This window comes from Scomber scombrus, chromosome 9, assembly GCF_963691925.1.
Source record: "Scomber scombrus chromosome 9, fScoSco1.1, whole genome shotgun sequence".
Classification (NCBI taxonomy): domain Eukaryota; kingdom Metazoa; phylum Chordata; class Actinopteri; order Scombriformes; family Scombridae; genus Scomber; species Scomber scombrus.
This window is the reverse complement of record NC_084978.1, coordinates 15,272,601-15,334,687: the sequence shown is the minus strand read 5'-3', so window position 1 is coordinate 15,334,687 and position 62,087 is coordinate 15,272,601. Positions and strand designations below refer to the sequence as shown.

The 62,087-nt window shown below is 39.4% G+C and overlaps 2 protein-coding genes across 2 annotated transcripts; both read right to left on the bottom strand.

Annotated features, from left to right (window-relative positions):
- Positions 1–1,992: 1,992 nt before the first annotated feature.
- On the bottom strand, positions 1,993–16,052 carry LOC133985459 (neuronal acetylcholine receptor subunit alpha-3-like). The gene is made up of 7 exons (XM_062425092.1): positions 15,995–16,052; positions 6,048–6,187; positions 5,870–5,914; positions 5,663–5,772; positions 4,807–5,014; positions 3,494–4,504; positions 1,993–2,118 (listed from the first exon to the last, which is right to left on the bottom strand). Exons 1-7 carry the CDS (start codon positions 16,050–16,052, stop codon positions 1,993–1,995), a joined length of 1,698 nt encoding a protein of 565 aa, XP_062281076.1.
- A 9,873-nt stretch (positions 16,053–25,925) lies between these two features.
- LOC133985494 (neuronal acetylcholine receptor subunit beta-2-like) lies at positions 25,926–34,332 on the bottom strand. Its single transcript, XM_062425145.1, has 6 exons — positions 34,317–34,332; positions 32,918–33,063; positions 32,670–32,714; positions 32,331–32,440; positions 27,490–28,480; positions 25,926–26,081 (listed from the first exon to the last, which is right to left on the bottom strand). The coding sequence occupies exons 1-6, from the start codon at positions 34,330–34,332 to the stop codon at positions 25,926–25,928; spliced, it is 1,464 nt and encodes a 487-aa protein (XP_062281129.1).
- Positions 34,333–62,087: the final 27,755 nt, after the last annotated feature.

The following is a 62,087-nucleotide window of genomic DNA, read 5'->3' as shown; positions in this document are numbered from 1 at the left end:
ATCAACCCTGAGAGACCAAGACTTGGTTGCTAAAACATCAGCCCTCTTAGTTATTGCAAGGGGCTCACTGTCACTCAATGTAGCAAATGCAAATAAAAAACAAGAGCACTGCAGCAAGTGATCTACTGGAAACTGGATCATTCTTATGTTTAGATGTTCACAGCAGTTAATGATGTTGACCAACATGCCAATTATCCAAAACCTGTGTTTGACATATTTGTCTTAAAAGAAAAATAACATGGAACATACTGTATAGTAGGACATTACACCATGTCTGCATGTTAGCTTTCCACAATGTGAAAGATTCAACAATTTAATTTTGCTTATAAGCAACCAGTGATCCTGTCTACTGACTTATTACGTTAAGTATAACTACACTATGGTTTCATATATTTTCTCTACAATTCTTTCTCATTCCTCTCTTCACTCTGCATTATCTCTCAGTCTCCCATTTTCTGTACATACATACATACATACAGACATACATTGATGCAATTACACACCAGGTCAGAGAGCCTTCATTCTCAAGCAGGGCAGCAACATGGTAACAGACATTAACAGACAATCTTATTAGTTTAATGTGAAGTGATCTGTGATATTTGATATATATTTGCTCTGAGATTTTTCCTCTTTGATTTTACAAATATTAAAACAATGTCTTTCGTCCATTTCTATCTAGTTTCTTTTGTTTTCAACACCCATTCATTCATCCATCCCATTTCTACATCCTTTTATCCTGTTAACATTCATGGGGGCAATCCTAGCATGCAGTCTCCATTTCACCTAACCTGCATGTTTAGGACTACTTGAGGGAAACAGAGCACTAGAGAGAACCCACACAAACTCAGGGAGAACATGCAAACTCCACACAGTTTAAATCCAAGACCTTCTTTATTGTTATAAATGACTTGAGACAGTTTGGCCATTTTAAGTCTTTTTACAAGTTTAACTTACATTGTGCAATCCAGAGTGTTTCTATACATTGGTCATCTGCACTGTTGTGAATTCATGCATGATGCATAATTATATTACGGTGACCACAAGTGGAAAACACATTGTCATGTGTGTACAGCCATAGTCAGTGTCCCTTTCAGGGGCCACGCATTACTTGCAATATTTCAGAGGCTTGTACAGGGACACAAGAATGGTGATTGCAGGTATTTTAAAAATAATTATTAATCTTTAACTTTGAAATTATAGAAGGACATACTGTACCACATTTCTCCAAAGCATATTGTCTTTATTGCACTTACAACACACTTACAGTGCTACAGAAAAACTCTCAATATATATATTCAGATTCTTCTGTCTCAATGCTTTTTATAGCAATGACAATAAAAAATGTACAGACTGTACAATAACAATGACTTAGTGGACAATGTCAGTAAAGCACACAGAGTGAGAGTAGAATGGACACAGTGGGTGAGATGAAGATGACATTGGAGGAAAAAATAAGCTATAGGCAGTGGAAGGTCATAGCATGGCAAAGGAGATGAGAAAAATAGAAAAAGGAAAAGAAAGGAGAGCAAATGAGAAGTCAGAAAAAATAGTGATGGAGAGGAGGAGACTGGATAACAGCCTTGCATGCACATTGATGGGATAAGGCAAAGGATGATTTGGGTAATCTGGGTAGGGCATGTGAGGAAACAGACGGCTGAGGGCTAAGAAGTGATGTCTTGTGATAAAGTCCAGCAGAAGAACAAGATAGGGAAAGAGGAGGGGAAAAAGATGGAAAAGGAAAAATAAAAATAAAGACAGTCCAGTATTTGATAATAATTCCCACAGTAATTCAAGTGGGTACCAGAAATAGACAAAGATAGATAGAGAGAGAGAGAGAGAGAGAGAGAGAGAGAGAGAGAGAGAGAGAGAGAGAGAGAGAGAGAGAGAGAGACAGAGAGAGAAAGAGAGAGAGAGAGAGAGAGAGAGAGAGAGAGAGAGAGAGAGAGAGAGAGAGAGAGAGAGAGAGAGAGAGAGAGGACAAAGACAAGTGTCTCATTTTAAGAAGTTGATGACTGGCTGAAGGAAGAGTCCCAGAGTTCCCAGCACACACACTGTCACAAAAACCCATAGGAAGATCCTATCTATGACCATGGCGACGTACTTCCAGTCATCCTCCACCTAAAGAGAGGAAAGGCGACAATTTAGATACTTACTCTGAAATGTGTGTGCGAGAGAGAGAAAATACAAAATATTCAGGGCACACAAATTCATATGCAATAGCACTTTTCTCTCGATGTGTGTGTTTCTGTGTAAGACAAGCAGAGAGAACACCAGTGTTTACTACCATGTCTCCGTGTGGTTACTGTGTTCATTTGTATGAACAGTGTGTGTGTGTGTGTGTGTGTGTGTGTGTGTGTGTGTGTGTGTGTGTGTGTGTGTGTGTGTGTGTGTGTGTGTGTGTGTGTGTGTGTGTGTGTGTGTGTGTGAGTGTGTGTGTGTGTGCGTGTGGCATGCTGTTTATAAGTGTGGACAATTGGATAATGGCTGCAGTGGTCATAATGCCATTGTGTGCTTATAGAAGAGGCAGTATGGCTATTCTGCATGCATCAAAGAAAGATCAGCGCTTTGCTAAGAAAAGATGGAGATGAAGCAACAAACATATCAGGACCATACAGAGTTTGAGGAAGGCATACACAAAGCCTTCCGACTGCAAAAAACAAGCAGCTTTACCCTCCTTTTATAGCCCCATGTAAATGGTTTCAGCACCATTTAACAAGCTAGCTATAAACTACCAGAGATAACACACATACAGTATGCTCTAGCTTTTGTGTGTGTGTGTGTGTGTGTGTGTGTGTGTGTGTGTGTGTGTGTGTGTGTGTGTGTGTGTGTGTGTGTGTGTGTGTGTGTGCGTGCGCATGCGTGTGTGGAAATTAACATAAGTCTAGGTAATGTCCCCAAAAGTGAGCTAGGACAACGTGTGTGTTTGTCTTAAAAGTTCTATGAACATAATGGGGACCCTATATTCATATCATCACATATGGGGACTCATCTTTGATCTGGGAATAAAAATCTGGTTTCCACAAGGCTAACTATTTAGGGGTAGACTTGGTTTTAAGTTAATGGTCTTCTGTTTGTGTATCTCTCTCTAAGTGCTGGTAAGCAGAATATGTTTTAGTAGCGTTAGCAAATTAGAAATGTCCAACCTAGAAAATTCCAATCTAAAATAGAAAACAATACCTTTCACATATTAAAAATACAGCAGCATTCACAAAACACACTGGTGTCAATTTATGAAGTTGCTTAGCATGTTTTTAGAGTTAAATGAAAATATAAACAAAAATTGTATTATTATTAGTAACATAATAAGGTGACAATATCATCATCAACATCAACTGATTGGATAGAGTGGCAGACAGACACATATAATGATACAAAATATTGTTACTAATTAAGAAACATTACAGGTTTTGGCTTTAACACACCAATCAATCTGAGGATTCAATCTTATTTTCTTAAAAATAACCATGCTTTTCTAGAAATATTATTATATTACCTCTTTGGCTTTGTTGCGAGTCCTCATGTTCTCAGCGATATACTTCACGCTCTCGATGGCCTGTTTGATCTCTGGTGACACCACGGAGAAGGCAACCACAGCATTCACCGGTGATGGGGCACTTAGGGGCCTTGGTACTTTGGGCAACTCTGACTCCTGTGGCCCCTGGGTCTGGGGTGCCTGGGGAGGAGGGGGCACAATTGGGGGAGGGACAGGAGTCGGTACCTCTTTGCCTCTGTAGGGGCACCTTCTGTTCATATCCCGGTTCATGTCACGGTTCATTTCACCATACTCCACACAGTTCATGGAGCCACCAGCTGAGGAGGCTCCTCCTCCCCCTGTGCCACCATCTAGCGCTGGACACGGTACACCCCCAGTGATACCTCCAACGCTTACGCTTCCAGTTCCACTTCCTCCTCCCAGACTGTTCTTTCTCTTCTTGTTCCCTCCACTGCTCCCTCCTCCTGGTCCTCCTGTGCCTCCTGTGATACTGGCAGAAGAGGAACAGCCCTGGTCGATAGGCCGCCTCATCAACATCACCCTGGGTAGCACCCCAAGGAACACCGCCCTCACCCACTCTGGCATTGTGTGAGTCATGGGGGTGCGGTAGTGGACATTCAGCACAAAGACAGTGATGACAATACTGAGCGTGACAAAAATCATGGTAAAGAGGAGGTACTCGCCAATCAGAGGGATGACAAGTGACGTTGAAGGGATAGTCTCGGTGATGACCAGCAGGAACACAGTGAGGGAGAGGAGGACAGAGATACACAGAGTGACCTTCTCCCCACAGTCAGATGGAAGATAGAAGACCAACACTGTGAGGAAGGAGATGAGGAGGCAGGGGATGATGAGGTTAATGGTGTAGAAGAGTGGCAGGCGACGGATGTAGAAGGAGTAGGTGATGTCCGGGTAGATCTCCTCACAGCAGTTATATTTGATGTCGTGCTTGTAACCTGGTGCATCAATTATCTCCCACTCTCCACTTTCCCAGAAGTCTTTCAGGTTCACCTGGGGAAATGCAGATGTAAAGTGAATTTATTGGTAGGTTTTTTTTTTACCTACATTTTCTGTGTGTTTTACTAAAATCAAATCAGTTTAAAGGGAGAAAACACATTGATAGTTTGAAAATTGCCCCTTTAGAAGATGTGATCACATAAAAAAAGGTATTTGTGGAGCAGTACTGAAATGTTTCTGCTAATATTTTTATGATTGCAAGGATATTACAAAAAATGACCAAAAATGTAAAAAAAAAAAATATATATACATATTGGGTTGCAAATGTGTCATTTCCCTCTGACTTTTCCTCTGACCTTTGAGCCAATGAGCACCAGGTCAATCTTGGCCTTGTCATAGGTCCAGGAGCCAAACTTCATGGAGCAGTTCTGGTAGTCAAAGGGGAAATAGGTGATGTCCATCGGGCAGGAGGATTTAAAAATAGCTGGAGGAACCCAGGTGATGGTGCCATCAAACTTCAACAGAGCCTTGGTCTTGTCTTCCACTAAGAAATCACCTACAGCACTGTGGGAGAGCATTTTCAAGAAAATGTAAATGCCATTTCACTTAAAGGCCATTACAACATTTAACTAGAAAGGTCAGAAGATGGTGAGCATAAATAACTGAAACAGCATTAGCATTTCAGAGGAAGAATAAGAAAGAGTGGAAAAAGTGAGAACGTTGTTGTGCTACTGCCTAGTTATGTGTCATGACCAGTTGATGGCTATCACAGCAGGTATGTTGTAGAAATATCCAGGGCATGCAGAGATGGACAGTATTAAGTTGGTGCCTATTGATGGGTGATGTTCATTTAAATTCAGCTGCAACAGCCTCAATGCCAAAAAGGGAAACAGTCGTGACACACATGACACACATCATCTAGCTTTTCACAGAAAAGTGATGCACTACATGAAAACATGTCACAGCTGATGTCGATCACATTCATTGCAACAGCTTTGATGTTGTCGCTTTAGCCAAGTCTCAAAACCTTCACAGCAGTTTGTACACATTTCTTTGTACAGATTAGGTACGTTATTTGATAAATAGTTAGTAGAGTTGCATTATTTTTATGTCCTCCTGCAGTCCAAATCCATTAATACATGGGTTGGACTGACTTATATGATATATTGTCCAGCGCTTTTTACTTCTTAACATTTGTGCACTCAAACTTACTTGTTGTACAAAACAATGTCTGGCCTCCAAATCTTATTAGATGGAACTCGTATGAACTCAATGCCATCGTACTCAACAGGAGTCCATTTCAGTTTATAGTCATTCCAGACCTAAAAAACAGATAGAAACAATGAAGTCTTTTCATAATTAACTGAAACAAATAATTTGAAGACAACTCATAAAAGATGGGACATGAACGTTGCTTACATGTCTCAGCCACAGATTGGTTTCCATAATTTGATTGACCTCATCCTGTGAGGATGAACGACAAAAAACAAAAGGCAAATTAGCCGACAAGAACTGATGAAGAAAAACATAATAATACACATAATTTATCTGTTTAGAGAGAACAAGTGTTTATATCCATTCTCTGTATTTCTCTTACCACTTTGACTAGTTGAGATATGGACACCTCGAATTCCACTGTGACTGGATCAGATACATTCTCCACTGGTCGGATGAACTGGTTGTACCTGCGGAACAACCTCCGAAATAATCTGTCCTCTGCCTTAGATGAAAAACAGCCTAGTGAAAGACAGTAGACAAAGAAATGGGAAGGAAAGAAGAACGATTCAAATTGCAAAAGAAAATGTTAAGAGAAAGGTAAACATTGTCATTTATCAAATGCAGCAATGACTAAAGATGTAGTTTCCTCCCCGACCAAATTGAATTATATTAGAAAAGTCCCAATTTTGTTCACACAACGCTGATAAGCCTATCATTGTCAGATAAATCTTTGCATTTCAGAGTATACAGAGTTTTAAATTTTGTTGGGTTTGACATTCCCACACTGGCCAGATGTATGCATACTGATCATACTCTATGGGCAGATCATGCACACTTGAGACTCCCATCCACTTTGCCAGCTAACTTCTGGTTAGGTCTTTATTAACTTTAATGAGGATAAAATAATTTAATCATGTGGCTCTTCTAGACTTTCCAAATGTTGTCAGACGGAATGGATCTAATTCTGATAGTGAAATAAGTCATTTTGCGGGTGTTGTGTGACACTTAAAACAATTTATCTGCATCAGAAGTAGCAACAAAGTAAACTACGGCGGAGTCTATAGTGTAAGAACATGTCCATAGTGTTTTTGTAATTGCTCTCACTGCCAGAAGGAGGAGACACAAGTCCTGCACTTCAGATTTAATTCTGAGATTTAATTCTTTATGTACCCAGATATACTGGGTACATAAAGCCAAACCTATCTGAATCTATAAATGTTACTAGGGGTATGTGGTAAAATGGAAATTCTGTTTCAGTTAAACTAAGGTGAAATTACCTTAAATGAATGGCTCTTTGCTCTGGATGAAGTGAGGGCTGTGAAAGACTAAACAGACATATAAGAGGCATTTCACTTGCATGTTTACACAGTGAAAAGTAAAAGCCTGAAAGCTTTTAAGAAATCTGCAAACACAAGATGCTTTGAGCAAAAAAAGAATGCTACGCCTTTGGCCTCAGTGTGTCTTCAGACGTGCGTGTATGCAGTGTATCTGTACTTAGTACGGCTGGACTGAAGGTCATATTGTGGAAAAGTGCCACTAGTAACACTGGTGCCTCGGTTGGCACATAGAGCCCCACCACGCCTGTCCAAGCAGAAAATGTTGCCTCACTTGGGACAGTACACACTCGCACCGCCAGCACATCCTCAGAGCCTGGTGGCTTCAGGACTCTGAAAATCCTCTCCACTATATATGCACCACTAAAGAACATAAAAACACACATAATCTCTCTTCATCTGCCTCATGCAGTATCTTAATCTAATTTTCTTCATCCCATATTTCCTTCACCATGTTCCTCTTTTTTCTCTTTTCCTTTCATTATATAGTGTGCCTCAATTTCCTGGAACCTCTGTCATCTGCTTAACTAAATGCAATATACAGAAAGTTTGGTCTAGCCGTGTCAGGCCTAGAAATATTCATAGTCAGCTCCTCTGTTTTGATTACTGACTGCTCAATTTTGCTATTTTGGTACAAATATGGAGGGAAATAACCAATAATTAAAACCTTTTTTTTTCAACCACTCCCACCTTTGCTTTCAAGTTGAAAAAGGATGCTCGCAGTATTCAGCAGTAGTCCCTAAGCATCAAACTTGCACTTACTGAGCTGCATGACCATTTGATAAATGGAGGAGATTTTGCTTCACCAAAAGGGCAAATGGGGCACAGCCCCCATACACACAAATAGCCACGCTCGCTTTCGCTAAAAAGGTTTGTTTCCTTGACAACAACTAAATAAAACATGGTACTTTAATGGGACACTTTCTGTCAGGCAAGTCAGTTAACTATCTACAAACCAGTGGTATGTGCAACTGATTCAGAACCTCAAACTGACTTTTGATATGTATTCTTCTTTAGTATTAGTAATGTGCATGTTTTCTACTGCCATAAGACACTATACCAAACGCATTCACAGTGATAGTGGACTTTCATAAAACATATTTTTCAATAATCTATATGCTGGAACAAATATTTCATATGCACTGACCATAAAGTCATAAAGCAGTTCTTCCATTTATTGCCATTGGGAGTACACTTATATTGATATCATGGCGACATCCCAGATTACAGTCTGTCTGGTTTCTCATTTCGGGAGACCTATTCATTTGTTCATGTGGGAAATAACAATGTCACTCAAACTCATTCTTTGTTAGTTTATTTGATGGAGCATCTGACTGACTGAGGGTTATCTGAATCTGAAGTATGTCAAGTAATGTTAGACTCTTAAAATGATCAACACAATTAAGACATCTCTTTAGCCTTTTAGAGATTTTTTTACAACTATTTTAAATATTTTAATTTACAATTACATGGGACTAACACAGCTCAGGGGTGGTAACCTCACCTAACTGAGCTAAAAAATTTAAAAAAACATCCTTCATAACACTTATATAATCATAACATCGGCTGCACATAAAACAATGACCACACACACTCAAATATGTGACCCCAGACAATATTTAGTGCCACAAAAAAGAACATATTTGTGCAGCAGAGGGGAGAATATGCAATGACTTAATTCATCCACATATATTAATACATATACAGTAAAATAACTTTAAGTTAAAATCTTTATCACTCCCTCCACTCCAAATTTTACTGAGTTGTAACAAACACCTCACATGCAAGTCTCTATAAAAATCAAACTCAGATAGAACACACACAGCAGGTCCACTTAGATGAGTAAAAAGGTTGCACAGCTTTTTCACTATTATCTTTATTCCTCAAAGCATTTTTCAGACAGTATTGCTGTCATCAGACTTACCGCACTGATCAGGATTACCACCCAGATCAAGGCAATGTGACCTAAACATTTGGAGTTGTAGATATTACATACAGATGAAGGTTCAGGCAAGCTTATATTATCTCAGTGAAGTTATTTGCTTCATTTGAACAAGTATTGTAAGAAGTTGATTCACTAAAAAAAGATTAAAACATCAGCTCTAGCTCTAATGCTATATGAGTAATAAGTTGCATTATAGAACAACTCCAAAACTCTTAAGAAGTTTTCTGAGGTCATTGGCAGAGGCGAGTTGAGTCTGAAAGCATAATGAAAAGGCCTCTCTCCAGAGACGCTTGTGTAATTTCAGCTCTTGGTACCTGCTTTAAACACTGCCCGCTGCACTCCGACAACCTTCTTTAAGCTTCTAATTGGGTGGGGGGGAACCAGAGCAATTATAATCAGTCAATTAATTGGACCTTTTGTTCACTGTGACAAAAAAATTAAGCCAATATATTTTTTCTCTCTCTCTCTGTCAGCACAGCTACTCTCTTAATTCCTTGTCTTTATTCTGCCACTGATGATCTTAAGTACCCAGTTTTAAAGTTATTTGTAACATTTTCCCTTTTACCTTAGTTGATACTTTTGCTCTTTGCTACACTGCGTAGCATTTAGCAAAGGATTTTAAATGTAGGAATTTAATTTGTGTGGCACAAGTGTGCATTTATAAGTGTGCATGTGACAGGAACAAGCAGTGAGTGATAAAACATTCATGATTTAGGATGTTTTATGAAGAAGATATGCCTTCTTTATAGCAACTGAACAACATAGTAACATACAGTAGTGAATGTATACTATGTAAAATCTATGTAAAGTATAGATAGTTCATTTAAATAATGCTTATCATATAGGTTTAACAAGTCTAGCAAGTGCACATATAAAATATGAGCACATTTTTCAATCTACAAACTACATCTAAAAATAACTATGTATATGTAACAAACTCACTTGTCTCAGGCTTATTAATCACTGTAGACAAGACTGCATTCGTCTCTGATGATGAGCAATGAAATCAGCTTGACAGTTGTGTTTCATTTTAAAAGACGTGCACTCTTTCCATGCCCAGTTGTTGTGATGCGGTAACAAAGTGACAAGTCTTTGTTCTGACACACATGAAGTCAAGTCAAGCAGTCAAGCATTTCAACCTTAAAAAGCCACATTGATTTAGAATTAACAAGCCAAACATTGAGTCCAGTTCCATCTCTCATGGCTACAGGAGCCTAAAGCTGAGCAGAAAGACCCGTGGCTTGCGGGTAGCTCTTTGATCAGGCATGTGCTTAACAGGATAAGCCTGGGAGCGAGTGGTGAACGCTCTGAAGGAACTAATTATACTCCAATAATACACTGCTAGCAGTGTGTGTGAGAGAGAGGAGATAGGGGGAGAAAGTGACAGCAAGAACAAGGAGAGAAAAACTAGATAGCGTGTCTCTGCTCTCCAGGGTTTTTGATGGCCTGACTGTGACATGCTGAATGACGCACAAGAGGATACACAGTGATTACTGCCTTTACTGTGGACTTCCCATTAAACATATGCTGCATGCTGTACCCTATGTGTTTCTTCATGTATGAAGGATTGCCTATATGAAGGTAAACTGTGTGTGTGTGTGTGTGTGCGTACGTGCGTGTGTGCGTGCGTGTGTCTGCTTTTGCACATGCTCCTAGTACAGTATGGCCTTTCACCTTTGATTTGACTCACTCCGAACAGCATATTATTTTTTTCACTGGCGCATGCAATTCAGTAGCGTCTTGCTTCCATGCTTTCATCTCTGACATCTTTATCTTCAATAAGACATGATATTAACCAGATGATATCTGACAGACATGAGAGATTGGGAATAAAAATGAGCCTTGAGTTTGTTTTATCTGTGTCATAGTGGAAGACGATGGTCACAATATCTGGGACGCCTCACAACACCCAGACAATAACAGTAGCACATGACAATTTTTTTGCCTTCTCTTGCCTAGTGTAAAATTATGTTGTTGCTGCCAGGTGTAAGACTGTCCTTTACACCTCCTAATCACTTATAAGCTGTAAATTATCTTGAATATATCTCTTGACCATGTCACAGCAAGGATTCATGACTAGGTCAGCCTACTATTATACAGTAACCACCCTGAAAGACAAAAATAATGTGTAGTCTGATCCAAGCATAACACCTCTCAGATTGACTCTTATGTTATTGCATGTATCAAACAGACAACAAAGTGAAGGTCATTTGTAACTCAATATCAAAAGAGATGAACATGTAATGGCATTGAGAAAGACTGAACTCAGACATCAACATAGGTTCCAATGAAATTTCCATAGAAATGCTCTGAGGTAGATTTTGCTCTGAGGCAAAATAATAGACTCTCTGCATGACCTTTGAATTCCAGTGAACATTCACAGCTGTGGTAAATGAGATAGACAACCTACCAGGCAAACTGGTGATGCCATGTTTAGGTCATATCAAAGTTGTCGTAATTATGAGCCTCCAACTTGTAAGACATCAACATCCAAGTCGAAATTATGACTTGGCATTTAGTGATATGGAAGTGTCTGGAAACCAAAGAAATATGAATGCTGCATATTAGTCAATGCACAGTATGGAAATCTTCACATGAACAAATCTTTAATCAATCAACTGTCTTGTTGACATGAATGCCTGCAAGTAATAAACATGGGAATCTTTTCCATCGCTATCATCTGTCCCATATGTTATGTATATATACACATGATATGTATATATACATAACATATATATGTGTGTGTATGTATATATATATATATGTGTGTGTATATATATATATATATATATATATATATATATATATATATATATATATATATATATATATATATATATATATATATATATATATATATATATATATATATATATATATATATGTATGTATGTGAACATGGCATGAGTTCACTCCAGCTGAGTGCCTCTAAAAGCGTAGGTGTAACAAACGGGCGAAGCACTTGGAGCAGAACCAGAACATGTTGGAGAGATTTTCTCAGGATCCATAAGAAGGAAAGAAACTCCTGAGGAGAGATGCTGGGCTGTGCTGTTTTCCCATGACTTGGGCATGGATAAGAAAATGGGAAATGTATGTAATAGTAAAGGGCTTACTTAGGTAGGAACTCTGCTGTTGGAATAGTATACTAATAAGCCATGGCATGTTTTGAAGGATTTATTGAGAAATAAAAGTTTGGTGTAAATACATCATTAATACCACAGCACTCCAGGTTGCAACCTGTAATAGCCTGCATTGTGTATGTTATCGGCTTGGAAGAGTAGAACACACTAAAGCAATAGAGCAACCAAGGCAGATGAAAAAAGAATGGATAGGGGTCAGTAGAGAGAAAGAGAGAAGGTATGGGAAAGAAACACTTGAATTTCCATCTCGGTACCTGAAGCCATAGGCTGTCTTGCTCAACCCACATCTCACCCTCTCTCTCTTCATACTTAAGCCTGACTCAGTTCATTGGCAGCACTGACTACAAAGATCTCCCAGAGGAATCCGGGAGCAGGGCTGTCTGGAAGAGGATGTCTGTGTGTATGTGAAAAGAGATAGAAAGTGTGAGTGATGGTGGTGGTGGTGTTGGGGGGGCGGGGGGGTATTATGGTTTAAGCCAATCCATAGGGGGTGGAATAAGGCCTCTGCCTGTGGTGGTTATACAGTATGTTCGCAAGCGGGGGGGGTTCGGTTGCAAAATCACATGACAATCGTGTTAAGAGGACCCTTAAGCTACCACATAGTCCTTAAGCCACACAAACACGAACACACACATACACACTGATTGCCTGTCAAGACTTTAATGCAACTATATTTCTTCTGAGAGTGAAACCAGAGAGCCACTCTGTAGTTCCAAGCTCAGAAGAGCATTTAAGTCTGGCAGGAGCAAATATGCTCAATGGTGCTGTGATGCAAGCAGACAACTCCATACTAGCAAACTTTAAAAAAAGTAACAGAGGCTTAATATAAACCATACCAAACATTGGTGAAAGAAAAGACACATTCATCGCAACCTATATTGATTTCAGACAATCAGTTGTGGTGACTTTTTTCTTCCTTTGAGTATTTTTTTATCACTAGCAGCCTGCATTAGTTGTTGCAGAACTTATCTGAAAAGGCAGATCCTCTTTACGCTGTCAACACACAGCTGCAGCCTATTAAAATGCACAGCAAAGTGAGATAAAGGGTCAAGCCTCAAACATAATGCGGCTCAGATCACTATAATGCCAGCATGGCTGGACATCTCTGTTAGCTGTTTTCTGCTAAAGATAATGCAGGCAAAAAAGCATTGTGCAATTTCAATGAGTTTAATGGCTAAATCCCAGACCCTAAGAAACCAGTCTAGTCCTGAAATATACTGATGTGCAACAAAATCTATCCCAAAGGCTGTGACTGTGTGACTGTGTCATAACTTCAAATAACAACCCTACATGCTTCACAGACCTCTACTTCGTACCTCCAAGCTACTCCAATAGATTCTATTCTGGACTAAAAGACCTCAATCCCATGGACTGCAGGATCAGCATTTCCTCTGTATAGTGAAAAATCATCCGATCCTGGATGGCAGGAGACAATACCTTCGGTAGTCCACTAATCAGACCCCTGCTGGGAGTATGTGTGTGTGTCAATGTGTGTTTTTCAGACACTTATCTGCATACACAGCCCTGTTCAGAATCATGCAAAAGCCCACACAGCCAATGAGGGATTGAGGGAAGGAGGGAGGAGAGGTGGACAGAGTGGGGGTAAAGAGGATGGTGAGGGCAGAATCTTTTCATTTCTGTGGGTTTTATCTCAAATAGCAAAGTGAACCGCCTCAGACTAGTAAGAACACGGGGTGGATTTCCTCTCACTTGAGTAAAATCTGTTCTTCTGCAAGAGTATTGACATTGTCATCCCTTCACGGCAGCACTGTCTTGTTCCTTTTAAAATTTGCCCAGTTCAAGGGCAAAGCAAAAAAGCAGTCAACTGTGGCAAATCTCTCCAGTGGAGAAAGACACGACTGAGAGTGAGGGTGTCCATCCCACGTGTCACACGGAGACACATCCCTTCCACTTGACTCTGAGTCTACGTCAGGTTACAGCATGTGTGAATCCAGCGTATTTTACTTGACGACTGGAGCGTAACAATACGAAGGCACTTAGTGCTGCTCCCAAGGGGAAGACTTTGGGTACCACATCTGGGACAAACTCACTGCTGCACTCTGGGCTTTTAAGTATAAAATCACAACATTGTCATATAAGACAGTAATGATCCAATCTATATCCAGATTAATTAAAGCTCCTACATTCTCTGCTCAAAGCATACAGAGCCTGGTAGGTTCTTTCCCAGGTAAAGTTACTCATTATTTGGGAGCAAGCTAAAAAAGACTTGTGTATTTAGTATTAGCAGCAATACCCACCAATCTTGATTAGACCAAGAAAAGAGTGACACCTATAGAAACTCAAATATCAACAACAGACAAACAAACTACATTACATCACACACTGTTTGACTGATAGCCTGGGGAAGTGGAGAAGCAACAACTAGTACTTAGAATAAAAATGCTGCCAAAAACATAGATATCCATCATGTTTGGTGCTCCCAACAGTACAGACACTCTCCCAAGGAAAAGGTGTCCTCTTTGGGAATGTGAATGAGATGAAATTGGACTAATACAACCATTCAGTTACATTCGAAAGCAGCACAAAAGTTTAGCTTTAAAGCATTGAACTATTATTTGTTCTGATTGAGCTCCCATGGGACATACTCAATGACCCCACTTCAAAACTTGCCATTTAAAAAGCTCACAAGAGACTGGCAGCCTTACATGAACAAAAGATGTTAGGAAACAGAAAATATGCATGGAGGTGACTTTTTGGAAGAGGAATAGGAAAGAAAGAAAAAGATCACACAGAGAGAAGAACAAGATACAGAGAACCTGTCAGAGTGATCCAGCTGTGATTGAACTGATATTAAATAAAACACCAAGGAAATCATACAGCTTTACTTCTAATTTGAACTTATTTGATGTGGCATCAGGATGAGCTACATGCTAATTATCACTGTTGAGCATCTGCGTCTGAGTGTTCATAAGCGAGACACAAATCCTAGCAGCTCTACGTTCTTCTTCCCTATATTTAACAACAATGACCTCTGACCTCTGTGTGTGGAGGGGACCCATATCCCGTGCACATCTGGGAGATGCAGAGATGAAATCACACACTGGGCTGCGGCTGGAGAGGCATGCAGTATGTCAGTCATGCATGTGTTGTCTAGTCTTGTGCATGGATGGGTACTTCACCATAGCTCCAGGGGCTGAGGTATCGTCTATAGTATAGACTGATAACGATCGAGGATAATCATCTCAAAACTGAACCCAGTGTGCATTTTAGAATATATTTTTTAATTATTTTGTGCGTCCAGGTCCCGTAAGTAAGGGGTCTCCCTGCAATATGACAGTGACTGTACAAGTTTTAAGAGCATGTAAGATATGGTGTTTTTCTGGCATAAGGGACTTTTCTCAGATAAGAACAAATGCTTATTATGGAATAGACAAAGTTGTTTCTATCTATCTAAAGAAAATAGGAAAGGGAGTTGATGGAACAGCAGCATGCAAAAGGATGCACACACCATTATTAATTACAATGTGGGAGGAGACTTTTCTCACTTTCAACATCAGCTCTATTTTTTAAGTAGTAGCCGACATAGAATAATTGCACAAACTGAGATGCAGCTGCTGCAATAAAACATATATGCATTTGTCATCATCACGTTCAAGTTTTGTTTATAACCATGTCACCCAGCTCAGTTAATAAAAGGAAGTAAAGTTTAGCCTTTTTTTCTCCTGCAGCCTTTACCAAGCTTTTAAATCTCTGGATTGGGAGCAAACACCTACTGTTTTACCTGGCGGTTACAGTACTAAAGATAACTTCAAACGTGTGTAACGAACACGGTAACAAACTGTTAACATGACATATAAGATAAAAGTATTGGCACACCTATAGCAACGAGTATAATGCCACTTTTTTGCTTTTTGAGTCGACCGATCGAAGGCGCGCCATGTCTTACCTTGCGCTGTCAGGAGCACCAGCAGGAGGACGTTTGTTAGTTTCCCGGGGAAAATCATCGATGCATCGGCGCTTAGCGATGCGTTCTGTGGATAAAAGAGGATGACAGTCAATGGGATCTTGTAGATAACCTACTTCAAACGTCTACGGAGCCTCAAGATTAGATTAGTGCAGCATTTTTCTTTGCGCTCCTGAGCGTGGAGAGGTTGGACTCGCGGTGCGCTTTCCCGACATGGATAACTTCAGCACGTCCCGCCTTCGCCCTCCCTCCCTCCATCCCTGCGTTACACTCACCCACCCACGAGCCCACGAGCCAAACCTCGCGACCTGACTCACCACTGTGACTCAGAAGTGATAAGTTTGGAATAGTAAAATGGTCAACTAATATGGCTCAAGTTTTACAAAAAAAATATCCATCCATTTTCATTATCAGTCCTTCAAGCTCATTTCCTAAGATAAATGGGTCGGATTTTTAGAAATGTCAATTGTTTAAGAAAGTTATTAATATTGTAATCTATCTATCTATCTATCTATCTATCTATCTATCTATCTATCTATCTATCTATCTATCTATCTATCTATCTATCTATCTATCTATCTGTCTGTCTGTCTGTCTGTCTATCTGCCTGTCTGTCTGTCTGTCTGTCTGTCTGTCTATCCAGTCATTTTCACATGTATCAATAGATTTATCTTAAAAAGAAGTTTAACACAAATATCTCTAATCCAATCACCACATTTACTTAATACACGCTCCAGAGGAAGATGCGAATACGCACACTTACACACACACACACACACACACACACACACACACACAAACACACGCACACACACACACACACACACACACAATAAGATCACATATTTTCACTGCAGTAAATGACCTATTTAGTCACTTAATTGATTTTGTACGCATAACAATGCTCTGGCAGCTTAAAGCATTATCTGCTATAATAGAGTCTTGAAGGCTGCAGAGTCTGCCCAATTCAAATAATGGGAAGCTATTAATGCATAGCAACACTGCATTGAATTGGAACTAAAATGATTGTCAGTATGCAAGTGCAGACTGAACTACTGTATCCTCTGTAAAGGAAAAATGCAGTGGTAGTGGTTTTTAGATGTCCAACACTTAAGTTAACTCTGGAATTAATTCAGTTTTACTGAAACACACAAACATGAACACTCACACATATATTAGTTTGTCTAGATCCCAACCTGCCAAAATTTAAAAATATTTATGTAAAGTCAAGAATATATATGTTTTTTCATAATGCTTGACACAGCTTATAGTACATTACCCTGCCTGATCAAACAAAGAGTGTGTTGCAAAGGTGCTGCTTCTTGAAACAGTACAAAGTGCCATGCATGTTTACAGCTGGTAGGTCAGAAGCCAAGAGGCTAAAGACAAGTGGAACTGCTCAGTCCTAAATTTTAAGCTCACTCAGTTTTGTCACTGGGGAGTGAAGTCAAACGAGGTTGTTGAGGCTAGGAGGGCAGAAGTTGCAGTGATTAAATGACTCACATGGGCCAGTGGCAGCCCCAAAAAGAACAAAAGACTGAGAAAAGAAGGAAGACAGCAAAGTAGAGAGAAAGGTTTGATGGGAGAGAGGGCAAGAAAGAGACACCCTCCAATCAGCTGACCATGAAATGTTAAAAAGCTCCAGAAAAGACGTGATGTGCTGAGGGAGTGTCAACCAGAAGCATATGGGAGAAGAGAAGAGAAGAGAAGAGAAGAGAAGAGAAGAGAAGAGAAGAGAAGAGAAGAGAAGAGAAGAGAAGAGAAGAGAAGAGAAGAGAAGAGAAGAGAAGAGAAGAGAAGAGAAGAGACGGAAACTAGGACCAGTTTTTCCTGCTTGATGTGTCTCAGCATGACAGAGGCAGTGAATCTATTTGCAGAATTTTTTTTTTAGATTCAACAAGATGCAGAGAAAAGCTGAGAAAGAGTCTCCACCCACTGGCCCATACTGGAGACAAACATTAGATCCTCCTTCACAATGAGTAATGTTTTTCTCCATTTCTTTGATTTTTTTTCCTTCTCAATAAGTCTTCCTTGTCTTCTTTCCTTTTGTCATTTACAATATTCCCATTCCCATTGACACTAGGAGAGATATACTGCATTCTAAAGAGCGATGGACATTTAAACAGGCATACTTGACATTTAAAAAACAAACATTTGAAGGTATTTAACATGGCATTATGCTTTAAAGCTAAAATATGTGACTTTTTCCCATGTATGGAATATTTTGGGCGGAATTAATTAACCTTTTATATTTTAAGGGATGGCCAAGGTGTATATTTACATTACTTAGTAACAGTTTTAGACCTATAATCGTTTTGTATATATATATTATATATAGGGAAAAGTAAATGTTTGACATTTGATGTCATGTTCAGAAGGAAATGCTGTTCACTGTAATATGTAAAATAGTTTTCACCTCTTATTTCTTGTTCATTTGCAGCCCATTCTCACACAATCCACATTTCAACTGTCTCAATCTAAATTTAAAGTATTTCTCATTTAACTCTTATCTCTCTTTCCTCATCGGTAATTTATTTCAATCTAATTATGGGAGTAGATTATAATAGCTTTACTTGGATCAACAGTCCTTATCAGTGTTTATAATGGAGTGCAAACTGATATAGTGTTCATTAACAATATATACTGTTACACACAATGATCGTACTGTCATGTGTGATTTAGAAAACAACAATGAAATCACTGGATCAAAATATAAAATTACCATTTAATGAAATTGCAAGTATCAAAATGTAACATGAGCATCAACTTAATACAGCACATGGAAAACAAAGATTGCAATATGACAGTATTAAGCCCTGATTATTTAAAAATAAATCCATCAAGTATCTTTCATTCATAAGAATGAATATAATCTTTATCCATGTGTTTCTCCTCTGTATTTATATCAAAGTGTTTTAAATCAAACAACATTAATATAAAAATAAAACTATAATTTAGATAGTAGTATAAGATCTACACAAAATATACTCGTAATTCAATAAATCCTGTGTTGTGAAATCAAAGGCATGACTTATGAAAGAAGCATTGTGCAAGAAACTATTTCTCTGTATTTATTACATTGAGATTACAAGTTGAATAGACAGTATGTCTAGAGAAAGAGGAAGAGAATAGGGGCAGAGTCTGTTCAGTGATGCAGGAATTGGTCAGGTTCACAGGAGGAGACTATTGCCCCACAGCATTACAGTTCAGCCGACTGGTGTTTCAGGACAGTCTCCAGCCAAGGTGACATCCCGGCATTGCTCCAACAGAGCAGGAAAAAAGTAAAAAAAACAATGTGTCGTCCTTTTTTTACCACTTTGTTTGTTCTTCTCCTCCTTTGCCCTGTCTCTGTGCGATCACACAGCCGGACGCACTGTTAAATAACAGCAGGCATCTAGTTAGACAGCTCAGACAAAGCAGAAGGACCTCGAGGGCCTAACGGAGACAACGCAGGAGAAGGAAAAGGGCAAGTGTAGTTACAACAGTGTGTGTCAGACAAGACTGTCCTGGCTCATCCGCGTCAACCTTGCACACTTTTGCCTCTCTCCTCAGCTGAATCTTTTGGGGTATTTTCTCTTACCATACTCTTCCACCTCCAGCTTATGTCATGCATCATATTATCCTCTTTTTCTCTTTTTAATTCCTTCCCTGACTAAAGATTTCTGGATATCCCTCTTCTGTTGAAATACGCAAAGTTTTCATGTTTAACTTTCTATAATAGATGTTTTTTTACTATAAATCAGTCAGGTTTAAGGGAACAATGCTGTCCATCATTCTTTTTGCTATTATTTTTCATCTAAAAATACTTACTGTACAGTAACCATACACCTTTTTTGTTAAACATTGAACATTTTTGGGAAGCATTTTCTCATAGAGATGTCTAAATTTTAATCTCAAAGTTCATAACTGACTTCCTGCCATCTTTCTTGACCTTTCTCTGACCAACTTACACTTTAACCCCATCTAAACAGTTTAGCTTTCGTCCCATGATGCGCTTCTTCCTTCTGCTCTTCTAATCCTACCAATCCACTGTCACCACCCTTTTTAAATGCTTTCAGCATCTCCTTTCCTCCCACAGCTTGTCCTGTTCTGCCAGTCACGCTACACTCTGCAACCCCATTCAACTCTTAAGCACTCAAATCCTCAAACCCATCCCTCCCTCTCCGACCCTCCCAGGCCTCCACTCATTGCCCTGTCTTCTCTCTCTCCCTTTCTCTCTCTCTCAAACCCATTATCACCACCACATCCTACTAACCATTCATCCAGTTTCCACTATATGCTGTCTGCTTGGTCATGCTGTGGCCTGTTGAAGCCACCAGCAACTAATTAAAGTCCCTTCACTGCTCACAGTTATCTGATTAAAGCCCTTTGCTGTTAATTAAGCTGCCATTTCTCTGCGTCATGTTTTTTCCCCACAATCCCTGCCTCCCTCCCTCTCTTGTTCTTTCACATACACACAGAGTCAACACACATACAAAACACTGTGACAATTTGTTTACAATCACGCTTACAACTCCATTCTGTCTCCTGTTTTTGCCCTCTCTGTCCGTCTTGTTCTCTGAATGACCAGCGGTGTCATTGTCTGGGTCTTTTTTTGCCATCAAAGATGTGCTCGTCATGGCTCCAAGAGATTTTTAATCAGTTTGAAATGTGTTGGGAACATTTCACTGATAGCCTTGGCAGTCCTTTTTTGTGTCCTCGGAGACAAGTGTCAAACTGGAGCATTTAATCCCTTTCCTATAATATCGCAAGATATTTGGTAACATTTATGTCACAAACTGTTATACATCATGCCTATTGATGCTAATGACTAACAGATGAGATGAAGATGTGTTTCTGTGACTTTCTTGTTTCATCTCAATTTAAAATCTGATTAATTTCAGAAGATGAATTGAACATGTGGCTACAGGCATGTTCGCCAAAATGATATGTCATAATGCCAAAAACAATGTAAATGAGGATCTAGGCCTTATCTTTTTTGCTTGTGACCCTTTAATCATAGCAATGTATTGGTAATCAACTGATGCATACATCTACCAGTTATAACCAGCTCAAATAGAGAGGTTTTTTTTCTTGTGTTGATTTGCATGGTTGATAAAGTCTTGAAAAAAAGCAAAGATTAGAGAAAAGATTAACGTAAGGTTGAGTAGGAGGAGAGAAAAAGGTAATTAAAAATGTTTTTATTTACTGCAGTGTCATACCAAATAAATCATGGACCCATGTTTATTTTATTAGAAACTGTAGTAGTATAGTAATGACAGGACTGTTTTTCATACTAGTACAGATACTAGCATCGAGCTCTGCAGTGTCTCATATGACCACTAGTGAGCAGCAGCAGGCACCCAGAGCTGTCAGCAGGTACCAGACTTGAGGAGAAATGTATTACTCCAGCAGGGATATAGCAGAGTGACTCCTGAGCCCAGATTAGAACCCTGTAAAGTGTTTGGACCGATATTCTGTGTCTGTCCCCCTCAGCTCAGAACTCACCAGCTCACCAGCTCAGAGGGAAAGAGGATAGATGGCCCCCTGACTCAAGTGCACAGCAGCTACACATTCTGTAATGCAGTAATGTAGTTCATAAATATCGATCACAGAGCTGAAATGGCAGGTATAAATCCTAAAGGAATGTCCTGTGGAGGATAATGGGGTATGGAGGGCAACAGCCGACTACAGGAAACACATGAAACTGCTGACACTCACCATGCTGCAGGTACAAGAGTCTAATTACAGGAGGTTGAGGAACACAGTAGAATAGAATAGAATAGACTAGAATAGAATAGAAATGTGTTAGTGTAGTTTTTGTGTGTTTGTATCTGAATGACATTTAACTTCCTGCTTTCTACTGTACTGTTTAACTTCTATACCTCTCTCACTGCATGCATGCAGTACAACTTCTTAAACATTTTTTACATTAATTATCTTTCAAAGTTTCTGATTCTGGTATCCAACATCAAACATCAAAACAAAATAAAAAGATGGATATAATCTATAAAACTGAAAAAACATTTCATATTTAGTATTCCTTGCTGTTTGCCTATATGCATGTATTTATGCATGTTAGATGTCTGTATGTATTTTATGTGGGGTTGTCCTGCTGAGAAGAATAAATGCTTATTGATCTTTCAATACACCATGAAGAGGTCTTTAATGTGGGCTCCACTGTCAGCCCAGCCGACTGCAGAAGTCTTGTGTCTCTTGTTTATGATCGACCTTTATCATCCCTGTCTACCTCTATCATACCTCTCTTTCTTCTTCTCCCACCCAGCTTGCAACCTTCACTTCCTTCCTCTCCCTCCATCCATCCAGTTTCATCCCTTCTGTCAGGCCCATGATCAGACCTGCCTGTAGACTATAACACAGACCCTCTGCATGAATAGACCAAGTGGTGCAGTCACTCAATTCCAACACCTTCATTGTATTTAATTTGCATTTGCATTTGGGTTGGTTAATGTCTCAACAGTATGATGCCAGAGATACAAGTAAGCATTAGCACTGGTGACATTCATCTTTTTTATACCTCAACAAAGCTGTTGTCTGAGAGAAGCTAGCAACAGCTGAACAACTGTAAAAACTTAATCAAGACTCTTGCTTTTCACAATGTTTGCCAGCAGCAATGTGAAGAGGAAAAGAAGGGATAGTGTCTTTGTCCTTGCACTCCTTGGGGATGTAGATATTAGCTTCACTCCTTGATTAAAACTTGCAAGTGTGAACCAAAGTTCCTTGCTGGCTGCAGCTGATGGCTTCATGGGTATTGGAAAATACCTGGAAGTATCAGCTATTACTGGAAAACAGCAGCTCATGTTCTTGTCTGTTCTGGAAAAACAAATCATCGGGGACCTTGTAAAATCCATGCAGACACCAACAGGAACTGAACTTACATCTAATTAAGAAATGAGTCATTGTTAAATCTTTGCTAATGCTGCTGATAATCCAATTATGAATAACACTAATACAGCTAAAATAATTATACCACAAACATCAATTTAAAAAAAGTTAGAGCAAGTAAAATGTGATCAGTAATGACATGTGATCAACAAATAGCCAGCTTTATGTGACACTTCTGGCGCCTTTTTAGGCCCACGTCACATTTTGGGAGGCAGCTGCCAACTGATAAAGAGTGAGGAAGCATCATAACACATACAATTTTCCAGATTTATGATTGTGTGCATGTGTGTGTTCATATGCTGTGTCCCTTTAGCAGTCGTACTGCCTCATTGCTGTCTTAAACTAACAGAAGGCAAAGTTACAAACCCCGGGGATACAAGCCTAAGTCAGCTGACTAACATTTATCCCTGACCCCAGATAGTTCACACACACACACACACACACACACACACACACACACACACACACACACACACACACACACACACACACACACACACACACACACACATACATAGAGAGTGCACTCACATGCACTCAACTTCTGTCCAAAATGCCAACTAACTGCCTGCAGACTGTGCTTAGTTTTTAATCATTTCATTGTGGCTTAAGAATGTGTGAGGTGTGAGAAATGAACCTGGAGGATGTTCAAGCTTTTACTTTGTCTGCTCCTGAACAAGGTGTTTGTCAAATAACCTGTTAAACACACATCAAATAAGAAAGACAGAGGAGTGAGACAGTGATATGCCTCAAAGAGGGCTTAATACAGAAAATGTTTATAATGTTTAATGAAAGATTGCAGCAGAAAATGACCAATTAACGTGTATCTGATTAATCAGATCTGCTTGTTGGAGCGGCTGTGGCTCAAAAGGTAGAGCAGGTCGTCCACTAATCAGAAGAGTCGCGGATTGATCCCTGGCTCCTCCAGTCTGCATGTTGAAATGTCCTTGAGCAAGATACTGAACTCCAAATCACTCTCGAAGGCTGTGCCATAAGTGTATGAATGTGAGTGCGTGAGTATGTGTGAATGAGCATTAGAACTGATGAGTGGGTTGGCAACCTCTGCCATCAGTCTATGAATGTGTGTGTGAATGGGTGAATGTTGGCATGTAGTGTAAAGCTCTTAGGGTGGTCAGAAGACTAGAAAGGTGCTATATAAATGTAGCCCATTTACCATATTGCATTCATTTCCCTTTATTGATCAAGTTAACAAGACATCAGGTCCCATCACAGTCCCTTCCAGTATTCGCAGCATTTATTGTCTAGATAGACAAAACTCAACAAGTCACGCAACATGACTGGCCAGTGGGAAGACAAAAAAGCATATTTTATCCCATCCACCAAGAAAACAAAGTATTTGAGATGAAAGAAATCAATATGGCTGGATTAGTACAGTACACTTTTTCCTTGGCTAACATTGGTAGCAGTGACGGATGAGTGTGTTATGACAGTGACAGGTTATAATACCGCTTAGAAATGATTATTTGACAGATTTAAGTAATGCCTCTGAGAGTAGACTGCAGTATCAAGTATACAATACGATGGAAGATAAAGTAAGTGAAGAGCCAGACTGTTCCTCCAGGTCAATGTGTATAAAATATTGTACACTATTATTGCTGCTGGTTTCCTTGGTGATGGATGCTGATGAGCACTGCTTTGATAAAACCAGCATACTGTACCTTTTTAAAAGAAGCACGGTGAGCAACAACAGCATCAGTCTATCCATTCAGGCTAGAGTGTGTGAGGATAAAAACAGGCTGGGTACCTTCCACACCCCTGTATCCATCGTTTGCACATTACAACAATTAGACCAAAAGCTGTTTTGTGTCCCCTCTCGCTCTCATGTTCAAGGCAAATAGAGAATTATACAGTATGTGTGCTATTGGCAAAAGGACACAGGGAGGTGATCATCTTCTATGTATCTACACAGAAGGGAATCATCTTCTTTTCATCAGGGATGTGCTGTTAGTGTGAGTCCTTATCTGCAGAATGTGCTTGTCTGCTTATGTGTGGCTTTGTTCATCTTTGGGCTATTTCTCTCTTAGTTAACAACAAATATATAAACAAAGCCTTGTTTTATGCATGCTAGCACACATAATGTCCTATGGGGGCCATCAAGATTCCATAACAACAGAAAGATATGGGCGTAGAAAAGACTGAAACATAGTATTGTCTAAACAGAAAACAAAATCAAGTCCTGAGTTGCTGTTAGTTGGGTAAACCTTTAGAGAACAGTGACAGGAGTGAATACAATTTCAGTTCAACCATTTCAGGTAAAGACATTTCTTTAAAAATTGCTACATTTCTATTCTTGGTGAATATGTCTATGTTGACCAGGACAGAGCATGATTGCTAAATATTGCTTTTCACTCCACATTTTGAATTAAAATATAATTCTGGTTTATTACAAATTGGCACATTAATTGTATTATTGTATTTTTGACCACCATTTTACAAGCAAAATATTTTATGAGTCCAAATAGCCAACAGTACAGCTAGATTATATATTTAAACTAGATTATCTATTTGTCTGTAAATAAATCCAAAGTGTGTGCAATAATCTTTCATTGCACAGGAAAACTACAGTAAAACCCTGGTTGAAGTAATACTCTAGGAACAGCCTCTTAACTGTGATGGATAGATAGTTTGGCAATAATCCTTTATAACATGTTTGGATAACCTTAAGGTTTAGAGACAGCAATGTTTCCACATTTCCAGATATCATGGTGAATACAATGTTATGGCCAAAATTACAAAGTTGAAATACACCAGAATTATCCTGTAAGTTCACAGAAAGCGAATGGATCCCAGTTCTTCTGTGAGCAATAGATGAGGGCAGGTAATGAAAGTAAGGTAGGGAGCAGGTGGTGGAGGAGGGCTAAAGTGCATCATTATCATTTCCCAGTGAGAGTGCACTGCGAGGCGGACGTGTGAGTTTATGTGTTTAAATGTTATCAGAGCTCTGTTTCTGGGGGGACTCAAAGTTGATTTCTGGGTCATGTTGAGATCAAAGTTCAGGCATCGGATTTCAGTTATGGTCCATGTCATCAATAATGGGGGTGTTGTAACTCTGGAACAGAGGCTGCATGAAGAGGCCGAGCGTCCCAACCACACACACACACACAAAGATCCACAGGAAGAGACGGTCGATCACCATGGCTACGTACTTCCAGTCTTCAATGATCTGCAGGGAGAAATAGAGAGAAGTTTGATATTAAATATTAACATTGTTGTGTTTTTACTGTGCTGAACTGAAGTGAACTGAATGCAATTCACTCCGGTTTCAAATTTGTTTTTTATATGAATTTTCATCTTTAGTAGTTTTTATTTATTGGCTGAAATAACAGTTGTGACATGTCACTGAATTAAAGGTGAGGGCAGGCACTGTGTATCAAGGTGGCTTCTGTTTTTTCTTCATGCTGGTGTGATAAATATTGCATTTAATCACATGCAAAAGTCTAAGTTTGAAAACCTAGAAGTCCGTCTTGTGTAACTAACAAAATGCATAAAGACAAAGTCACTGAATGTGCTACAGACATGAAAGCACACACTCCAAAAACAATTTCATAACACGTATAATATGATTACATAATGAAACCCACTAAACTGACAGTACGTGGCTGAAAATTAAACATCTGCAGACCCAAAAGACTTTTATGATTTTGTCTTTGCAGTTCTACAGTCAGTAAGGATGCATTTATTTAAAGGTTCAGTGTGTAGAATTTAGTAGCAGCTAGCTGAATAGACTTGGTAGAAATGGAATATATTCATTACTATTGTATGTAAAGTAGAATCTTCCCATATCTATCATTATAAATGAGCAACCAAATTAAGTATGTAACTTGTGCGTAAAGAACACAACCGCAATACAAATAATTAAACATATGTAGATAATCAAATGAACACAGATTCCTCTGCGAGATGCTAGTGGCTCTGGGAGCCTGACCTTGCTTTGAGCTAAATGCTAAAGTCAGCATGCTAACATGCTTGCAATGGCCATGCAAACATTCTGACATTTTGAGGGTACGCTGTTTACTAAGTATCTTTGTTTAGCATGTTAGCATGCTCTCCTTTCATTTGCAGGTATTTTATCATTAACTAAATGTTGGACAAATTAACATCTGTACCAAATATTATGGCTACCCTATCCATCCAATAGTTGTTGAGACATTTCACTGTGAAGCATAAATGTGAACCGTTTGGTGGTGTACATCTGGGGTTTAGGAGTGTGTGAATTTATTCCAGTTCATCGAGTAAATGAAACATCTACATAATTGAGGTGTGATATGAAAATAGGGGATAGACAAAGTCATAAGTATTTATTCTCTGGGAATCATGGTGGTGCTAGATGATCACAGTGAATGACAAAAATTAGTAGACTTTATCCTCTTGGGACCATTATACCTATTTTAATGGAAAGCCAACCAATAATTGTTGCGCTACTTCAATCTAGATCAAAGCTATGGACTGACCAACTGACAGAAATATCCAGAAATGGCAAGAATAGGCATTTGTTGGTGTAACATGAATCATGCTGCAAATATTTTAAATACATCAGTGTACACATTCAATAATTTTTTTCAAACACCTACCCCTTCATCATCATCCTCACTCTTCATCTTCTCAGCAATGTAGCGCACGCCATCCACTGCATCCTCCACATCAATGTTGCACTTGAGCGTCATCCTCTTCCTGAACTCTGTGTTCTCTGACATATCGCTGATTTTCCAGCCATAGCGTTTGGCCGACTCCTCGTTGACAAAGAAGGACGAGGAAGAATCGGCCATTCCTGCAGAACTTTCGGTCCCCCCATCCGCTCCACGTAGCTTGTGGTCGGAGTATGATCGCTGCTGGTGTTTTTTCCGAAATTTCTCACGGATGTTGGAGCTTCCAGGTCTGCGCATGAAGAGGTAGGAAGGGAGTCGGTACAGGAAGATGCGTTTAACCCAAGGAGGCATGGTGTGTGTACTGGGGGACCGGTGGTGCACATTAAGCACACAAACGCTGGTGACGATGGAGAAGGTGACCAGCACCATCGTAAACATCAGATACTTCCCAATCAGAGGCACTGCTAAAGACGTAGGTGGCACAATTTTTGAGATCAGGAGTAAAAACACAGTAAGGGCCAGGAGGACAGAGATGCAGAGGGTCATCTTCTCACCACAGTCTGATGGGAGGTAAAACACCAGAATAGCCAGAGATGTGATAAGGATGCAGGGAATGATCAGGTTGATGGTGTAGAACAGAGGTTTTCTCTTGATAATAAAGTCATAGGTGATATCCAGGTACCTGATGTCGTTGGGGTCTTCATTCTTGCGTCCAGGCAGAGAAACGATATCCCACTCACCACTGGGTTTGAAGTCATCACGACTGGCAAAATCACTGAGCAGGATGAGATCAATTTCAGTGTGGTCATAGGTCCAGGAGCGGAACTTGAGGGTGCAGTTCTGCTGGTCAAAGGGAAAGTCACGGACTTCAATTTTGCAGGCTGACTTATAGATAGCTGGTGGAAGCCAGGCCACCTCACCATTGTTGGATACCACAGCATTGGAGTAGAAGGAGACTTCATAGGTCCCATCAGCACTGACAGCAGGAGAAGATGAAAGAAAGGCAAATGAAAGAAGAAGGATGAATGAAATGATTACTGTAAAGATTTTGACAAGTCCCATTCAAAGATCGCTCACTCAATGAAATACACATCACTATTATCTTCACACATGATATTCATTTAATATGCTACAGGAACAGGATGAGGAGCTCAAACATATACAAGTCAAGTCAGTTTAATTTATATAGCACCAAATCACAGCAGAAGTTATCTCAGGGCACTTTTCATATAGAGCAGGTCTAGACTACCATATCTTTTAATTTACAGATACCCAACAGGAGCTCTGACTAGAACTGCTGTTCCTTTGCACTGAAAAAGGTAGTTGGAATTGTTTGTTGAAATTAGGATGTCTCCTGCTTTCTTTTCCTATGGAGGAGCAGTATTACAGTCACATCCAACTGAGAGGACACTCTGGGTCAGACCCAAAACACACTGGAGGGATTATGTATCCCATCTGGCCAGGGAGCACCTCAGGGTTCCTTCAGAAGTAGCTGATGGACATGACTGGGAAGTCATGTCTGACCTACTTTGCTGAGTCTTTTTTTAAAAACATGTTAAAACTAAAATAGTACTTCAGTCTGAGGAATTATTGAGGGATATTGAGGAACTGATCATTTATAGTATATGATTATACAGTTAGATTTGGTAGAAAAGGCTCCTCTCTTTGAGGTGTCTCAAATAATCTGAGCAGCAATGAGGATTCTCCTGAGAGAATAAATAAAACTTGAACAAATTAACAGTACAAAAAGGTTAGCATAAAGGGAGCTGGGGTGACGGAGGGTGTTGTGGTAGCAAACAGCATTGGTATATGCGTATTAGCAGGGTAATACACTTGCTGTACACTTCCATGCATATGACTGGGCATCACTTGTCAGGTGATAGCCAAATAGCCGAAAAATGAACTAGTGATGGTGAAACATTGAATGAAACAGCTGTCGCCAATCTGTTTAAAGCATGATTTCAGTGTTCTGCTTGAACAATGGAACCAGTATACTGCTCACTGAGGGCATTTTCAAACTTGTAGTTTTAAAGTCCAAATCAGTGGATTCACTTCACTTATGCAGTGTACCCTGCTACAGGAGTCGTTTAGCTCAACCTTGCAGAGTACGCCTTGTAGTTGGGTTGGATCAAGTTTGTTTGGGACAGGACCAAGACTACATCCACAAAGGGTCTTGATATGGGTGTTTTGGTCCACACCCAATTTAGTCCAATTCAACCAGACTAAACAGTACAGGTCTGAAAATGCTCTAAGAGGCTCTGCGCTGCATGTCACTTCTTAAAATCTATGTAATAACTTGTCGAATCCATTACAATCTTGAGTTAGCTCATCATGTTGGGGTAACTGAGCATGGATTGAATCTGTTTTACCACACTGAGTGGAGCTAATGGCGTGTTGAGAATTTGCTTTCATGACACGTGTCTGCAGAGTTGACACATGCAACAGCTATATATGTTGAAAGTTATATATATATACTATCATCCCTAGAGAAGAGCTCTGTATCGGGGCACACCCCTACAACATGGCAACAATGCCCCCCCCCTCCAAATCTGCTGAGACCGACTTTTTTTCTTAATCTCACCAATGCTGCAGGTGATGCATTATAGATAAGTGGCCTATCAATTATAAAGTAGGTCAGGAATCCAGCCATCACACTCAGTCTCTAATGCTTTGGGGCTGGCGTGAATATGTAGACTAATTAAAAATGCAGAGGCCCAACCTGCTTCTGACTGTGCCTGAGACCTCGACCTGAAGTCATAAAGTAATGCTGATCATCTCCTATAATTTTGCTTCTTAAGCCATTAAGCTCTTTAAACGATCTTTAGCTGACCAGCAACCTGTGTTCATAAATGTTTAATGCGTACAAACCCTGTATAAATGGTGGGATAACATTACTGACCAAAACACAAATGTTGAATGTCCACACAATTGCGGCTGTTAAACAGTCTCAATCAGGACCTTTGAAGTTACCATCACACCACCGGTGTCAGTTTGGTGGCTGTTGTGGAGCTTTTGATCATATCACATGGTCAGCAGATGAAGTTTGCTCAGTTTTTCTCAGTTACCATGGCAATGCAGACCTTCCCAGAGAATGGGGTCAAACTTGGGCCCCTGTATCTGACTGAAAATTGACCTCTGGTTGTCAGATGTTTGAGAAGATGAAGATTAGATTTTTGTCTGGTTGAGTAAAAGTAAATGTGAGCGTTTCAAAATCAGACCTGAAATTACCTGCAATATTTCCCTCCTTTAATTGTATTTTGTATATGAAAGTACATTTGGAAAAAGTAAATATCATAAATTGTGGGAAGATGAGTTTCTTGAAACAGCAGTTGGGAAATATTTGAGTGCTTCCACAAGTGTTTCTGTAGACTGCTGATAAAGATCATGTGATATGATTGAGCACGTCAGAGCAGCTACTAAATGGATCTTGCTTTAATTTGTACCAGCTAATAGCCCAGCTGCTGCAGGATTATTTTTTTTTCAACTTAAATGTTAAGAGTAACAGTTTTGGTATGGATAAACCACAAATTAAGGATATTTTATTCCCAAATGTCTCAGATTTATTTACTTTATGCACTAAAAAAACACCTCTGGAAGCCTTTGACTCAATCACTGTTTTGTTTTGCTTTTTGTAATTGATTGGGTTTTTTGTTTTGTTTTTTGTGGGGGGGCGGGGTATGATTTTTGCTTGCTTGCACAGAACAGTGACATCGCTAATCTTTACATTTTGAAAGAAATACATTTTGGTGCTCATATTACGTAGAGTAATTAATGGCTAACTTTCCCTCATTATAAACTGACTAATCAAAGCACCGTGTTTCTAAAATGAAGCAGAAACTGAAACTACATTTTGCATAAACACAGCTTAACATTTTTTTAATTTTAATGCTGTATTTATAATAAATTGTATGTTTTGTTTGTTTGTGTTTTTGCAGGCTTTTGTATTATATCTTTTGTGTCTTTACGTTGTTACCCAAGAGCTACACAAAATAGCAGTAAGCTGACAACTATGAGTCAAGTTGATATATTTATTAGTCAAACACATTAAACCCAAATTACCCCCAGTTATTGTGTACACTTTAAAGAAACTAGCAGGTGGAAAAAGACCCAGGTGTTGACCTATATGGGTAAGGCCCGCAAGCTTTCATGTTTGCCAGTTAACACTCGAGGCAGCAGGGCTTATTTCTCCTTGAATTAACCACTAAGCATTGGGATTCCTGTGTATTGATTTTTCACTTGCAGGCATTTTATACAGCTGCGAGATCATTTTTGATGTTCACACAAAGTGAAGGTCTTTTCAGGTCAGCGATTTGAACACAGGATAGTTGTCTTGTTGCCTCGTGTAACAGTGCTTGTAAGATTGAGCATGCAGTCGGGGTATTATAGAGCATGGATTTTGATTAAAAAATCAATAGTAAAGGATATAATGTGACTGTTTTGTTCTAATGTACATATCCAGCTCCATAGTGTGACATACAGCTGAGCTGTGTCAAAACTCTCCGTAATAATCACCCTTTGTCTTTTTCCTTACCTGCAGATTTAATCATTAATTCAGTCTCCTCCCGTCTCTTTTTCTCTGTAATTTCTCATCCCTTAACAGACTGCTCATCGTCATAAGACTGTCTGCAGTCACTACTAACAGTGTTAATATTTTTCTATTGTATTCAATTTCCTAAAAAAGGTGACAAGAGGATATGAAAAACATTTTAGAAAAATTGGGCTTTTGTCACTATTTGAATAAAGTTGCTCTTTTTTGTCTGATCCTTTTTTAATCACTTAGTTTTCCAGGTATACATGCACACACACACTCACATAAGCAGCCTTACTTGTTGTAGAGGACAATGTCTGGCAGCCAGATGTGTTGTGACGGGAGACGGATTTTCTTTATTCCCTCGTACTCTTCAGGGTCCCACATTAATCTGTAGTCATTCCATACCTGATGAGGATATATAAAGATACTGTACATGTATAAAAATTGACAAATGCTGTCACGCCATGAGCTGATGTAGCTTCATGATGGTGTATATTTATATACTGTTATGTGTGCACTATGATTTATATGAGTCAGACACTTGTTGTGCCAATAAGAGGTAGTGTTTTGACCTTAAACACATAAACACACAAGAAGAACACACATAAAGAACAACAAGAGGTCAAGCACAAACCTGAGTAAGCCAGCAGTTGGTGGTCATGATCTGCTCCCTCTCGTTCTGAAACACACACCGACAGAAGGTTTATACATACAGTATGCTGATGTCTAAAAGATGGCTCAAGTATTTAGGCAGCGGCTGAACTCACTCTTTTTAGTAGAAATAATCTCCACCATCTATGTTCTTGAATTATCTTAAATTAGTAGAAAATGCTTCTATGAATCTGAGCATGTGTGGATTTGTGTGTGGTTGTGTTTCCTCACCACGTTGATCAGCTGGGCGAGGGACACCTGGATGTAAATGGTGACCTGTTGGCTGTTGTTGACAGCTGGCCTGATCAGCTTGTTGTAGCGGTCCGATGACAACAGGTGACTCACCAGCCGCTCCTCCACCTCTGCACACAAGGCAGCTGCACACAGAGAATAAAACAGTCAGTAACCAACTACGCACAATGTACCAGGACCAGTAATATGTACTTTATGTCCTTGGTGTGGTCCAACATAGGGGGGAATGAAAAACATGTTGTTTCTCCATGGCAAATATCCAACACTTCACTTTAATGACATTCTTATTGCACATCAACAGACAATACTATGCTTATTAATGGAGCATCACAAATATGTAACATTATTAAATAGCTAATTTAGGTTTATTTTTCTTTTATCTGGTGCAACTACAAGCCTACCAGTGGGGGAAACAATCGTTTAATGCTCTAAGAAAAGTACTACTCATTTATCCAAAATGCTAACATCATGTGAATGCAGCACTTATCCTGATGTCACCATGGATGGCTTTTTTAAAGGCCTTTAAACTGGAAAATATTTGTGAGGCTGTCTGTCCACATTTTAAGCTGAATGTGCATCTACTGCTGTACTTCATATTAAAATCTGAAAACAACATATCCCATATCTATCGCAATTCCATTGTCAAAGCCTCACTGACTACATATAATAATTCACACTTATTCTATTTCATAAGGCCAAAATATCCTCTGGCTGTTATGTAATCTGTTGGATGCCATACCAAAAATGTCAAACCACAGCCTCTAAAAAACATTCCAGTTCTCTGATTTTGACTTCCCTAATTTGATCATCTCAGTGGAGTGAGTATTGAAACGATGCACTCATATCAGACTAACATAGGGTGTTGAGGGTACCTCACATTGCATAATGTGTTTGTCTCAAATGATTAGGTATGGTGACTAGACACCTGGGGCCAAACGAAAAGCGAGATATCCCACTGACTCAATTCTATCATTCAGTTGTGCGTAAGTAGAAGTCCATGTCAGAGCAGCTTTTTATAAACTGTGTATTAGTTGTGACCTTGTGTTCAACTTTCCAGCTTTACAGTCCAATGGGATGGATCATATCTGAAAGAGATATCACAATTTTAAAATTTTAGACACTGTATGTTTGAGTGCAGTTGAACAAGTTAACATGGCTTCTAATGTTATAAAGTAATTGCACAATTAACACCTTGTGAACACCTTAAGGCTTAATGAGGACTAAAGCACCATTGGAAGGGTTGAGCAGTGTCAAAAGATGCATGTTGGCATCTAATATGCACATGCAACAGAGGTGAAAATTTGGTGTAGCTGGAGAATCTTCTTACCTTAATTTATCCTTATTCTGAGTATTACGTAGCACTTTGTGGCTTAGGAACATGAATAGGTAGACATCAAAAGGCGCTGAGCACCTGCCTATTTGAAACCTCTCCTCTTTTGGGGTGTTTTTTGTTAAATAAATAAATAGATTCCTATTATTCCTGCAACATCATGCGTGACACAACAATATACTCAGTGCCACAACTGAGTGAAGCTGACAGAAAATGTATCTTAGTATGTTAGTATTAGTGTAAAACAGGTATGGACACTGTCATGTAACATATTTCTCCAAGTTGTTTAAGTTAGTTATAAAGTAACAAGCATATAACAAGCAGTCAGTGAGGCGCGTTCAAGGTTGGCTAAATGAATCTGAGTTTCTAGCATCAAATTGGTCTGCATTAATTATAGTCCTTTCTTTCTTTAAATTGTATGTGTTATGTTTGCTCAACAGGTGAAAGTGTGCATCAGGACAGTAAATGCAGCTACATTTACGTGAATGTTGAATGTTAACTATTCACTAAATTCCATTATATTTTTAGGCAAAAAGTTTAGTTGAAGCACATTTTTCTGTAGTTTTTCAGTATATTTGGAGGGCGTGAAGGGGTGAAGGAATGTAAACTGTCTTTCATAAACCAGTGTTTAATACGCATTATCTGAAGCTTATGTGTAGCTATCTAGAATTGTGGCTTAAATGCATGATGTATCCCAAGCCACAGCATTATTACATGATATGTGAATTATAATAAACTACTTTGTTGGCACATAGTAATAGTATCTGAGCCATACAATATCAGCAACTTCTTATTGCATGTTATGACTGAGGCAAATAGGCCTTCTATGGAGAGGTGATAAGAGATGAATATGAAAACAATAGAGTCAGCCATGCAGCCAGACGGAGTGCATCCTTGTCAGCAGCATTAAGCTGAGCTTCAGTCAAAGATCTATAGTAGATAAGAGTCGGGCTGGTTAACGTGAGGAGAATTTACTGAAATACACTTCTTCGCATCTATCATTAATAAGCTGTCATATAGGAGTGTTTGAACCAACTTGATTAGTTAAGTTTATTTCAAACATGTTAAAATAGCGAAAACAAATAGGCAGTGGTTTACGGCAAAAATTATAGCAAAAAGATAAAAGAAATAGAAATAGACATTTTTAAAAACCAACAACATATATACATATACACATATACATACATACAGTATACATATACAGATACATACACACACATATATTTTCCTTCCATTTTCTTTTCTTTTTTTTCTTTCTTTCTTCCTCCTTTTTTTTCCTTTTTTTTTCTCCTTTCCTTTTTCAGGCATACAACAAACAATAAATATCTAATGTTCGAATGGGTGTAGGATGAAGCAATGAGCTGTTCTAGTCAAATTATCCCAGTCCACCTCTTTGTTCACCTTGTCTATATTGGTCAAAAGTGTTATTTTTAAATATCTGTTTAAACTTGTGTAATGTTCTGCATGTTTTCATTTCTTCAGTACAGTTGTTCAACAGATTAACTCCTTGTGGTGTGATGCAATGATATTTAGCATTTGTCCTCATTAATTGTTTTTTGAACATAGATATTCTTCTTAGGTTGTATTTACCTTCCCTCAATTGGAACAGCTCCTGAATACAGTCTGGTAGTTGTTGATTTTTAACTCTGTACATGATTTGAATAGTTTTGAAGTCAACCAGATCCTTAAACTTTAGTGCTTTCAGTTTGATTAAGAGTGGGTTTGTTGGTTCTCTGTAAGAAGTTTTGTTTATGATTCTTATGGCTCTTTTTTGCAGGATGAATATTCAGTCATGGGTTTGTTTTAAATGCATACATTTTAATATGCCTTCAACAGTGTTGCAAAAGTAATCATTCCAGGCATATATTTATTTTATTATTTTAAAAAATCCTTTTACGAATTTGGGCACCTGCCGCTTTAACATCCTCTACTCCGCCATTGCAGAAATTAAAAGAATAAGTGATACAAAAGAAAGGACTCAGCTAGGACCTTTGCCAACTTCCTGATCACTGTTGACGAACCATGAATTATTAGTATAGTTGAACGGGATCCTAATGGGAAAACAAACACGCTAACAGAGTCACACACGCATGCCCAGAGCAGCAGCTAGTTGGTGAAGCGATGTTTAAATCTCGTGCTGTGAGGTCTCACCAACTGTAGCGATGTAGCATGCTGCAAATGCTCAGATGTAATGAGTGTGTAATGAGAGTAATGAGACTGTGTGTGTGTGTGTGTGTGTGTGTGTGTGTGTGTGTGTGTGTGTGTGTGTGTGTGTGTGTGTGTGTGTGTGTGTGTGTGTGTGTCAGAGCTGGGGACTCGCGACTCGGACTCGAGTTGCACTTAAGTCTCACTAAACTGTGACTTCAGACTCGACTTGGACTCGACCTCAAAAGACTTCAGACTTGACTTCGACTCGAGGCTCGAGACTCGCGAACAACTTTTATTTCATGTTATTATTATTATTCTCATTATTTATCTGTCATTCATCTTTTTGTATGATCTCTGGCTCTGAGCTAGATGTAAACACCAACGTCATGCCACGCGCATGCGCTATGTGTGAAGCGCGCATCTTCAGTATCAGACATTGACAATGGCGAGTGCGATAAGTTCAGCAGGAGTGCCTCAGATCATTATGTTTGGATACAATGCCTTCACACTCCCGTTTTTCCCTGGTTCTCCCATATTTCGAAACCATCTCCCGCCGCCCTCCCGTCATTTCTCCCGTAATTGACAAGCCCCAAATTTGTTTGTTAATAATAATAAGAAGCGCACAATAGCAAAGGTTTTATTTTGAAAGCTCAGACAGGAAACCACTGCTTAGTGCCACTAACTTAGTGGCTCCGCTACTAATTATTAAAAAACACAACGTTGCGTTAACTATGGTCATTTTATAAAAAAATCAATGGTAGGTATATATATATACATATATATATATATAAATATTTTTTTGTTGAAGAAAATACAGTTATGGAATTGAAATAATTCTTAGTGTATGTTTCTTCACATCACATTGCAGTAGATTCTCTATAGTGAACCTACCATTGATACATTTTCATACTGTCCTATATCAAGGTCTAGGTCAAGGTAATAGCCGAAGGTAAATTTGGTAACAGTTTCAGGAGAGGACATCTCAACATACAAACAGATACTTACATACAAACTTCAGTGACAGCACACCACAAAAACAGACATGGGCAGGTGCTCGCAAGGCTAACTGATCAGGATGAAAGATTGTACAGCTCTAAGGTCAGAATTTGAATTTGAATTAGTGTTGGCGAGAGACTTGAGACTTGACTCGGACTCTTGACCAGAGACTTGAGACTTGACTTGGACTTGACCCTCAAAGACTTGAGACTTGACTTGGACTCTAGCTCAAAGACTTGAGACTTGACTTGGACTTGTAAAAAATGACTTGTGAACAGCTCTGGTGTGTGTATGTGTGTGTGTGTGTGCGTGCGTGTGTTTTTTTGGTTGCATGCTCAAGAACAGATCAGATGTAATTGCGCACTTAGCAACAGCCAACATATAAATATTTACACAAATACTGCATACCTATCTAATTCAAAGCCAGGTTCACTAGTAGACACATACTGTCTCTTCTTGTACGATGCATACATTGCATGTGGACAATGCACGCAATATGCAGTTAATATGATGATAATGAGTAACATTTGAGCACACACACACACACACACACACACACACACACACAAACACACACACACACACACACACACAAACACACACACACACAGCCACTGTAGGGCTGATTTCACTAATCAACACAAAACAATGTCTGTCTGGGTCACAGAGCTTCAGTGATAGTGTGATTAAAACACTCTGCCAGTGTTTCAGACATTTTAAACTTGTGAAAAAAATCCAGTCCTTTCTTTTGGCTTTTTTTTTTTTTTAAAGAAAGAAAGAAAACTGTTCAATTAAGAAGAAATTGTGGGAAAGTCAGTAGGACAACTGTTTGCTCTCTATAGAGGGTACTTAAGGATGTGCTGTCCCTCTGACAGGGTGAATATTCAGTAATGTGAAAGCCTTTTACTCTTTACTCTTCTCTTTTGTTTTTGTAATGTTTCGTTTTGTTTTTATGTCCCTCGGTTTCTGGAAGGCATTTTGTGACAGCCTTGTTTGTAATTCATAAACTTTTCTTGGCATGACTGTTGGCTGTGGCTTTCAAGTACAGCACATTATGAACTGGAGGATGCAAAAGACAGATAAGAGGTCAGTACAGTGTACATCAAGTTACTCCACTTAAGTAGAGTTCTGCTTTTATCTTTAATAAATAACATACATTGAGTAATCTCATTAACTCTAGAGATGTTTTTATGGCTCCTTTTGGGGCAGCTGTGACTCAGGAGGTAACCAGAAGATTGTCAGTTCTCCTGCAGGCTCCCAAAGGCTGTGCCATCAGTGTGTGAATGCATATTTGTAAATGAGCATTATAAATCCTCCTGATGAGCAGGTTGAAACCTTGCATGTCAGCCTCTGCCATCAGTTTAAGAATGTGTGTGTCATTTCATACCTCCAATACACACATACTGTGGGAGCAGTGGGCAGCCACAGTGCAGTACCCGTGGATCATCTCCAGTTCTTTTGCCAGTGCCTTGGTCAGAGGCATTGACAAGAGCACTAACCCTAACATATATGTCTTTGATGGTGGGAGGGAACCAGAGCACTCAGCGGAAACCCACACAAACACGGGGAGAACGTGCAAGCTCCACACAGAAAGGAGCTGGAACAGCCAAGTTCAAACCCAGTCCCGTTATCTGCTGTCTGGCTGCCTTGTTTCATCCGTTTTAGACTTTTGCTTGCCAGCTTATGCCCCTTTCCCTGTTCTGATTGCCTGTCTGATACCAAATTTGACATTCATCATAGACCCAGTTGACTTTGCTTTTGCTCTGTCTGTTTTGTCAGTGAGACATGCATTTGAGTTTACCCATTGCTTAACTGAGTTGTTCCAAATATCAGTAACAAAAACCAAAATACACCATCATCACTTAGGGATTAGTGTCATGATTTTAAATGATGTTTCACAATGTTTCGCTATTCATCCAAAAGGCTTCTTCAGTTAGATTCAGCTTTCTCTATACATTCAACCACCTGAATGATCACAGATAATTCACTAGATATTCACAAACTCACCAAAGAGATCAGGATTTAACTTGATCATGTTTTGTCTAAACATCTGTCAGGAACAGTCTGTACTGTATCTTTAAAACCTTTTCATGAAATGTAGTGTAGAGCTTAAGCCTCACATTGCCAGACTTCATCTTGCAAGCTTGCTTTTAGCAATGATTTTTACAGCTAGAGACAAGCATTCGAGATTCTGAAGACCAGTGACAATTCAGCAAATGGAGTGTTCATGCAGTCGGGTGTAGGAACAGTTCACGGTTACGTCTCAGTGACGGAGAAAACTATTATGTATCAAATGTGCAGCTGGTGACGTCTGTTTGTAGTTATTTGTTTTGAACCGGCAAAATCTTAATTAGATTTTGGAGGTGATCTGGTTCCAAGAAATCTGCCTGTAGACAGTCTGGATCCTCTAACTGCCTTTGGTTCTTTAAGCTGAAGAGTTTGACACTGTCCGAATCAAGAATTTTATGCATGGTCAAACATACTCATACAGCTCTGCCCACACTTCTGATCTGACATCAGCAATACATGTCTGCCCTGACATCTCAAAACTGTGCAGTTTTAGTTTTATATTTGCTCCGCATTTATTTTGGCACTTTATTTCCTCTATTTTGTATCAGTGCTGCCAGCTATTGTATCAATATGTACTCATGATTTGAATGTTTTCTGATATATGTCAGGATCAAACTGAAATGAATAGGCACTGTACTTTAAAGAGGTATATGTTACACTTGGTCACTCTGCATGAACCTCCAGCAGGCCTCCATCTGAGGACAAGACAGGAGAAGTATCACACATCTGAGCAATCATGACATGACAGTAAACCCTGAGGGTAAACGTCCTGAGAGACACAGAGCTCTGTCTATCAGGATAAGCCCGAGAGGAGAGACAGATACACATGAGAGAGGAAGAGGACATTAGAGCATACACACACACATCACAAAACAAACAACAGCAACATCAAGGAGTGTGAGACAGAACAATTTTAAGATTACTATAATCATCTCATAAAATAAAGTCGGATCATGCCGCATTATGTTGATGATTCCTGGGAAATCACAGTGAGTCATCTGATCACAGCCTGGCAACAATTGGTTGTTTATATGCAACTCGAGTGCAAACTGTGGTGTAATGAAATGAAGGTTTATTTTATTAATTAAAAGCAACTGGTGTGGTTTTGAGATTTGGCAGCCTGGGAGTTGAGACCACACTTTCTATAAATCCTGTTGGGTTTCCTCTTTGTCTTCTTTCAGCATTTTATTTGTCATTGGTATCTGACTAACTGGATTAAGGCCTTGTTAAAAACCCAGGAGCAACTGGTTTAACAGGTCAATTAAATGTACAGTATTCTGAGGAACCTATGTAAGAAGTTGATGAACTATAATTATTTTCTGTGCTGCTAAAATTAATTAAAAGGAAAAAGTCTGAAAAAGTAATGATATTGCCATTTTTATTAGGAAAAACTAAATCATATATAGTATGGTCTTTCAAATTACAACATATTAAAAACACCTTCAGCCCAAGATCTCAGTAGGATAATGTTCCTCAGAAAAACACACTCTGCTTCTACAAACCACTGCTTGATTGAGGCTAAATCATTGCCACCATTCATGACAACAGTGGCACTAAAACTTTACCAACTAAATTTGTCTTATAATTGTTCTCAAATCATACTGAGCTAAATTGTTTGATTGACTGTTTTGATTTGATCCACTGAGCAGTTTTTGTTGTAAAACATTTTATAACATTCATAACTTTCTTGAACTGTAGAACAATTATTGATTAGTGGCAATTAGCTGAAAGAGTAAAATTGAAGATGTTATTAGACAAAGATTACAACACATACACATATTTACTGTACAGAGTTTCTTGTGAGATCTATGAAATGCAATTGGTTTGAAATACACATCTTTAACATTCCATGCTATGTAGTCCAGACTATAGTGGCTTCAGCCTTTGCTTTTCTATGTTTGCTCTAAGAGAAATAAGATATGTCATATTGCCTTAAAAATGGAGGAGGCATAAAAATAGAGCCAGCAAAAAAAAGAATAAACTGTGCACGACAAAGGACTTCAGGTGACTACTGGAGAGGCTTGAGTACATTGCAAGACAGTATAGATTGAGAGTGATGTAAGGTACTGGGTTTGAGAGAAAATGCTAAAACGGTAGATGAGGCTAAAATGAGATGTGTATGAAGTTGATGTAAGTAGAGACAGAGCATTAGGGAGTCTACCAGCAGGTCTCATCACACATGTATGCACACACACACACACACACACACATACACTGGTGTCCGCCTCACTGCACTCTCCACACCTCAATAATTCATTGACGCTAAAATAAAAATGCCATCATCTCACAAGCACAGAGACTCAAACACAATCGAAGATTATTCTCCTGGTCTTTTCCAGCGAGACGAAATCAACACAGTCTCCTTCACAACATACAGAATGTGTAAGAGAACAATAAATAATCCTCTCAGTGTCTGCATGATGCAGACAAGCTGTGCCATAGGTCCAGAGTACAGAGAGAAAATGCATCCAAATTCTGCATCCGGTAGGTTGTTTTTTAGGGTAGTGAGGTTCACAAAGTAAATTATTCAGTGTCTTACCATCTGGGGTGTCCTTTCTGAGGCCAAACAATTTAGGCTTCAGTTGTCTTTGGTTTTGCTCAGCACACTGCCCAAGTCAGTCATGTTTTAAAGACCCATGTGCTGTTCATATGCATCCACAACCACATGGTCAAGTACCATCTAGATATCTGGCATTGCTCACGAAAACTATCAGGCAGTATGCAGATATGCATCTGAGAGTTTTTTGTACTGCTTGGTGTCTCATGGGGTTTGTGTTGTACGTTTGGCTCTAACTTTTTATCTTCACAGATAATCCTTATGTCTGTGAGGATAAAATCAACCATTCTTTTATCTGTCACAACCCCTCCCTCGTGTCTTTCTGTCCTGCTTTTCTCCTTTCTTCTCGCCAGTGACAGGAACATGTGCAGGATGAGTACAGCAGGAAAACAATGGCAAATGGCTTCCCTCTGTGCCACTCTTATGTTTAACCACTTAGTGTGCACCAGTTTCCTCTAAGTAAATGTACACCTGATGCATCCCACCCTTGCATTCTTCTCTTCATCTGCATCCCTGTTTCTCTCATTCAAAGAGCAGCGACATTCAATCAAGTGCCCAGCGCTCTGAATAATAGCTTACTGTGATGGGTTGACTCACTGATGACACACAATCTTGACTGAACACACGCATCTGCAGTTACGAGAAAGCTGCTTTTAAACTTGTGAGACCAAACAGCAGTAGCCTGAGTAACACCAGGAAAAAACTTAGAGCTGCGAATTTCCACCCACCCACACAGAAAATTTCACCCAGGGGCTACAGACTCACAGAGCCAGGGTTATTTGAGGGTTTTCATGCAACAAGCTAAATCTAGATAGTGTGTGAATCCCCCTCCACCTCCCACCCCTTCTGCACTCCTAGGCATTGTGTAAGTGTTTAATGAGCAAAACATCTAATCTGGGGTAGCTGCAGTACACATTAGCGCATTTATATGGCATGCAGCTGATACCAAAAGAATGCAACCAAGCAAAGTGGCTGCCTGAATTTTTACTGTAGCAGCCAGGGTGACGTTTGATAGGAGTGACAGACCTATAGTCATGCAACGCCTCTGTTCTGGATCTGTTAAAAATGGCATAAAGGGGTCAAGGAAAGTAGTGAGGAAGGAAGGAAGATTTACAAAAGAGAATTTGATGTTAATGTTGCTCAAAAACTGTTTCTGAGTCTCTGAGAGGTTACTGTATTTAAGATGCAAGAGTTATATTTAAGTTAGTATTATCCAGAAGTGGGGAACGAAAGGAGAGCGGAAACATCAAAAGGGCATGAAAACAAATACAGGAAAAACCTGACCATCTGCATAATGCCACTCCCCCATTCCCAAAGTGTATGTCTGCTTTATTTTAATAACACATTTAATTAATAAATACAATCTTTGTTTTATGGTTACAGATCAACTAGATTTTGTTTCTCTTTTTGAAAACATCAAAACTGCATAAAATATTCCCACAAAGGGTGACTTTCTTTTGAACTGACTGGGTCATTTTAGCCTGGATGTTTTACTAGAAATGAAGCTAAATGTGGCTATCACCCCCATATTGATCCACATTTCTATTATTTGCACATAACACGTTTTATTTCTAATGAAAAACGTCCAGCTTAGGATGCTGGGAAAAAAGTTATCAGTGCTTTGATTTATAATGAATTAGATCAAAATGTGTTCAACTGTGTCGTTAAATAGAGTTTGTTGCTAATTAGACCAACCTGAATTCACTAAAGCTAAATAGGTACAACAATCTCTTTTCCTTTGCATGTTCAAATTTGCTATGGCAGAGGAAAACATTCTAAAAATCTAATTATTTTTACTGAAGAAAGCAGTGACATGAAGTCCTGTGTTTGGCCTGTTGAGTGCTACAGCAGATTATGCACTGCACTGACAGTGAGATCCAATCAGAGCACCATGGACAGCTCCTGAGTGGGCTCCTCCACCAATGCCTCACTCAGAGCCCGGTTCAGGACCATGGAGAGCTCCTCGTATATTAAACTGCTTCACTTAATCAAAACAAAAGAAAAAAAGTCTCCTACATCATCTGAGAGAAATTAAGGTTATCTGACTCTCTGGATTCAGTCCATTTAGCTACCACTGTTTATCATCAGAGGGCCCTGGCACATCCTGCAGGTCATTAGGCGCTGTGTGGACCACAGAACACCATTATGCTAGCTACCATTATGCTATTTCATCAAGTAGATTTAAATGCCCATGTTGATCTACAATTAGAACCAACTGATTGAGTCGTGAGAAGACCACAGTGCTAAATGGTTTTAGAAAGATATAGTTATTGAATTTGTCGTTTAAATGACAGGCAAAGACACTCTTCTCACTCTTCTTGTTTATCATCTCTTTTCTATGTATATATATATATATATATATATATATATATATATATATATATATATATATATATATATATATATATATATATATATATATATACCCGTGTGCACTTAAACCAATTCCAGTTTGACTTCCTGGGTTTGTTGTGTAAAGACAAGTAAGTTGCTGAAAAATCACGTGCCAAAGAAATCTGACGCACGGAAACGCCACTACTTCTCCCCACTGGCCTGCTTTATCCTGTATTAAGCTAAAACATTTCCTAAAATTCAATTAAAGAGACTGACAGAAGCCTTTACCTAAAGGAGCGGCACTGAGTTGCAAATTTCACATGTGATGTAACATTCAATGTCTGACGTTTAATTTCATAATAGACTCCACTATTAATTGGCATGGATACCCCATTTAGACAGTGCTACTTCACAACAGACACCTCAAAGCATTGTGATCCTATCTTTGGCTGAAGCCCCATACGCAAAGTACGAACCCCACTGTCCCGTCCCGTACCGGGAGGATTTGAAAGGACTACTCACTTGCCACGGTGAGAACCAGGAGTGCCAACGCTGCTTTCACCGGGGCTGCCATCGCTTCCTCCCCTCCAGTGCGACAGACACACGAAAACTTGCAGATGAAGAGTCTTTCTTGCTTGCGTTTTTTTCCTTTCTACTTTGTGCGTCAAGTAACTGAGTACAGAGTGAAATAAAAATATTTTAGAAATTAAATTTAAAAAAAAAAAAAAAAAAAAAAAGAGGTTGGTTATAGCGGTATCATTGCAAAGGATTCCGCAGATGGTCGGTAGCTCCGGCTTGGAGGCATGGAGAGGAGCTCTGACTGCTGTCTGTGCCGAGAGAGATGAGGAGGAAGGATGCTTTCTGCCAGAGCGCACCGACTCCACCGCTGGTCCTGGAGCTGTGATTGTGCGCAGCAGAAACCGGCTGCAGAGAACAGAGTCGCCCGTACTTCTTCTTCGTCCTCTTGAGCAATGCAAACAACGTTTTCCTCGGGAATATGGGTCAGGAGCTAGTGGGGATACGCCAATCCTGTTATCGCCGAAGCGGCCATTCTTCAGATAAAAGATTTAAGCGTCCCGGTCCTCACACTGCCCTCCCGCCCAGCGCGCTCCACAGTCGGGCGTCAGTTTCATTCTCTACCGTCTTGATCGACCGAGTTTGACATCTGTGACAACAAACAGGAAGCGATAACAGTTAGAAATCCCCCCCAAGGAACTCACTTAATAACCAGAAGCCACTAAAATCGACTTTATCTTCCCCAATCAAACGAGAATGCCTTAATTGAAATGTGTTTTAAGTTAAAGTTGATTAAAACACACTTTAATGAAGGGAGCAGCTACAGAAAAACAAAGTTTTGTTGAAGCTTCGGCTAAAACTACAAATAGGAAAAGTTAGTCTCTCTAGGCTCTGTAATCTGTTAAAGTATGAGTAAATAGATGAAAAGAAAGACTGAAACTGTGTGGAAGCAGGTCGTCAGTAAAGGCCTTATCTGCATTAAGCACATTGTGGCTGCAGCTCTGGCAAGGAGTCCTACCGTCACAGGCTGGTCAGGGTTAGGATGTGGGAGCAGCGTCGGGGTCATGACGTGTGAAATCCTTTACGTCTTGGCAGCCATTTGAAATAAAAATAATTCAGAAAATGTGATAACTTAATGATTTTTGTGGGATGTTTGATCCTCTGAATATGGGGTGTGGAGGGGCATGGAAAACCTCAGCAGCAGGGTCACTGAGAAGTAAAGACATAATCATCATGAGGGTGAAATCATGCATCATTATCAGTAGATTCGTCACAAACACAAAGACAGGCACTGCAATAACAAACCCAAACTGCTATGAATCAAACTTGCCTTTCCCATTCAAAATATATTCAGCCTCTGCTCTATAGCTCACATGAGCTTCATGTCAGGTTATGGAGAGTCGAACTGTGTAGAAACTACATGCCGCAGCCTCTGTGGCATAACACTAGATCAACAACGGTGGCTATGACAGTTCTTATTGCACATTCATGATGTGGTGAGGCCGACACATCTGGCAGGTCATGGGTCTGATCAGGCTATCAGGCTCATGGTGCGTGTGTGTGTGTGTGTGTGTGTGTGTGTGTGTGTGTGTGTGTGTGTGTGTGTGTGTGTGTGTGTGTGTGTGTGTGTGTGTGTGTGTGTGTGTGTGTGTGTGTGTGTGTGTGTGTGTGAGAGAGAGAGAGAGAAGAGAGAGAGAGAGAGAGAGAGAGAGAAAGAGAGAGAGAGAGAGAGAGAGAGAGAGAGAGAGAGAGAGAGAGAGACAGAGACAGAGACAGAGATAGAGAGACTGTAAAGGCTGTAGGCTTCCTTGGGGCTTTAATGCAGTATAACCGCTTTAATGCGGTATAGCTGCCCCAGAGATCCCTTTGGTGATGTCAGGAGGGGAAAGGGCACGAGGAAGACATGGCCTTAAATGTGCTTCAGGATTTCCGGCTATTTATTTCACAGAGAGGACAGAGGGGAGAAGGGGAGTAGGAGGCAGAAAATTAGGTTGTTCATTGCAAATTGTGAAGAAAAGAAGGGGGAGGTCGACTGCTGTCAATTTTTGAAGAAGATATTATATTCATTGTATATAAAAAGGTGAGTAAACTGTTACTGGAATAGGAACAGGAAACAGCTAGCCTATCTCTGTCTAAAGATAACAAAGTCTGCCCACCCGCACTGCTAAAGCTCACTGTTGATTTCATCAGTCAACAGTGACTTTCTGTAGCCGTATCATCTCCATCATGTTGTGGAGAATCTACAAAATTAGTGCTCCCATCGTCCAGCACATAATGCCCTGTAAAAAAACAGCTTCTTCAGTTCAAGGATGAAGTGTTAATTCATGAGCATTAGAGGTGCTGGTGGGTGGATTTTGTTACCATTACTGAGACAATGGCAGTTTTGCTGTTTCCCCATTTCCAGTTTTCATGCCAAAACTGAGACAGCTTCTGGCAGCTGGGAGCTTAATATTACTGTACAAACAAGAAAGTGGTAACAATCTTCTCTAATAAAGCATATTTCCCAACACAGTAAGATAGTGTTCATCCAAATATTAGCTGCTCTGTACTGCTGGAGCTTTTGGAGACATGCAGTTTTCCTGAGTTGGAGCAATGAGCCAAACGTCTGCACAAATGCTTTATAATGTGACTCCTCTAATGTGCAGCCAAGAGAATCTATGGGACCAGGTGTAACACCCACCTAAACTTTACTCCATCCCAAAACAACCATGGCAGTTTATATTTCATACATTCACGCACACAGTCTATAAAATTAACCCCTAGTCACAATGCCCAAATGTAACCAAATTGTATTACCCTCCTATCTCTCCCCATTACAGCACACTTTAGCAACATGCGAGCATCTCGCCTCCCAAAGTCCCCGGCCGTCTCTCCTAATGAACATAATCTCTGCATTCTAAAAGCAACAGAGAGGAGCAGAGGGAGGCCAAATTTAATCAGAACTACTTAGAGCTCGCTGTGGGGTTGGCTGGAGCTCTGGAGAGCCAGGCAGCAAACACACACACATTACAAACACACACACACACACACACACACACACACACACACACACACACAAAGGGTAAAATCTATGAGGATTTTGTTCCACGCTTACGTACATCACATATCTGATAACTGGGAAATAAACATTACCTTGTGTTCATGTGCAAATTAACAGACACACACATGCACATATACTGTACATGTTCCAGTATAACAACTCAGCCTCAATATTTACCCAAAATAAACCTTCCTATAATGACATTTGAAACCTATAATGGTGGTTGGGGATGTTTTAACCCATTAAGTACAAATTGTGGCAGCTTTATACCAGTGCTGACCATTTTTCAAAGCACACCTAAAGAGTTTAGACTGATTATCTGCCATTGTTTTCCTTTCATTTCTATGTTATATTGGTAATACCTGCTGAGACTTAAAAGTTGTTTGGGATAAGTAAAATATTAAAGTCAAATGTATATTGTTTATCAAAGTTACATCATGATTACATAATCCCACATTTGTAAGCAAATATATTTTTCTTTCTGGGACAGACTTTCAGCACTTGTGGGAAAGTTTTGAGAGTTGGCTTCCATATAAAACTTAATTAATTGTTTTTTGGGTTTTTTTAAACCTGTATGAACAGGAAGAAATTGTCAGAGTCATCATGAAAAACAAAAACATGTGGATTGTAATTTGCATTAAGCATTCATAACACATGCAATTTTGAGAAGAAAAAATAATAGTAATAATAAGTTATAATTAAAGCCGCAAGCAGCGATGGCGGGCCCTCGCTCACCCATGCCACCGTGGGGCCTGAGGCATGGCGGGGCTGTGGCGTGAAGCAGAAAGTGAGAAAAAACCTGGAAGGAGGCCAAAAATGCAATGTTTCGTTCATCCAGTAGGTGGCAGTCACAGGTAGTTACACATATGGTCTGGTGTGTTCTGGTGTGTTCAGGGCGGCCACTCATCAGTCATGTGAAGTTTGGAGTGAATTGGACAAAGCATGAAGGAGTTATGAGAGGTTGATGGTTCATCCACCAGGGGGCAGTAGAGTGTAACAAAACACAAGCGGTTGCGTTCAGGGTGGGACAGTGATTACACATGTGAAGTTTTGTGGAAATCGCACAATGATGATGTAAAATATGGCACTTCCTGTTTCCACTAGGGGGCGACACGAGTGAGATCGCCTATGAGCGAATGGAGACGTTGAGGTCGGCACCCTGGACCTGTGTACCAATTTTCATGATGATACGTGTTCAATAAAGCCATCAAAAAGCCAAACGTATTTTCATGGCGAGGAATTGATGGTCGCCGCGTCGCCACACAGACGCCATTACTCGTAGCTTCACAGTCTTCATAATGTAGCTTCACCAACTGGTTCTGAATGAAGTTGATGGGGCAAAGTATGTAATTTTAATGAATCTTAGTTAACTTCCTGTTACCACCGGGGGGCGCTATGAGTTACGTGGGAAGTTAATATATCGGGACGTTCAGGGCGGAGCCATCATCATGTCCAGCAAGTTTGAAGCTGATTGGATGAAGTATGTGGGCGTGAGAGCCACTCGTATGTACATGGCGAGCACGCCAAAGTTAGTTGAGCCCTGGCAGATACGCCCTTTGACCTACGGATGTGCAGAGCACAACTTAAGCTAGGTCTGGAGATGTTGCGTACCTAATTTGAACTTGATCGGGCGAACGCTGTGGGAGGAGTTAATTTTAGGCGGGAAAAATCAAAACCAAAATGGCCGACTTCCTGTTGGGTTGAGGTCATGAGGTCAAGAGGCTTTTTTGCATATGTGGGTATAATACATATGTGTACCGAATTTTGTGAGCATAGGACAAAGTTAGCAAAATTCCCTATGGGCATTTTTGGACTTTGTAGGGGGCGCTATTCCGCCATTCTGCGTCAACCATGTGCGACCACCCAAAAATATCGAATTTCGGATGAGGCCGGACGTCCGTGCAAAAGTATAAGCATTTTCGCATTTGGGAAAAGGGGCGAAATTGGGGCACGAAATGTCGGAAGAATAATAATAATAATAATAATAAACATTACAATTTCAATAGGGCTTTCGCCAGGCGACTTGCAGTCGCCGCTCGGGCCCTAATAATAATAAACATTACAATTTCAATAGGGCTTTCGCCAGGCGACTTGCAGTCGCCGCTCGGGCCCTAATAATAACAGTTATGTGCTGCTACCAAGGCACTCCTTGTCAGTCCACTATTCTTACTAATGTAGCGATTTATGGAAATGCTAAGATATTAAATTAGCTCTCGTAATCTAATCAGGGGCACCACCGGAAACTTTCCGGAAAGAATAGATTGATTGGACTTTTGTGTGTCCAATAAATCTTTTTATTCAATAAATCATAATTAATAAATCAAGAAATTTCAGAATCAGTCAAATATCTAAAGTTCATGGCTTTACGGTTCAATAGATCCCCTGTATCACTTCAAAGAATAGACATACACAATTGATTGAGTTTTATGGATTTTATTAACTACACACTACTATAACTACACACTACTATAAATGATTTATAAATAAATGTAATGACGAGTTTGCAATACAATATGAATTCAACAGATTGTTACTCGATATAGCGAAATGAATGAAAGATGATGGTGAATGATGAATTTAAATGAAGGATATGTAATTATGTGGAAACTAAGAAAACTTGTAAGTTTTACTGAGTTTTACTTTTTTTAAAAATTTGAATTACTCGATCTGACATCAACCCTTGATTAAAGCAATATTTGGATCCTACTTTCATCCATGGAGGGCCTCAGCTGTCCGTCCTTCAGAACCACGCGTACGCACACCAAGTGGAAGATCTCAGAGAGCGTCACAGGTCCGGGCGGGGTGCTGTGAGGATGGTCCGGTTCGGCTGGGCGTTTCTCCGACTGCCTGGTCCGGTGGTTGTCTGTCTGCAGACTTTGTCCGTCTCGATGAGTCGTAGGATTGACAGACGTTTGTCTGCCCAAAAAGCTCTTGCAGGTTGATGAAAGATGGAGGAAAAGTTCAATTTAACTAGTTCACTGTTTAATAACTTTCTGGAGAGACCTCAGCGTTGGCCACACGTCAAATCCTCAAAAAGGGTCAAAAACAGGCTGACTGCAAAACTTAATGACGTGTTTACTTAAAGGGCCTTTTCTCTGTACGTTTGCTGACAAAAGTTACAAGGTTACAAAAACTTAGATTACAATTAGAATGACTAAAGATTAAAATAAGATAAGGTGACTAAGGTAAGAATGTGTGAGGTGGAGAAAAGAAAAGATGGACAATGCAAAACCTGAAACAACGCAGCCAAGTCAAATCAAGCAAAAGCCAAAGCAGATGGGTTCAGCTGGGTTTTGTCCTGGGGAGGGCTTGTGTGTCAGCCAATCAGGTTTATCACAGCTACTTTGAAGATATAATTTCCAGCTTTTTTTACTGTGAAACTTTTCATCATCATCATCATTCATTCAGTATTTAATCCTGATTATAAAATGCATACTATAACATAGTAACACAGAACACAGGATTTATCATTCTGGCATTAATATGACATCAGCTTGATTCATCAAGCTGCTATTCATTAAAACCTGAAAATGATTAATATGATCAAGCATGATCACATTGTTATTCTACTTATTCCATGATAGATAATTGATTATCACCATAATGTAAGCATAACATCAATGTAACACTTTCTCATATTAAGTAACATTCTCATACTAACGTTTGTGTTTACTAAAAGAGAAAGTATAATGACAGTTCTTCAAATATCCATTTATCTGTGATCGCTGTAATAACTGTTACAATGGAGGTTTCTTTAGGTAATTGATACTGATATAAGTAATTGGTATTGTTTAAACAATACTATTTACTAAGACGTTCTTGTTTAAGCTTTTAACACTCATTTTCTCACTTTCATGCTCTGTGTGGTTTCAGGAGACACAGAGGGGAAAGTTAGGAATGTTCAGTGTCTCATAATTTATGACGGCGGTCTGTGTGACTCTAATCTGATGGAAGAAAGGGTTAGTGAAGTCTCACCGATAAATAATGACATCCAAAGGAAGCACCAAAATCTGTCTTTCATTACTTTTATGTAGTTCTTGTCACTTTTGGTTGCTCCATGGAATGTTAATGGATCTTTGTTTGTCCAAGAGAGAGACCATGTCAGTCTCTATATCAAACCTGATCCAATTGACTCATCCCAGGGTCAAAGGTGACTCTGACCAGATGATGTTCTGAGCCGTATCGATGCAGTGTCCGCTACACTAATAATGTGATTTCATGCCTCTGCCATATGGTGGTTATTGTGTTTCAAAGTTGTAGAGTTTCCGAAAAGCTCTGATGTATCCAACATTATGCTCACGAATACAAAACTTCCTGAAAAGGCAAACAATTACAGATGCCTTATATCAGTCAACATTTGACTTACAAGCTAGTTAAACCCAAATTAAATGTTGCTACATGGTCAATACATGTAGTACATGATCAATTCAAATCATTTTGAGCACATTTTGAGTCATCTAAAGATGTGAATGCTCACAAGTCATAAACATGCAAATCTTTCCATCTGTACTATTATACTACAGCATGAAGGTAGCATCAGCACATACAGTAGTGTTTAGAGATCTCACATAAATTGCAGAATAGCTCCACCTTACTTCAACCTGACTGAGGTCCAACCAGCCTGTGCGAGTGAAAACACCTGTGTGAGTATACACTACAGCAAGTCTATGCAAATAGTAGCTTCTCCTCATTTTCTCCTCATTTTGAAGGTTTTAATCTCATTTGACAGAAGTATAAATATGCATACCTTTGGTTCAGTCTGGTTATCAAGATGCTGAAGTGTTTCATACATACATCATCATGCAGTTCTCTTCCCAAAGCAATGATAATGCGATATTTACCAAAGCCAAGCCACTCAGTCATCATAATCCAATTAAACATAGGTACTGCACATGCTGTGTGTGTGTGTGTGTGTGTGTGTGTGTGTGTGTGTGTGTGTGTGTGTGTGTGTGTGTGTGTGTGTGTGTGTGTGTGTGTGTGTGTGTGTGTGTGTGTGTGTGTGTGTGTGTGTGTGTGTGTGTGTGTGTAGCGTATCCTCTCTTTACCCACGCACAAAAACACACTCTACACCCTGTGTCTCCTCGTCCAGACACTCCTCGGGTTGACAGCAACCTCACAACATGTGTATCTGTTTTCCAACAGGCGCATCACCATATTGTTTATCATCTGAGTGGATTAAGTTTGTTTAGTTTACCGCTCTCCAAAGACCCTCCTCACCAGCCTCTCCCTCTCATCTTACAGTGTGGTTGTTTGCCTCCAGGCAGCATAGTCAGACACAGTGTGTCCCGGTGAAGTGGCCGATTCCACCACTGCATTAATGTTATCATAAATTCATGTCACTAGGGGGCATTTGTGTCTTGGACTGACAGTATGAGATGGGGCTTTCTAAATTCCAGGCTGGTAGGTTGTCACAGCTTGTCATTGTCCTGCTCCAGTGGGGCAGAATCAGTATGATGGAACCTCCCGGATGTGCAGTGATAAGTGCATATCATCATCTATCTTTACATGTTTCTCATCTTCCTACTGATGGTATGTGTTCTTTGCTATTGTCGCTTGCCTTTGGTCTGTATTTGTCTCCTTTATTTGCACTCTTGGTGTGCTTCATGTCCTTTTGTTTCATATGCATGGTGCCTTTTTCACCTCCTTCTTATCTCCACATCTGCCTCTCAGTGCTCCTCCTTATTTCTTCTTAAGTCCTATACATACCCTGTCTTTCTGCCTCTCATCTCTCTTAAATTAAAAAGGCATAGACACCCCTACTGGGAGAAAAATGTTGGAAAAGTTGTAAGAATCTTATCATGGCTTAACTCAATTAAATTTTCTGACAGAGCCTGCAGTCTTTTAGAGTATGTCTCCAAACTGTTTAAAAGTGTCCTAGCTGCTCTGACACATCCTGGTTCATTTGGTCTTCTGTAATGTTAAAAAGGGAAGGTGGATGTCCCAGGTGTGCCCCCAAAATTTAAGAAAGTCTAGGATGTGAGAAAATCCAATGAGTTAGTGTGGTTTAATTTTCAGAATTACATGTGCAGTATACATGCAGTCCCTCCTATTATTGGGTTATGTATTGAAAAGCATCAGAGTCTGTGCAACCTTTGATGATGTGAAAAATTCCCATCAGAGTAAACATTTTCAACCACATAACTGCAAGTATGTTGGCTGATCAAATTTTTAAATGATCTTATAGGGCTGAGGGTATGAAGGGTGGTGTGTACATGTATGGCTGTGCTGTCTCTGTGGCAGCCCTCCTCCATATAAAGCCTCTCATGTTATCTTTACTGCAGGCCAAGAAGATTCAGCACTGCATATAATCCAGAGGCACCAACAATCTGACAAGCCTGGACCCCACGCACATGTACTGTAGAAGAAATATGACAGTGTTACACAATCCAGCATGTTCATGTGACATAGACATGCTCCCAGCCCAGAGATGAGTGAGGGGAATGAAGAGGAAGATACTTAAGGAAAACCAGAAAATGGAGGTTGAAATTATTTCAGAGTTGGTGTTTTATCACATATATGAACATCTTTGGATAGCAAACTCCTCCATTTGTTGATTGATTTTAGGAAACATCTATGATTGGATAATGAACTGCCACTGAATGAGCCCTACACACTCAGTGTCACTCAGTAACCTTAAGCTTTCTTTAACTGTTAAAATATTTTGGTCAGACAACTACGACCTGAAATGTGACCGACGGAGACAGTTGAAGGCATAAGTAGGCTAGCTTTCAATAGCCTTCATTTTGTTTCTAACAAGGTAAACAGTGAAGAGGAGCAAACACAACTGTCACTGAAAAATTAGTAAAACTCAGTAGAGTTTGTCAATCAAACTGCTTTATTTCTTTTTTTTCTCTTTCACTTAAGTTTGGACTCATTGCAATCAGAATAAAACCAAAAAGATGTACAAATGTTAAAATGAAAAGGAAACAAACTAAACAGATGTAGCAGCCAAGCTCCCTCCAAAATATGACATACTCATACATACTCATCATGAATATTAATCAGATTTTGAACACCACATTTTAAGGATCTTTTAGTTTCTTTCCATTATTTCAACAAACACAATTTTCCCTCACATTTCCTCCAAGACTTTTCCAACTCTGATCAGAAAAACAATAAATGTAATTTTTAATAATACCCAGCTGGCATTTCAGCATTTGTTCATCAAATGTGAATCAAATCATGGATGAAGGCTGAACCACTATTGAATTTTGTTTCTTCGATTCTAAAAAGTGAATCTATGTTGATCACAACAATGTTTTAACATCTTACTTTTCAATAATCAATATTCATTCTGCATTATACACAACTGTGCATTCAATTATATTATAATCTAGTTTTCAGTTGGAGGAACATATGACAATACTGACTGAATCAGTGATCAGTGATTTACATAATCCATGTTTTCAATGCAGTGTTCAGGTTTTGAATATATGTATTGAACTTGCTGTGCATACTTTGCAATACTACTATCCCTGCCATAATAAAACCTCTAAATAACTCAGTGGTAAAGCTTTCATATGGTCAAATGAAACTCCCCGGAAAAAGAGATTATGGTGGCTTCCTGAATACATTCGAGGGAAAGCAGCTGTTATAATTTATCTTCTATAGATAAGAAAACGAAGATAAGGACGTTTTTTTTCACAGACAGAGTCGGATTTCTAAACTGTTGTATACACTCAAAAATGGTGGGTTGAATATAATTCAACGTAGGGTTGTTTCTGTAACCCAGTACTAAATTCCTACTAAAATATCTCTGCTGTACAGCTTAAATTAAAAACCCACAGTGTGGTCTAGAAGATCATGTATCGACTTGCACAGTGTTCAGTCATGTAAACTGTCCTTGCAAGTGGCAAATACTAGGTTGGATGGGCTGGAGGGACTCTGCTCGCAATATTGTGTGCACACGTTTGGGTCTATCCACTCTCATAGGTTGAGATGCAGGTGTGCCTTTAAGTTTCATCTGTCCAGGTGCACTTACATGAACATGAACACTCATGAATAATAAAATGTTCCATACAGTCACTCTTTCCCTGGAATGACTCTTCTCCTCTCAACGCTAGACTTATGGGTGGATCCGTCTTTTACATGGCTGGTTACTCACTCATGGCTAATTGAATTAAATAGAAGGTGAGTGGATTCAAATGGCTCAAAGCAGCATCTTCACCTTCTACTTTCAATGCTTGGATTGCAAAACAGCAGCAGCTGGTCAACACTAAACATGCCTCCGGTAAGAAAAGAGATCCTCAGATGAGTCGAGAACATTGTTGATGATAATGGCCTCCATTGCAAAAGAACAGAAACATGATAAACAGTTAAACAACAGTTATGTGCCGAATTAAATGCTGGTATAACATCTTTTAACTTTTTTCAATATTCAAAATGTAGTTTCTAATGTTTGCTTTTGCAGAGTAAAGTAACTCAAATGGTTGCAAACCAATCACCCTCAACAGTTTGAATTTGGCTTCATATTGCACATTTTTTTCATTTGTCAGTCTTCCTAAATTGATGGACCAGAAGGAGAATGGCGCACAAGTCTAGAAGCACAGGAGTGGCCTAGTTAAAACCTCAGACCTCCTGCTATCTATGCCATATGTAAACAGATCAGCTCAGATCCCATAGGTTGAACCTAGTTTGCACCACAGCGTAAAAAACAAGATGTGAAGTAATTATCTGGGGCAGAACATACAGTGTGCCGTGGAACACATGAGCCCCATGGAATAGGTCAGAGTTGGAGCATGAAAAGGTTGCTGCCGCAGTCCAAGTCACTGCCGAAAAACAGCCTGGCAGACTTCTGGTGCTTCACTGTGGGGGTTTCTATGATGTGAGGCATGTTCATGATTTAGATCACATTTACACAATATCAGCTGACTTTTTCCTCCTTTGTACTGTCATGGTAGTAAATGAAATACTGCCAACATGATGTAACAACAGTATTTAGGGTTAGCTACATTAGAATATAGTTACAATAATAAATGACTAAATATGAATGCAGATTAACTACTTTCCCTACAGTTAAATTACCAGCTTAATAAAAAGTAGTGAAAACACTGAAAAACTCTGCTGTTTCGATGTTTAAAAATGCTGGAATTGGGCTCTAACCCTCCAGCAAGGCGACATCATACTCCTAAAAAAAAGTCTTCTTAAACCCACACATGCACATCAATGCCTTGCAGGGGAAGGCAACTGGAAAATATAGAACTATGTGTGTCTATGTGTGTATGTGTATGTGTATGTGTATGTGTATGTGTATGTGTATGTGTATGTGTATGTGTATGTGTATGTGTATGTGTATGTGTATGTGTATGTGTATGTGTATGTGTATGTGGAGGGGATCTGTCATATGCTGCTTTTGGGGGCAAATTTCAGACTAAAGGCAAGTTAATTGGGGACAGCTTGTCCAACTGGGGGCAAAAGCTGTTTCCCCAATTGGGAAAAAGCTGATTTTGGGGTCAGTGACAGCGGCAAGTAGCAGTTAAAGTTTGGATATGTCTCCAGAAAATTAATGTAAGTCTATGTAATGTCCCCAAAAGTAGGACAATTAAAGTTCTGACTGAGATGTTTGCACCCTGTACAGTGTTATGTCACCATGACTCAGTCTGTGGCTGACCTCCGCAGACCTGACTCAGGCTGCTGTGTGGCCTGCAGCCAACACCTCGTGCTGAAATGATGTGTTCACCACACACACAAACACCATCTTCACACATAGGTAAGACAAATGCATAAACAGACACACAAAAGTGGACACAAATTGCAGATGTGCTGTATTCAACAACATGAACAAACTATATAGTCAGTGTTTATGAATTTCTGGATGGAATTATGCTAAACAATTCAAATGTGGAAACTGATTCATCATTTCTACTTTTAGCCAAGAGTTAGATGAGAAGATTGATACCTCTCTCCAGAAAATGCTCGGCTGAGAAATTATAATAGCTCGTTACTGCCTGTGAAATCAACAGCATATCATCATTAAATGTTTTACTACAGATTAAACATGATATAACAATGGAACATGTTAATGAGTTAGCAGTAGAGGTGTTGGTAAACTGATTTTATTACATTTGACAGACACAGGCTAGATGTTTTCTCCTCCCGCTCCCAGTCTTTGTGCAAAAGGTATGGTTTCAAAATGTTCGCACTATTGCTTTAAGCAAAATACATTTTTCTGTCTTTTGATATCCATCATGATAACCATGTGTTTCTTTATATTCACATTTTTCATAGATTTTTTTCTCGACAACCCACTGCATATGGATATTGAGTACATATAGTATATAATATACTCTCTACATTTGGTCTGTATGTGAGTTGTAGAGACAGCAGCTCTGCCCCTGATCCTCTAGGTTAAATGAGTATGTTTATTTTCATTTGAGATAAATTCCACTCATGTTGCACATAGACACACACTTACTATGTACTGAGCACTGATCTGTTTACAACCTATATGACATATTTCTATACAGCCATGAGTATTATTATAATCATTTACTGTGGGGCGTCCTGGTAGCCTAGGGGGGAAAGATGCTTGGACTGTAGCGTCCCTATTTTGAATGTGGCTGGAGACGTTTGTTGTAGCTATTATCAATAATGGAAAAAATGTCCCAAACAGTAATAATCTACTGTCTTATTAATGCAGATATGATTATTTAGGCCTCTTCAAAACCTATTGAGCTCTCGCTGAAGATAACATTGTTCATATATAACATACAACAAAGCCAGGAGAAGTAGCAAACTTATATTCTGCAAAGCTCTCACGAGATGAAAAATGATTGAATGCAATATTTGAGTGACTAATTGACTATCAGAAAGCAACAGTTTACTGAGGTTAGCTGTGACAATGATGCAGTGTGGGCTTTTATATTATTTATTCAATTATTTAAGATTATATGGGCCACATAGCACATGCTCTTATTGTCTTCAAAATTGTACCTGGAGCTGTGTACTAAGGAGGAAGGTCATATTTGGTTATATTTGTTACATCTATTTGTTACATCAAAGAATGAAAACAGAGCTGAAATGAGTGTGAATATTGGACTTATGTTCATCAGGTGGACTAAAATTAATAAATAATAATGTTGATCTGTGTCTCCTTGATATATATAAATATAGGCAACTGTTTGCTATCTTCACCGTAGGCTATCATCTTTATAAGGTGATGATATGTAATGTGTTGTCTTTACAGCTTGTTGTGCAGACTCTAAGTGACAAATTTTTTTTTTTTTTTTTTTTTTTTAAGTTTAAGTTAATTATAGAGTTTGATGATCGATTTCAGAAATTAGTTTTGGAAATTCCGGAATTTGTTGGGCTGTATAAATAGAATTGATTTGACTCATGGCACAAACAGGAGCCATCATCACTGTCAGGAGGTAACCTATGTGGTTCATATTTGCCCATTTGCCACTTATACCTGTTTACCAATCCTCCTTGAGACAGAGTGCCATACCTTTCTATTTTCATTGTCTCAAAAAAGTTGCCCTAGAGGCATCATAAACAGAGTGCAATAAATTGTGTTTTGTGGACTGATCTGCTGCACTGGCAAGAGCTGACATAAACCCCTGAACAAAAAATGACCCCCAGACAAAATGATCAAGCCAGCTGGCATCAGATGCGCTTTTCAGCCTCTTAAATAATATCAAATCAGTGGAGATAACTGATGTACCACCATAGCCACTGAGGCTTTAAAATGATAACCAAAGGGACAAATATATATATAATTTTGTATTAGAACATCAGTCACATTTATTGCATATTTTGTTTTTGTTTTTTTTTATTTATGTGTTATGTGTGTGCATTCATAGAGGCATGAGTGGGTGGGCTCTTATACTTCCATCAAAGTGAGAACCTAGTTAATTCAATTTACACTTTCTGAGTCAGGGCAGTTTTGCAGTGTAAAGTCATTTTTGCCAGTCTTCATTAGATGAAAGTTCATTGTCAGGACTGAAGTTTTGTTTCGAGGCTAGAATAAAGATAAGGTGTGGACCTGTGTTAAGATTTAGACTGAAAAAATGAAAGTGGAATTTTGTTAAAACCTTATGAAGAAAAATAAACTAAGATATGATTCAGCAAGGATGAATGAAGCATGGCCTTTAGAAGAATACTGTGAATGCATTTTCAAACATTAGAGTCCCAAAATGAAGAAAACTATTTTAAATAATTCTCATAATCAGATCTCCGTGTCAACAATCAAACTGTAATGTATAACACTGGAGGAAATTTAGCAATCTTTTTGGTTTAGCAACATATCAATAGTTGTCTTATCTTCATATTCTGCCTGCAGAACAGATCCAAGAGTTTAATCCTTGATAAGTAGGAGTACTTAAGGTAATCTACTTTGTAACTGTTTCATACAATGTGTTTTAATCTAATTTCAAATGAAATAAAAATATAAAATCCAGTGTAAGGGGGCATGATTTTATAGTTTTTTCTATTTTGGACTGAAACTCTTTGTAAACTAAAAAAAAACAACAACTGACAATGATGGCTTCACAAACTTTGCTCCTCTCTACAGGACTAACACTAATTCCCGGGAGAGAAAAATTACCCAGTAGACTGGGAAGAGGACTGCAGGATCCTGTCTTCCATGTACAGTGCATACAGTATATCACACAGTGTGTATATATCACAAACATGTGTGGTGCACTCTGCCTCCAAGCTCGCCTCTGCTCGCAGACTAATTGTGTCAAATGGAAAGCCTTTGCCTGACGCTGCCACTCCCACTGAGCCTGCAGTACTTCACTGTTTCCGCTCCACCTATCTACACATAAGTGTACACACACACAAACACACACACCCCAGTTCTATCCGTCTCTCTGTTTCCATTTTGTCTCTCCCTCATTCTGTCTCTCTCTCACACACCTCATGTCCCACAAGTGACAGTGATGGCTTTTGACAGCTCAGAACATGATGACATGGCCAGCAGCCACCCATCATGCAGAGGGGGAAATCCCTATGAAATAAATATTAGACACACACACACTCACTTCACTCTGGGAGATAGGTAGGGAACAACCTGCCCTGCTGACGTTACCACATTTAACCCTCACACTGCTGAGTGCGTCCGTGTGTAGACAGTGAAAAAGAAGATAGAGCGTGTGCGAGCGTGCACATGTGTGTGTGAGCCTGTGTGTACCATATATGAGTGTGAATAGAAGTGAAGTGGGAAGAGCTCGATGCCCTCACTTTCTTTTTATATAAAAGCAGGATGGAGAATCCATGTAGCCTGTCAGCTTGGGACAGTCTGCACGACAGAGAAACACACACACACTTAAACACACAGTCTTGCATTTGCACATTAAAAAGGGTGGACTGTCTGGAGAAGAGGAGCAGAAACAGCCAAGGTGTAAAAGCTTCTCTGTTGGTTCGAAAATCAGAGAAAGGAGAGACTGAAGAATGACAAAAAGATGAGAAATTAAGCACTTTTTATTGTAAATCCTGATCATTGCAATATTGGTCTCTAATTTTGTATGACCATAGAATTGTTTATGGAGGTTTTTCCATGTAGAAGCAATTTGGCCATCCAATAAATGTTTGGTTGGTAAAGTCTGATTTGTGATTGTATGCACACAGAGGAAATAGAGTATGCTGCACTGACTTACACTAATTATCTTGAGTCTTTAGCCTAACTGTTACCTCTTATCTGTCATTTTTCTACCTCCCTAAAGTCTTGACAACTAACAATTCATTGAGAAAACAGACCAAAATGTCTTCACAAATCATAATGTTCTTCTAAGACTGTGACAATTCAGTTCTCAAGCTGAAATAAAAAGCCGAATACAAAGATATACATAAAACACACAGTGCCTGAGGTTTGCCCTGAGCAGTTGTCAGCAGTTATGTCATGGCTCTTATTTTCACACTGTAACCAGTCCAGAGCAGCAGCTCCTTCACTTTAAACTGTCCTGTTCAAAAAATGTCTTAAACACACGCAACCACACGTTCTGTATAAACACACAAAACAGCAGAGCAGTGCTTTACATTAAGTAAAAGTGATTCAAGGAAGTCATAATAGCCTACAGAGGCAGTTTAGGCAACCTCCCTAATGATCTCCAGAAAGTTTATTTATAGAAACAATAAGCAGCATGCGCAAAAACAGAGAAATTCATGTGAGAAATTAGTCTTAGTTTTTAGCTCTTGTTCTCCTGCTCCGTCTTCCCCT

Excerpts from the sequence above, each read along its gene's own strand:
- LOC133985459 (XM_062425092.1), bottom strand. The coding sequence starts at position 16,052 with ATGATTTTCCCCGGGAAACTAACAAACGTCCTCCTGCTGGTGCTCCTG. Across the intron at positions 6,188-15,994 it reads GGTGCTCCTGACAGCGCAAG|GCTGTTTTTCATCTAAGGCA; the intron begins GTAAGACATGGC and ends GTCTTTCACTAG. Across the intron at positions 5,915-6,047 it reads TATCTCAACTAGTCAAAGTG|GATGAGGTCAATCAAATTAT; the intron begins GTAAGAGAAATA and ends TCATCCTCACAG.
- LOC133985494 (XM_062425145.1), bottom strand. Across the intron at positions 32,715-32,917 it reads TCGCCCAGCTGATCAACGTG|AACGAGAGGGAGCAGATCAT; the intron begins GTGAGGAAACAC and ends TGTGTGTTTCAG. Across the intron at positions 26,082-27,489 it reads GTGAGGATGATGATGAAGGG|ATCATTGAAGACTGGAAGTA; the intron begins GTAGGTGTTTGA and ends TTCTCCCTGCAG.